At 36.4% G+C, this 72089-nt stretch overlaps 1 protein-coding gene across 1 annotated transcript; it reads right to left on the reverse strand.

The window, feature by feature from the left end:
- Positions 1-9216: 9216 nt before the first annotated feature.
- Positions 9217-53259, reverse strand: LOC129078871 (desmocollin-3-like). The gene is made up of 16 exons (XM_054583844.1): positions 53194-53259; positions 43127-43211; positions 41335-41534; positions 39790-39909; positions 34804-34959; positions 33451-33595; positions 30463-30629; positions 27660-27794; positions 27104-27289; positions 23511-23767; positions 23256-23398; positions 21726-21950; positions 19288-19512; positions 17028-17146; positions 11296-11547; positions 9217-9426 (listed from the first exon to the last, which is right to left on the reverse strand). Exons 1-16 carry the CDS (start codon positions 53257-53259, stop codon positions 9229-9231), a joined length of 2679 nt encoding a protein of 892 aa, XP_054439819.1. The 3' UTR covers positions 9217-9228.
- Positions 53260-72089: the final 18830 nt, after the last annotated feature.

Here is a 72089-nt window from a genome sequence, read left to right on the forward strand (position 1 = left end):
AAACACATTCAAGGTGATTTTTATTTTATAACAAAAGTTAAATAAATTGACAAATTTAATTTCCTTGAGATCTTTCTTTTAGCTGCTTAATCATAAACAAGATTATTCTTTATATTTATTTAATAGACTCTTTAAAGTATAAATACTTAAGTCCTTTACCTTTCAGACCAGCATGTAAAGTCATTGAGCTGTTGGTGCAAACATGAATAGAAAATCTCGATTGGAATACACCAGGCCCAAGCCATGACATAAGATTAGCAAGGGCATGCAAGCTCTTTTTAACAGGGATGTTTTTCATGCATTGTAGTAAGAATGATTTGATTCAGGGAGGAGCCCAAACATTCCAAGGTAATGTAAACTGGCTAGAGGGCAAACATTAGATCTGAAATCTCATCAGTCTCATAGCTGTAAAGACACGTTAGAAGACAACTTAGATTCCCATTATTAGAAGGGGAACTAGATGCTAAATGCCGGTATTGGCAACTTAAGTTCTCAAAGGTGGTTCGTGCCTTTTCATGTTTTCTTTTGATATTCCAAAATCATTTACATGGGGTTTCCATGGTGACATGCAAATGAAGGGATCTGCAAGAGGCAAAGTTGGGGGGTTAGCTCAGTTCTGAATCAGCAAGGCAGGAGAATATGACAAAAATGGAAGACAGAGAAGAAGAAATAAGGAAGAGGAAGAAACTGAGTAGAAGAAAATTAAAAGAAGAGAACAAGGCAAAGAAAGAAGAGGGAGAGGAAATGAAGATGAAAAAGGAAGAGGAAGAAGAAAGCCCTTTATATGTAATGACTCCTTTCACCTATAGGTGCTGTATAAATCATGTCTCATCTACACAAAACCCTCCAGTAAGCTGTTACCTTATTCAAAGTAAGATCCTAAACCATTATATTGTAATAGCCAAAGAAATCTACTTTATCTGGCTTCTCACTGGGACCCCTCCTGTCCAGCTTCTCCCCATACTTCTTCCTACTCAAGGTCAGCTGCACTGGCTTCACGGAACACACCCAGCAAAATCTTAGCTCTGAGTATTTGTGTTAAACGTTCCTTTTCCCTAGAACACTCTCTCCCCTCCTCTGCCTGCACATCCACATGGCTTGTTCTCTTGCTTCCTTCAGGTTTTTTCTTAAATGCCACTTCATTATAAGGGACTTCTGTAACCACCCTTAATACAATAAAAGTCTCCCATGATTTTCTCTGCGCCTTATTCTGCTTTATTTCTTTATCATTTGTGGCTGTATGTCATATTATACATGAATTGACATTGTTATCTGCCTCCGCATCTTTCTTGGTTGGGATTTAATTGCCACGAGAACAGACTTTGGCTATTTTACTCACCATATACCTTTAACATTTGAGATTGTGCTTGGCATGTGGTAGTTGCCTAAGAAATAATTGTCAGTGAATGAATGAATGAATGAATGGCCTTACTTTAGATAATAAACTGAAGCACAGTGAGATTAAGTCATTTAGCCAGGTCACTTGGCAAGTTAAACACTTCTGTCTGAGCCAAACAATGCTTGTACTTGCTTGGAACATAAATGGGAGTCACATGTAAGTTTGTTTTGTTTGTGTGTATTCATGTGTTTTGGGGTTTTTTGGTCCTTCTATTTGGATAATTGTTACAAAGTTGTCTTATCTTCATCTATCAAAATAATCATTTTAATGCATGTTGGTATGTAGAATGGAGATAGGAAATTAGTCTCATCAGTTGTTGAAGGTAATTTTAAATTAGATTATCTAACAAACCTAGTCATATAGGTTCAAGGAGATTACAACTTTTTCAAGTACTAGTGAATGTAGTAAAAAAAAAAAACACCTCTTTTTTTTAAAGTAGAGGGTGTGATCTATCCCTAAAGGTCTCGGGAATAAACGCTTCACCTGATCCCCAACTACAGGAAGTAGTATAAACTTTTTGCAACTTGGACACAATTCATGTATAGAAGAATGAAAGAGAAATCCAATTTTAATTTAATAAAATTTACATTTTTACTTCATTTTTGCTACCCAAATAAGGAGAAAAAAGAGTGTCAAGACAAGGACAAATTATGAAAATACGTTGACATATTTTCTACATCTGAACTTGTGCTCATGGATATTGTGTCCTAGATTACCACATGCATAACAGAGAATTTCTCCTAAATGATATATAATCTTTTTGCATCAAGACGGTGAGGTGAGCAAGGCTTCCGTTCAAAGAATACAGTGTTTTGAAAATTGAACTGACAAAAGTATCCACATAAAATTCTGAGACACCATTCTCATTGTGGATCAGATATATCTAGCTTCATCATGTTAGAATCACAGAATAAAAATGTGACTAAATCAATTTGATTCTAATCAAATTTTCATCACCTTTTTCCCTCTACTTGTTTTTTTTTTCCATCTAGGGCTAAGATATTTAAGCCATTTCCTTGCATTTTCCCAAATAATTTTATATCATTATACCATATCTGCTTTGTTTTGTCTATGATGATTCTTATTAAGAATAAACCCATAAATGTCAAAGTATTAGGAATCTCTTGTGTGAAATTGCACTTCACCTTGGAACGTCTCATATCATGTCATAGAAACTTGCACAGCCAATGAGCCAGAATATCAATGGCTCAGCACAACTCTGTATCAGTAACACAATTTACCTCTGTAGACTAGGGTTCACGTCTACACAGGAAGTGAAACAATTAAGGTCAAAATGGAAATCCTGCTTTCAACAAAATAAATGTATATACTTATATCACACAGCACATATTTACCTTACTATATTTTGGAAACAATAAAATCAATAAAAATTAAGTGGAAATTTAGTAACAAATATTCAGGTTTTCTTCTGGAATCACCTTATATCTATTAGCTTTCCCTGATGCAGGCTAATAATACTGATCAATAATAGCCAACGTGCTTATTTCCTTCCCACTATGATAGTGTTGTGCACAGGAAACAAAGAACAATTAGAGAGAAGAGGTTGAAGGTAGTTTTGCCAACATTTAGCTTTTTTCAAATTGGCTTGTGAAGATCCTCCTGCTTTTGAAGTCATGTGTAACAACAACGTGTTTCTCTGGCACTGCCCACATGTTTGTGCAGGCCCACGTTGCACTTCAAGCGCAGGAGGAGCAGAAGAAACTGAAGGGCGTGTCCCCCAGTCTTTTGTAGATACCTGAAAAGGAGCCAGGGACGCTGGGAGCCCGAGGCTAAGGCAGAACATCAAGCCCCTCCCACCTGGGAGATTAATGAAACTTACCTCGCCCAAAGAACGCCATAAACCAGTTTATCCTGAATGGAAGTATGGTGGGGTGTTTTTTCCCCCAATGTGGTGAAAAGCACATGAGATTAACCCCACCCCAACAAATGTTCACATGTATAGTATTGTTAACTATAAGCACAATGCTGTATAGGAGACCTCTAGAACTTTTTCGTCTTGTGTGACTGAAACTCATACCCATGGAACAGCAACTCCCAATTTTCTCCTCCCCCTAGACCCTGGTAACCACCATTCTATTTTCTTTTTCTATGAATTCGGCTACTTTTGATACTTCATATAAGTAGAATCATGTGGTATTTATCCTTCTGCAACTGGCTTGTTTCATTTAGCATGATGTCCTCAAGTTTCAACCATCTTGTAGCATATGACACGGTTTCCTTCTTTTTTGTGGCTGAATGATGCAACCACTTTAGAAAATAGTATGGCAATCACTTCAGAAAATTAAAAATAGAACTACTATATGATCCAGCAATCTCACTTCTGAGTATTCACTGTAAAGAATTGAAAATAGAATCTTGAAGAGATATCTGTACTCCCATGTTAATTGCAGCAGTATTCACAATAGCCAAGAGGTGGAAAGACCTAAATGCCCATTGATGGATGAATGGATAAAGAAAATGTGGTGTATACATATACAAGCAAAGTACGCTTCTTAACTGTCTTTCAGTAATCTTCAATTGCTTCTTTGTTTGAATAGCAGGTAAGAATCTCAGTTTACTTCTCTTATATTCCAGAAACAGAGCTCCTTTTACTTTTCCTTTACTCAGTTTCTATTTCAAGTCCTAATTGAGCCAGGGTAGAAGAAAATTAACCTGTCATTTGTGATTTTATCTTCACTCCCATTTTCTGGGGCTGACTTTAAGGTTCACCTACTCCTACAGAGTACTCAAGGAAACTTGGTAGAAGGAGCATATGATGCTTAGTCATTGATTCACCCAGGTGGCCATTAAGGCAGCTGCTAATCTAATCCCTGTCACCTGAGTGCCGGAGACCTAGCATCTGTATGTGTTAACTCTATGACACTTGACAGAGCATCTAACAAACACAGAAGGATCTAGTTGCTTAGAAGGGATGGGGGTTTCAGAGTTAAGTCCAAAATATCAGAAAGAAAAACATGTTACAAGATTTTCTTGTGTATTATAAGCATATCTGAGGAAAAAATGTAAGGTTTTTCTAACCATTGCCACCCTACCCCTGCCAATTGCCCATAGCTGAACCATGTGCTTCTCTGCTCTCCCACGAACATAATGTGAGAAAGCATAATTGGGCAGCTAGCAGACCAGGTCAGGGGCTTAGGTGTCTCTTAAAACTCATTAAGGAACAGACTGGGAGGAAATGCATATTACGTACTGGCAAATACTATAGTTTCTAAGTAGATAAGAGGCTGCCACTTTTTTGGTGAATTTATTTTTAAGCAGTGGATAGTATTTTAGCACAGGCCCCTCTTAGGCATGAGTGTAAAAAGTCTAGACAGGGCCATCCTGGAGATGTTTGGTGGTGTTACACAGCAAGTATTCCAGCACAGCAATGTGGTGTGTGTTTTCAGCACAACTACACTCCGGAATGGACTCTAGTTTAGCCAGCGTGCTGGCTGGTCTATAGGGAAGAGAGATGCAAAGATATTCAATAGGATAGCTTCACAACTGTATTTATTTCTGAGAAATTCTGAACATGACCTTTTAAATATTGTAGAATTTCTTTCCAAGGTAAAGGGATGCAAGAAATTTTTTATTTCAATGAAAGAAGCCAGACACACAAGCATATATATTGTGTGATTTCATTTACATGAAGTGTCCAGAATAGGCAAATCCATAGAGACAGAAAATAGACTAGAGGTTGCCAGGAGCTGAGGGAACGGGGACATGCAGAGTGACTGCTTACAAGGTTCCTTTCTGAGATGACAATGTTCTGGAACTAGATAGTGGTGGCAGTTGCACAACATTCTGAATGTACTGATAACTCTTAATTGTACACTTTAAAATGATTAAAATAAAGTGAATTCTGAGTTATGTGAATTTTTTTAAAATTAAGTAAATGAAAAATGAAAGATATGAGGCTCAGGCCAATGGAATCAAAATAAACTGCCAGGACAGCGTGACCTGCAAACATATCTGCAAATCTGCACCTTAGATTTTTAAGTCACAGCCACCTTAGGTTTTCCGTCCATGCAGTCAACCTGACGTTTAACTAAAACAAGTCGTAAAGAAGCTGTCTAGGGCTCAGATTAATCCTTAAAAATTTAAATGTTGGCAATGTTCATTGTGGAAAAGGAACACAAAATATAAATCAACTGTAATTCCATTGTCTGGAAATAATCTATTCAGGTCTTTTGTTTCCTATAGAAGCATAAACTTTTTCCTGAAATGAGATTAGATATTGTTTTGTAGTATATTCACCTACATAATTTTACTGCCTGTATACCTACAACTTCTAAATCTTTTACTACATACAGGAAATAATCTACATGCTTTAAATTATGTTAACTTCCTGAGGTCAATATTGCTGTTTTGATTTTAAAGATGAGAAAAGTAAAAAACAGAGTAAGTAGCTTTTCTAAAGTCCACACAGAGAGTAAATGGGAGAGCCAGGGGGCAAATTCAAACAATCTGACTCTGGAGTCCATGCTGTTCAACCACTATGACCTAGTATTTAACCAAATCAATTCTGATGGACACTTGAAATTTATCCAGTTTTGTTATTACAAAAAAAAAAAAAAAATCAACAAACATTCTTGAAACCAAAATAATGATCACAATAAAAGTTCTGAAATTGAAGCTATGGCTCAAATTATATTAGCATTTGAAGCTATTGATACAACCCATGAATTCTTGAAATGGTCAGCCTTACATTTGTCAGGAAGCGCACGCGTGCGCACATCTGGGTAAAAGATTCACTGTGAGGTGCACAGCACCGTAATTCAGTAGTAATTAAAGCTTGGGAGTTACGTATCCTGCAGATTGCAGAGCCAAGGTTGGAATATCTCTTGCTTTTTTCTTTCTTTCTTTTTTTTTTTTTTTTTACCTCCTAGTGTTTCCCCTCAACTACACTGTTCCTCCAAGGAAGAATCCGGCATCAGCGTTTTATTTCTGGTGCACTCTGAAATTACAACCACTTTCTAATCCTTCTTTACTCAAACAAAATCAAATGATATATAGATAGATAGATTAGGTAGATAAGCATTCTCCCCAAATAGCAATCTCCTCCCAAATAGTACAATATACATTAATAATGTTAACAATTTGAAAATTACCCATTCTCTAAGATATTCTCCAGTGATACAATAAAGGCATTACTAAGAACCACTATTTCCATGCCAGTCTTAAGCACAATTTTGTAACATACCTACCATGGAAAAAGTTAGTTTCTGAAAACAACAAAGACAGGAATCAAATTAACATTGTTTTATTACATCTGTAAATATTACTTTACAAGCCCAAGTTTTGCTTTTAACTTGCCTTGTTTCTTTAAGAGTAAGTTTTTAATAGCAAAATTAAAGCTCTGTTAAAAATGTTTCAAAACAGACGTCACTGCACTTCATACAGTTAACTGCTTCTTTATAAACATGAGAAAAAACAAGCTGTACATTACATTAAAAATTCAAGAACTGGGAAAATGAAAGCTTTAAAAACATATATTCTTTCATACTAAAATAGCATAATTTTCACCTTACACATATAAGGAAAGAAGAATACTACAGGTTAAAGATGTTTACATTAAAAATAAGAAAAACTTAAAAGGAAAGTACCCTTTCAAAAGTCTAAAAATCTAGATTTCAGGAGCAAATAAGAAGACCAAAAATGTAGCATCAAATAAAAATTTTAGAGCACATTTAATTAAAGGCCTTCTTCTCTCTTAGGGCCAGGAAGGCTACATAGGAATAAGCACTTCCCATGGATGCCTTGTTTGATCTACACAGGCAGTTCGGGCCCACCCTCTAACCGCCTTCAGACTCATCCTGCAGTCAGCTCTCTTCTCCCACACTCCACAGTCCTAATAAGGTGAGGCCCCGACAAGGGGTTAGTGATCCACCAAAACCAAATGGCAGCTGCCATTAGCCTGAGTAAAGAAGGAAAAGGAAGGGCTGGGCCTAGCAAAAACTATGAAGCAAACAATGTTGTCTTTTTTGGCCTCTCTTCTTGCCTTTGAAGGCCGGAGTTTTCATGATGATCTCTGACTTGTCCAAACCCTCCTTGGGCGTGTCCTCTCCCAAAGCTCCCTGTGCCCCCATATATATACACGTGAACATATATAATCAGTTCAAACTATAGCCTGTAGAACACTGCCACTTCATGGGCTAGCCCAACAAATTCTGTTCCCAAAGACAAATAAAGAATGTGGGGGGTGAGGGAGGTACAGGTCCCAATTCATAGCTGTAAAATTTTAAAAACAATTTTAATTATTTTTCTTCCAAAATTTTCTTCAGTTAGTGATACCTAATAGAGGCGTGGGCAAAAGTAGGTTTACAGTTGTGAGTACACAGTTTACTCTTGTATTGTTATTTATTAATTATTATATTATTTATTTGCTTTATAACAGAAAACCTACTTTTGCCCCTCTTTTTCTAGTCCAATTTTTAAACTATCACTTGAAGTAAGTATACGACAATGTGATTAGATTTATCATAAATTTAGGTATTCATTATTTTAAGTTTATAACACTGCCTTGAAGTATTCTGCTGGCCTTCCAGAGGCTCTATAACATAAACAAATTTGGAAAGAACTAAATTGAAGCAACATCTTGAAAGGTATTGAATTCCACCTAGGGGTTAAGTTTCCCTATATTCATTTTATTCTTTACAACATTTTGTAATATCTACCTGCCTAAATATGAAGTAATATATTTTATTTGAAAATGGCAGTGAACAAAAATGCGTTCTTACCCCTCATTGTTACTTATAATTAGGATAGGAGTCTTTTTTCAGACTATAAGGCTATAATTCATCTAAGGAAAACATATTCTAATTTCATATGACTACTATAGAGGAAGTAAGAGCCACATGTACTGAAATTGCAAATAAAAATATAAAAGTACAATACTGAAGAGAAGAAAAGCATTTTTTTTTCTGCATAATTTTCATTCCTGGCAAGTTTTTTACAGTAGTCCTGAATCTCAGGGGGAAAAATGTGAAGATTAGGGATTATGATCTCAATAAAAGATGTTTAGTATTTTTCATTAAAATACTGGCAATAACTCTCTGTATGGTGGATATAGTTTTGTTCTTTAAGAATAAGGGAAGTTATATTCCTCATAATAATCCTTTATAAACCAGAAAACACTTTCAAAAGCATAAAAATAACAATTTCTTGGTTTACAGTTTCCTAGGGTAATTTAAAGTTATGTCTATGTATTTTTGAGATCTTTATTAGGGCTATCAGGCAGATAAGGCTGCTCTTCATTATCTTGTTGCTAACCAGAAAGAAAACAAAATTCTAGAAATCATAGGAGCTACTAACTAGGTACTATTAATATTTTAGAGCTAAATAAATCCAACAAAATTTTCCATAGTATCTGAAGTAATTCTATTCCACTTAAATCTAAACCTGGAACAAGAACAGAATGTCAGCCCAGAGAGCTGTTTTACTATATTCAATCAAATACAGCTTAGCTATTTTTGGACTAATATTTACCCAATATATTTATTTGGAAAATATCTGTAAAGGAGAACAGATCCCTGATAGACCTTAATTCCAATGCTATATAGCATGAGGTTTGCTAGTTGTTTATTTACTCAGCTTTAAAGAAGGCAAAAATTGGTTTTAACATTTAAACTCCATGAAAAAGATAAGCAATAAATTGCTTGAAAAATATGGTGCAAATTGGTAATTAACATAATTGAAAATTTAGAAAAAATTTATAGTCATATTCATATCTATATGTATTTAGAAATTCAAATTGGATTTTACAATATCCCTTTGGGAAACATCCAGAATGTCTGACAAAATCATGTCTAATTGTAGCATTGTAATGTTTATCTCTTTGTGCATGTTTCTGCTAATGCAGTAAATTTAGGTTCCAAATTATTTAAAAAGTCAAGACCCTCTTCCTCCTGTTTTTCACTGCAGCAACCTACAGAACCACCTGGAGATCCTCTTCCTTCATAGTTGTACGTGAGGACGTAATCTTGCGATGAGAGGTGGTCTTCATTCTTATTATATTGGTGCAATTTCTGTAAAATAAAAAAAAAGATTGCATTATTGTTTTAAACACACAAACATATAAACATAAAATTTATTTTTTATTTACCTGTTATGTTTAATTTTTAACCAGTGTGTCCTCTAATGGAGTCCTACATACAAAAAATGCACATGATTGGTCTATATCACAACCATACCATAAAGTCAGTATATTTTACATTTCTAGTAATCCATACAAATAAAAAAAGATGTAGACAAATGTTATATTTAAGTACACTTAAATTATCAATAAATGCCTATATCTACATTTTATTTCTAGAGGTCAGGTTAGTCCACAGAATGATGACAGTATGCACGGTAGTTAGGAATGTGAGTCTGAATGGCTGAACAGTCCTGATTTTGAGTCATAGCTCTGGTTTTAACCAACTAACCATCTGACTGGGAGCAAGCTAGTAAATATTTTTGTCTCCCTTTTCTCAAGTCTAAAATGGGAATATAGACAGTGACTACCTCCCAAGGTCATTTTTAAATTATGAAATAGTAGCGCATGAAAAATATTCTTACTATTCCCAGCACATAGTAAACAGACAATAGAAGTTAACTAAAATTGCTACATATTATGTGCAGTTAGAAAGGAGATAAGAACTACCTCACTGGCTTCAGAATCAAGTTTACAAAGCAGCCAAAACATGACAAAATAGAGATGCACAAAAAATTTCAGTGAAATTCAAAATAACCTAACCCACATAGCAAAAATCTGGCCTTTATAGAATGGAGAGGCCAAGCATTCAGCCACCCCTCCCTTGATATCTGTCACTGGTCAGTTTTCTGACGTGTCAAACTCTTCTGCCTCCTCCCTTCCTCAACTGTGTGCATTCCCTCTGTAACCTGAGCTTATTTTCTTGCTTTGAGTTAGCAAGTGTCTTCCTTCATAACCATTTTAGCCTCACATCTTGTTATCTGATGTGCACACTGAAGAGCAACTTTCATAAGCTTTGCTCCTTCCCAACCTTATATTCCATGAAACTGACTGTCTAGAAACAGAAAACTGAATTTCATGAAAAAAATATGCTACGGACATATGATAAGCTACAGCCATGTCACAGAACGCTGTCCATTTGCAGTCCATGAGGGCGTCTGGTCCAGTGTCTGTGTTCCAAAGGCACTGGCACCCTCAGGTCAAAAAAGTGAAAATTTAGTGCCAGAAAGAAATTTAATCCAGTGATTCTCTGCTGGGACTGCACCCTGCACAACTTTAGGGGTGGGAAAAAGCCAAAACAATTAAATTGGAATCCTTCAAGGGGGAGAACAGGCATTAGTGTTTTTTTAAAAGCTCCCCAGGGGATTTTGATGTGCTATCAGGATTGAAAATCCCTTATTTAGCCTCTCCTTTCTTTCACATCTTTGCTTTCCTCTGAACAAAACATGCTATATCTGCACCATGTTTTTACATTAAAAACAATTCAGCCAGGTCATATTATTTAACATTAATACTAGAATTGTGTATAGATGCTTTGTTTTCACAGAAAATGGATATTTGATTTGGGCAGTTTTGTGATTGTGATGAATTAGATTCTTTTTCATATTCCATATTGAAAAAGCCCATGAGGTAAACACACACCTAAAACTAATGTAACTTAAGTCAGGGATATTAAAAACCTGCAGTTTTCATGACATTTTAGAAATTAAGAGACTGTAACAGGTGAAATAAAATCTCTTTTATATTAAATAATGTAACAAAATGAAAGAGCAGGGGAAAAAAATAACCAGAGAGAGAGAAAGAAGAGACTGTAAAGAATATAAAGAAGCAACTTCTTAAAATATATATGTTGATACCCATTTCCTATTGCTCTCCACTTGGATATTTAAATAGTGGAGTGAAATCACTTAAGGAAACTCACTTCATGAAGATGAGGCTGAGTGAAATTATGCCACTCTGAGTAAGTGTGTCTGGAGTTTTCCATATCCATGTGTCCTCCCCTGCAGGAATCCAGGGTGTGGTGATGACTCCGGTTCGATTCCAAGGTCTGGTGACCTCCTTTCACCATTTCAATGGTTTCCAGCCCTCCATTTTTGACTCCTGATCCCATGGTGCCACAAAAGCCTTGACTAGAGTTGTTGACTGTCTGGGTCACAAACCCATTGGCAGAACACTGAAATAATAAAATAAAATAAAATAAAATAAAATAAAATAAGCCATTCCTGTTGGGAGAAATGGATTGCAAGACAAGTCACAAGAAGACAAGGGGAAAAGAACATTTATTCCACCTTCTTTTCATTCATTCAACAAACATTTATCGCTTTCCAGTTCTGTGCTCTGTCTAGGAATGAAAAGATTGATATGGTCATTCAGTGGCTCCAAGAAGCTCTTATTCCAATGAGGCAGAAAATAGATAATTACTGTAAGAATGCAATTATTCTGATAAATAGGTGAACACAGAGTGCTACAAGAGCACAGAAAAAGAACATCAAAATTTGAATTCAGAGATGTTAACTGTAGTAGATTTGAAAAACTGAGCTGAAGGACTCCTAAGTGAAATGGGAGGAAGCATGCACTCCCTGGGTCTGGAGGCAAAGGATGCTTTAGGGATCCTCAACTTCATCCTGCCACATACCATTCAGAATGGCTGCCACACACAATTGAGGGAGAGAGAGAAAACTGGAAAGGTTATGAAAGGCTAAAGGATATAAAGACCTACATGTCATGCTAAAATAAGGCAGACTATCCTGAGATTATGAGGACTCAAAGAAGAGTTTTCATAACAGGGGAGGAACATGTTTTTCAAATCATTCTAGGCAGTAATGTGACAGGTGAATAAGGGATGAGTTTAGTGTTGGGAAACGCCCTGCCTGGTTTCAGGAACTGTTACCCTGCCGAGGCTGGAAATAATAGGAGGCCTTGGAGAAACAGGCTCCTGAGAAGACATGGCTTGTCCTCCCCTGGCAGGGGCGTAGCTACTGCTTCTCTTGCTTTGCCTTGTGATGGTCCTTGTCAATGACAGGTAAACCCCTCAGGGGATAGGCAACCTAAGCTAGGCATTGACCGATTATAGGCAGCAGACAAGAAGTTGGGGGACACAGAGAAGGGGCAAAGAGGCCCCTGCACCTCTCAGCTTGGCTTGGACAGGGCCGGAGTCCTCATTATAGCTGAGAAGCAGTCTCCTTATCCCTTGGTGGTTCTCTCCCCCGCTTGGCTCAGGCTTGAAACAGTGCAGGAGTCAGCTCTAAATCAGATCTGGCCAGTCTGGGGAAATCAGGCCTAAAAGTAAATTCTTTAGAGTGTGTTTTGTTCTTCCCTCAGATCTCTGGCCAGCTCATGCTGCAAAGGACATTTACATTATTTACATCCCTTACCCTATATCTTTAAGGCGCCTTTACGTCTACTTTCCCCTTATCTATAAGTCTCTATTGTTGATACTAGTTTCCTCTCGGCCCCAAGTAAATCAGTGTATTCTTGTCACTTGTTTTCTTAAAGGCATCATATATTCTCTGTGAAACTTAACATTCTAATGTAATGAAATTACGAATACATTCCTGTTATCTAGCCCCACTGATAAGATTTTCAATAAAAGCCTTACATCAAAGGGTGATGGGGCCTTCTCCAGTAAGAGGGAAGTGCCCCGTCTGCTCTCCCGGCAGAGAAGTGTTTGCGACGATTTGTGTTTATTCCCCCATCCGTGACAACCGCGGGACAGGCTCTGTGGGATGCAGAGCCCTACTCCCATCTCAGCTGACCCCAGACGGTGTCCCTCAGGTTCAGGGAGCGCCGCGCTCCTTCCTGCGCGCCCCAGGGCTTGGCATTTGCTGCCCAGGCAGGGGCGAGCTGCAACCCCAGCGGTGCTCTCCCCGAGGCGATGTGCCCCTTCTTGCCGCTGCGCAGTGCGACAGTTTAGTGTCATGGAAATCAGAGGGGTCACTAAATTATTCTCGGTGACAAGTGGAAAGGACCTAAGCCAAAGTAGAAACCGTGATGATTAAAAGTAGAAGCTCCTCAGAGAGGTGGTAAGATGGGAGGCAGCACAGGGCGCGGTCAGGAATATTTCCTATGCGTCCTGCTGTGCGACCAGATTGATGGTAAAATTCACACTGAAATAGGGAAGAAGGAAGTGCCTGTGGGTAAGAGGAGAGTGAGCAATTCAATTTTAAACATGGTAAACTTGAGAAACGTGTGGGCCGTCCAAGACAAACACGTGAATATGGAGATAGGGAGCTCTGGTGTGAGATCTGAGCTGGAGGTAGAATTTGGGGAGTTCTTGCCATTTAGGTGGTAGTGAAGCCACAGGAATAAGTGGCATAACCTAGAGGAAACTGTAGACTAAAAGACAAGAGGGTTACTAAGAATAAAACCACAGGATAAGTTCCATTTTAAGGGGTGGACAATGGATCTGGAATAAACAATAGAGGGAAGCAAACAGGCATGACTCTGAAGCCATACAAAGAAATAAAGTAAGATCAATGATCAAAGTAGGGTAAGAACTGGTTCACATAAAATTAGCACCCACTGGATTCAAATAAAAAAGGGGGACACTGGTGGTCTTTGTCCAAAGAATTTTCAAAGAGTGCTGGGTGAACAGGAAGTAAGATCATAGAGAAATCGAGTATAAATCTTTCTTTCCAAAAGTTCAAAAGAAAAAAAGAGAGAGAGGGAACTAGAGAAATTCAACATAGGTGAGAAATTCAGTTACAGCTGTCACCTCAGTATGTCATTTCTAATTATAGTCTGTTATGGTCATGAGAAGCTCTCCATAATCGTTAGGCTCTTTTGTGCCATCTTCTTAGCAACTTAATTTTTTAATTTAATATGCAGAGTCTCTAACTACACTGGAAATTTTCAAGTTTAGATGATTTACTGAACCTGAAATATATCCATAAAAAGTCATACATATTATCTCACCACCTTAAAAAAAAATACCAGAAAAAAGAACTGAAATGTAGCCATTTGGTGGCACTGCTACCCTAGATTTTTTTGCTTAGGTTGCTGCTACAGTCAAATTCTATTCCAAAAAAACAAAATGCTGATTTTCAAACTTCCTTGATAGTATAATTTGTCATTATAAATACATGTTCAGAGATCATGTTTCTAAGGTAGTGGGAGAATTGAAAATAAACTAAAATGGAGGCTGAGCCCACAGTGCTGTTTCCTGTCCTTTGTCCTCTCTGTTCTTTTCACCCACCTCTTAGTGTCTTCCCCAAAGTTTACTCTGAAAGGGTGTCAACAGCTCATTCAATGTATCAGTGATTTTCAGACTGACTTTTCCAGGCCAGTTCCTAACAACATCTGAATTCCTCAGATAAAGTAAACTCAGATAAAGTAAAGTCATCACTTTGACTCATTGTACTAGAATGAATTTATATATTCACTATGAAATTTTGTTTCATTTTGTAAAGTTAGACCTAAAATTATGTTCTTGCACAAATTAAAAATTCCAAGTCCTTTTAAGAAGGGTTCCTAGCAGAGAACAGGTATATAGGTATGAGAATAATATAGTGAAGTACCTGATCAATACTATCAGCTCCAGCATCAAATGGCAAAGAACAAATATTAATTAAAGCTCATTCATTCCATGCTCAGATATAAAATAAGAACTCACTATTTATATAAAGACCATCAAAGTAATAAACCTATTTTGTGAATGGAGAGAAAATTACAGGGCTCTACATGTAGACATGTCAAATATGGATGGGCCATGATTTTGTATGAGGGTGTGGAGGAAGTAAAAGAGAGAAACAGTTGATGTGAAAGTCATCTTCACCCTGAGTTATAAAAAAAATCTTGATATATAGTTATTGTCCTTGGCTATAGTATATATGCCTTTGACTCCACTTTCTATTCTGTTACTCAAAAGTAAACAATCTTAATCATTTATAAATCGAAAATATTTTTTATCCATCCCTCATTTAATATCCCAATTACCATTATTCTGACAATATCACCCTTAAACTATCAAAAGATCCCAATCCTTTATCTCCCCCATCCATGAAGCCTTCCTATTCCTGTTGACCACCTTGCTGATTCAGCATTGCACTGCTCACATTGTACTATTTACATGCAGAAAAGCCTTGACTGACTGCTCCCTACTAACAAATAAATCTGAAATTCTTAGGGTAGTCTATGGAAGTCCCATCTCCTGCTCCTCTCTTATATATTCTCCCACAAAGCCCAACTTAGGTCTCAAGCTTCCATTCCAAAATATCATTTTTTCTATTTCAAATCAATTTATTCACTATTTGTTGAATAATCTCCAAATTTTGTCTTCTCCTTTTTAGTTTGTTAGGTTCTTTCCCTCCTCTTTAGCTATTCCCATCATCTCTTCACTTTCAAACACTCCTTATTCTTCAAATCATAGAGTAATGTGTACTTCCTTCAGCAGACCTCCCAGGTTGGTCCAGATGACAAGAGTACATGTATATATTGTAAGTCTCTTTGAACTCAGACAACACTCTATCATATTGATGCTAATGGGTTACTGTTTTGTGCCTACTCATTTTCCCTATAAAAGTAGATTCTATTTCTCATAAGTACACAAAAATGTGTTTGAGGAACGAACATGCCTTGTAAAAACATTTTAATATACTTCCCCCCAAAAATAAGAAGCTTAGTGCCAAGAACCTCAGAGGTCCCAAAAATATGTAAGAAAACAGATTGACAGTAACCTTCCAAACCCCTCCCACACACACATCCTTTTTAAAAAACATATATCTCTCTGATATTCATTTATATTCAGAACTTTTAGTAAGTTATTTTTTCTTATTATAAATAGTCAAGGAGAAAAATAACATCTCATATATTTATCCAATGAAAAATATACATTGGAGAGAGCAACCAAACAGATTGTTAGTACAGTAAATTTACAGCATTGAAGAAAACGTTTTAAATTACAACACCAGAGAGTGGAAAAAAGATAACTGAAATAATACATATGGTTTTGTGACAGTGGAAAATTCTAACAACGGGGAATTGTAAGCCACCAGTCTTTTGACATCGTTCCTGTAAATGCTGACTCTGACTAATATGTAGCTTATAGATAAACAGCATGTTTATATAAGAATCCTAGGACCTAACTTCAAACGACACAGACTTTGACCTTCAGGCATCCCAGCTCTTGGAGACTGCTGACCTTCAACCTTGGAATCAGGATGACGTGAAGCCAGGATGAGTAAACCAGGATGATGCACACGGGACCATCACCTGCCTTATTGGAATGGACTATGCTAGTCTGCACATAGAGAACTTTGCTACCTGCTCCCTTGATCTCATTGTTCTGTTCCCCTCTCCCTCCTTATAAAAACTTCTGCTTCCACTGAGACATGGAGATGAGCTTTGAGACATGAGTCCCCCATCTTCTAGATGGCTGGAATCTGAATAAACCACTCCACTGTACATCAGCACCTGCCTCTAGAGGACTGGCTTTCAAAGCGGCAGGCAGCCGGACCTGCTGTTCAGTTACTTTAAAAAGAGAATTAAATGCCACTACACAAATATTTGAATATTGACAGAGAAAATTCTTATGCCTACAAAATCTTACCCAATTAAAAATATAAATAAACTCCTAAATTTCAAAATAATTTCATGAGGAAGAGTTAAGAAATAATGGGAGATATTCAGATATATTCATTTAAGAAAATTACTTACCACCTTATCATCGCCAGGTGCTTCTGTGTTTGATATAATTAAATTTTGCTGCGCCAAATCTTCAGGAAAACCTTTTTTTCTGGCACCAACCACTCCACATACTAAAGTTAGCAGTACAGCTAAGTTTGAAAACAAAGTGAATATATAAAGTTTAACGTACATAGAATAAAATACGGATCTTTTGTATTTTATCACCTAAGGTGCACAGGAGGCAAATAAAGCCACTAAGCATGGTGTCCCATGAATCATTTTGACCTTTCTAAATTAACAGACCATGATTTAGCTTAGAGTTTAAAATTTGGCATGATTGTATTTATATTTTCATGATAGTCCCTTTTAGGAGTTTGAATTCCAACCATCATACTAAGGGATTTACAATCATGAGTTAAGTAGTACTTTTTTTTTTAAATCACTGACATTAAGACAAAGATTTTAAAGAGACTTACTGATTCCCAAAAGAATGGTATGCTTACAGGAAAGTATAACAACTCATTTTTCCCAGAATAGATTTATCTCCAAGTATCTTAATTAACCCTATTTTGCATTTTCTCTATTCAAGATTTTCATTCTACACAATAATTTTGGGAGGCTAAAATATGTGATAATAAAACTAATAATAATAACAACAATTCCTCATAATATTCTACAATCTGCTATGCCACAAATTCCCAAACCATAGCCCCAAATCCAGCCCACCACATATTTTTGTATGGCCCATGAGTATGGTTTCTATATTGTTAAATGGTTGAAAATATCAGAAATAAGAGTTTATTATATGTGAAAATTATATAAAATTCAAATTTTAGTGTCTACCAATAAAGTCCCATTGGTACACAGCAACGCCCATCATGTAAATATTTTCTATGGTGACTTTCTTGCTACAAGGGCATATTTGATTGGTTTTGTCTGAAACCACATGGCCTGCATAGTTTAGAATATATATTATCTAGCCCTAGAAAAAGTGTATCAACCCCTGCCTACTCTGTGTGGCCCTTTGTGACCTTTCTGCTTCCATTTTTTACCCCTTTTCTCCTCATTTACTACTATTTACTACTCTCTAGCTACACTGGTCTTCTTGACATTCCTGGATTTCCCCAGGCATACTCTCATCTTAGCCCCTTAGAACTGACTTTCCCTTCTGTCTGAAAGCTCTTTCCTCAGTTATTCCACTGGGCCAACTCACCTTTTCCAAAGACCACCAACGACAGCCTTACTTAGGCCTGACCAAACCATTTACTGAAAATCTCAGTCACCACCAATCTCTCACACTCAGCCCCAACACATTCTACAGGGCTGCAAATCCTAATTATTTTGTTCTATTTTTTTCCTCCTCAGCATTTAATTTATCAGTTTACTATCTCAAGACAGACTTCATTTTTGTCTCTTTTGTACTTTGATGAATCCTATGCATCTAGACACAGTTTTAGGCATGTCATAGGTGTTCAATATATATTTATTTTGTTGAGTTGATGAAAAATAATGAACACTTATTAGAAACATACCGTGCACTATTGTAAGCTTTTCACATGCACTAATTAATTATCAGTGCTACTCCACAGAGTAGGCTACTATAATTATCCCCTTTTACAGGTGAGGAAACTGGAGAGCAGTTAAGTAACTTTCCCCAGGTCACATGGTTTGCAAATGATTAGGTGGGCACAAACCCAGACAGTCAGATTCCAGAGTCTTGTTCTTACTCACTACACCTATCACAGAACAAAGGAACAGCAGCTAAGCTAAGCTTAAGGAATGGGTGGGAATAAAAAGAAAGTAAAAGATATGGTGTCAATGGGAACTAGACAAATGATGAAGAGTAAGTTAATAGAATTCAAAATTAGCAGGATAATATGGAAAAAGACATATTGCTGAACTTCTCCCATAAATCTTATCATAGTTGAATGGTGAGAAGGCATGAAATGAAAATGGCTTTTATTGAACTTTCATATGGCAGAAGTTTTAGATCATTTTATAGAACTAAAAGGTATAGCACTATGACCAAAAAATAAAAGTTTTACATTGACAAATTTAGGACAGTCTAAAGAATTTTCAACAGTTCTGTCCGAATATGAACTCTTTTATCTCAAAAAGGATCTTGCTTCCTTTACAGAAAATGGTCAATCAGAGCTCAGATAATACAAAAGGAATTTGTAAAGAGGACTCACACCTGATGGATGGTTGGACAAGATTATATTTTAAAGACCTTTACTTGCACTCAGACATTTATTATATATTTTAACCTGAAGTAAGTAAAAGAACTTACAGAAAAGTAATGCGATACCCAGTAGTATCGCCAGGATCGCCCATTTACCAAGTGATGTCCCTGCACTTCTTAGAGTCCTCACACATTGACTTGGATAAGTACAATCACAAAGGTTAACTTTCAAGGTTTTTGTTGCAAATTGACCTTCTCTATCTCTTACAGTAATAGGAATATTATATTCATCAAATGCAGCATTTTTGTGATATGAAAGACGGGCAGCTGTATCTGAAAGAAAATAGAAGAATTATATTTTATATTTATATTTACATTTATTCCTCCCTTAGCATTTGTTTCACCACACTAGTTTGGAAAGATCTTATTCTCAAAGAACTGTTTGCCACATGAAAATGAGTATCTTTAACTTTTTCAAGCACTAACATTACTGTGTATGTGTTGGTCATTTTAACTTTTTAGAGAGGAACTTAAAAAACAATTTGACATTGGAGTGACCAAATAGCGTTTCAACAATATTTAATACTCTCTTATCTACAAACTAAGAATGCTACCTTGAGTTTTAACATACACTTCACACATTTTTCTGTAGTGCCAGTTTATGATACTCATAAAGAGTTAACACTTATAATTCTAAACCAAGGATATTTTAAGTTCACATTCTCTTATCCATTTACCTTCTGGTACCCATCCATTATCCCATAGATAAAAAAATTTTTCAAAACACAATAGACCTTTTATGATTAATGCTTTGCCTCTAGAAGTAATCTCAGTACCAGAAAGCTAATTAATGTCACCCAGGTTAGGTATAAGGCTTACACAAAAACAGCTATATCTGTATCACTAAAATACATATTTATTAACTGTGATATTTACCTCAACAGTCTTGATACCTTATTTTAATGACCTTATTATTAACAGACCAGAAGCTCTACACACTTTCAATGACAATTACAACCTTTTTGAGCTCTTGCACTAAGTGGAATGACAAAGTAGCAAAATGCACATCCAGGAATCATCTGTAATTTCTAAGTTGTACTTAAAATGCACTGTTATAATTGTAAGAACTTCAAAGATTTTGGGCTGCCCCTCATATCTGAAGCTTTCCAGAGAATGGGAATTGCTATTTGGGTTTATTTTGACCCTTCAGAATATACTGAGTCTAAGGTAAGATCCTTCAAAGCCCTCTGCTCCCTCAAGACCACAAACTGAGCCATTGCCATGTCTCATTTATTCATTGGACTGCATCAGCCTCTGATTTTCTTTGTCACTCAAGTTTGTAATCTTCAAATTGTCCTCCTAATTGTGTCCAATGTCATTTTTAAGACATAAATCTGGATTCAGCATTGCCTTACTTGCACACTCCCAACGCACACCTTTTGTTACCTAGTGTACAAAGGCCCCTCTCCTTGGGCCAGTACAGAAGGCTCATCACCACCAGATCCCATCTTTCCCTCCACCCATTCTCACAGCGTTCCTACTAAACTGCTCTAAATTCTAAAAACACTGACTGCCTTATAACCCAAGTATTTTCCTTCTTTTATGCATATATATCAATGAATCATTGATTTAGCAAACATTTATTAAGCAGCTAGCATCTCCTAGCACTGGGCTAGGTACTGGAAATACAAAAATAGATTACAAATATCTTGAGAAACTCATGTATATATTGGAGGAATAATGTAAACAGATGATAACACAGCATGAAAAGCACTATAATAAAGGTAGTAAGACATCACAGTGTTCCTCGTACTTCAAGAAAGTTTTCTTTGACATGAGCATCTACACTGGAGTCATGTCTGCCTTGTTAATCTCTATATAGATATACACACACATATTCATATATACACTTAAGTGTGTGTATATATAATCTCTGGGTTATATATATGTATCCATATATAATCTCTGGAATACACACACACACACACGCACACACGGTCTGGAATACTGCCTAGAAGATAATAAGTGACCCATAAACATTATGAACTAATATCAAGCTAAGAAATAAAAAGGGATGTATTCTAGGTAGAAGGAAAAGCATAAAAAAGTCTAACTGCATGAAAGAACATGACATAGTAACAAGCCGTGCACCATGGCTGACATAGACTCCTCCTCTCCCCAGAAACCACTATCACTGGGACCATCCGGAAGGCTCAGTGCCAGACCTCTGTCCATATCCCACACTTCCTTCCAAAATATCAGAGAGTGCTTGTCCCATACTCCCAGATTCCTCAGTTCCACAATTGGCTTACAATCAAATTTAAACTGCCTATCTTTCATTCTCTCTTTACCTTGCTAGAGTTACTTTATAAATAGCCAAAAAAAAAAAAAAAAAAAAAAAACTCATGATAAGTTGCCCAATATTTTAACGTAAATTTTTGTTAGGCTTCTCAAATATGTTAATAAGAATCAATTTTACATGCTTCATGTGAGTAAACAAGTAAATCTATTATTTCAGAGCATATACATTATTTTTTATTGGATACCATTAACTCTGGAGAGGGTCCACATTCTGCTGATTTCTGGAGAAGGGTTTGCCAAGCTGAACTCAAATGGAGCACCATGGATAGGCTCATCAAGATCAAAAGCTGAAATGTCACCATACCCCATCTTTGGTTTGCAGATTACTACATAATCTTGAAGTATTGCTGGTGCATTATCATTTACATCTTCAATGTTAAGTACAAGTGTTCCAGTACATGATCTACCATCTATGAAGAAAGGGAAAAAAACTCAGGTAGTTTGTAAACTCTTTTATAGTTTCTAAAGAAAAAAGATCAGCTAGATTTTAAATATGCTATATTTTTTTAATATACTCCATTATAGAAGAACGGTAAATAAGAACATAGATGTTTAGATGAAACTTACAGATCATCTAAAATGAGTATTGTTGTTGACAATATCAAATACAGATTCCAATAAACTTTTTACCAACATAATTACCAAACAGAAAAAATAAATGAATTTCAAACTCTGTGTCTTGGGTTCCTTCTGGTACAGATGTTAATGAACAGGAGCATGACTACAGACAAATTATTCAAATTCCAGTACACATCCAAACCACCTAGGGATATTTACTTTAAAAATATAATGTCCACCCCTGACTGGTGTGGGTCAGCGGGTTGGGCATCATCCCACAAACCAAAAGGTTGCAGGTGCCATTCCCAGTCAGGGCACATGCTTGGGTTATATGCCATGTCCCTGGTTGTGGGTGTGTGAGAGGTAGCTGATAGATGTGTCTCCTCTACATTGATGTTTCTCTCCCTCTATTCCTCCCTCTCTTCTCTTCTCTCTAAAAATAAACAAAATCTCTCTCTCTCTGTCTCTCTCTATATATTAAGAATATATATTAGAATACATAATATATATTATATATTAGGATATATATTTTATATATATAAAAGAATACCTGGATGGGGTGCTAGCTTGGAGAGAGATATATAATATCTATATTATATAGTATCTGTATTATATAATATCTATATTATATAATATCATATATTATGGAAATATATATCTCTCTCCAAGCTAGCTCCCCATCCAGGTATTCTAATTCAGTTGGTCTCACATAGTGCCCCTACCCTTCTTAAAGTATCACAAATTATTTTAATATAAAACCAGGGCTCAGAAGCTCTGGGTTACTTCAAGCAATAGAATTCAAGGAAACAATTATTTTGATCTAATAGTTGGCAGAATGATTTAAATGATCAACTTAAAGTGACATAAAGAGCCTGGTGAGACCATGTCCCCTTAGGGTTCAGTTTCATCTTTGTTCTCTAACATAAGAGTCTGTAGGCATTTTTAAGGTCTGCCGTGCTGGGAATATAAAGATAAATAAGACATGGTTTCTTGTTTCCAAGTAGTTTCACTTTGTTAGATGATTCAGAGAAATAGGAACAGAGTTTTTAATTTCTAAGAATCCCATATACTTATCACAAAAATAATTCTGCACAAGAACAGTTGCATTATTCTCCAATCACTTTAGGAAACACTAGATTAAAACTTTCTTTGTTTACCTTGGTCTATTGCCATGACTGTAACATTATACAAGGCATTTCTGGGAGTTGCGGCCTCCCTGTCCAGAATTTTTAAAGTTCTGATCGACCCTGACCTTTCATCAATGGTGATCCACTCTTCAGGATCATGCAACTTTTTGTACCTGTTAATAAAAAATAAAAATACCCTTCAGCAATATAAAATGTATTGAAGTAAGTTACTGCCACAATTGTTTCAAATACATTAGCAGTGAATGGTTATAGATTTTGTTGTACCTTAAACCGCTGCTACTTTTAGTTTCGGGGTCATATGCCCTATAGCCATTGACACTGGTCCCCTTTGCTGAATTTTCTTTAATCCGCACATGTTGGGCCGCAGGGCTGCATTCGGGCCCTTCATCCTGGTCCTTCACATGAACTGTAACCAAAGCTCTGTTCGTCGTTGTCCTGACTGCAGCATCTCTAGTAAAAGGAGCTTCATTGCCTACTCCAATTTCCAGGACAACTTTCTGGGTTTCTTCATAATTCAGGGGCTTTAAAAAAGAAATACATGCATTTCAGTATGAGTGTAAAACACATTTGATACTTCAAAGAGCATGTGAACTTTTGTCAATATGACCAGTGCTGTATACATTCCACAGTCCCATTTAGTCAACATTGACTTTATCCTTCACTAAAGAGAGAGGTGATTAGTCACCGAGTCTTTAGCCAGAGTGGTCCAAAAGTTTCTGCAGGTGGTTTTTAGAGTTATGAAAATGCAATTCTTTAAATACTTTTTTGCTTCATTCTTACTGAGAAAAATTATTCTGAAACTGGAGATAATACAAAAAGATGACAGCGTTCTATGGTGCGGCTTTAGTGCACCGACAGACCAGTTCAAAGGTCATCTGACTCTAGGCGGAAGAAATTTTGTTTTGACTTTCTATTTACTATTGACTAGGGCCCAGATATTTTACAGTTCTTATAAAATTAGATGTCAACATAAACAAAACTGAAAATGTGCAATGATTTTATTTTCTCTCTGATAGAAAATATATCCCCAATGCATGTTCTAATTGCCCTACCAGGCATACAACTGAGCAATCCTTTTTCAGGTATCTGCATACTGCTTTCCACAGTAGCTGCACCAATCTGCATTCCCACCATCAGTGAATGAGGGTTCCTTTTTCTGCCCATCCTCCTCAACACTTGTTGTTTGTTGATATATTGATGACCGCATTCTGACAGGTATGAAGTGATATGTCACTGTGGTTTTAATTTGCCTTTCTGTGGTGATTAGAGATATTGGGCATCTTTTCAGATGTCTATTGGCCATCTGTATGCCCTCTTTGGAGACGTGTCTATTCAGGTCTTTTGACAATTTTTTAATTGGTTTGTTTGTTTTTGAAACACTAATGTGAAAGAATATATGCATCCCTATACTCTTGTAGCACTATTTACAATGACCAAGATTCAGAAGTAGCCCAAGTGTCAGCTATGGGACATTTACACAGTGGAACACAACTTGGCCATACAAAGAAAAGAACACTTTACCCTTTGCAACAGCACAGATAGACCTGGAGAACACTATGCTAAGTCAAACGAGCCAGTCAGAGAAAGACAAACACCACATGATTTACTCATATATGAAATATGAGGAACAAACTGACCTAATAAGTGAAACAGAGACATTCAAAGACAGAGAACAGGCTGACAGGTTGGTGGACAGAGGGACTGAAAGAAAAAGGAGAAAAAGAACTCATGGACACAGACAACAGTGGGGTGATTACGGTGGGGAGCGGGTGGGAACAGGTGGAAGATGAGTATAAGGGGGATAGATGGTAATGGAAAAGAATACAATAAAAATAAAAACTATTACAAAAAGTGAGCAATTTTATCCAAGCTTTTTCTTTTATAAAAACCCACCCATGTTCTCATTTCTTCTTAGGAATCTGCTTTGTCTTCTTGCTGGTTCCTTCATTAATGAGTTAAGTAGAACTTTTACCCATGCTCACTATCTATCTTTATGAAAACTGTGTTTTCACAATTTGAGAATTATACTTTGGCAGTATCTGTAATGTATCCCAAGAAACTCACCCAGTAAAACAAGTTGAGTAAGAGAAATATGATATGCTTGATGGTGCTAACATTATCACCATCCCTGTTTTTCAGAGCAGGAAAGTGGAGAAGAGGAGATAAACTGATTTTCCCACTGTTAAAAGATTCCCCTCTGTGCTTGAGTCTGGTTTGCGCTCATTTCCTTAACCACCACACTACAATGCTCCTGCTTTTCTGCTCTGTTTAATTGGTCTACTAACCTCCAAAAAAATTTTTTTTAATCATTTGATTATAATTGCTTTTCAGACCATAAATCAAGCAAAATCCGTAAAACAGTCTTTTGCACTGGATGGAGAGGTTGTAACACTTTTTCTCTGATTGTTTCTGCTTATCAAAACAATCCCTTGGCTAAACATGGAATAAAATCAAAACTGATAAGTAAAATTTTTGTTTTCACCCTTTTCCCACACCTAGGTATTATTAGGTTGAGATCCTAACAAGAGAATTTCTGAACCTTAGAATCCACAAATGCACATGAAATGTTTTTTGATTTTTTATGACTATCCCAGAAACTGGAAAGTCAAAAATAAAAACAAACTAGTATCTATTTGTTGCTAATGAACACAAATTACACGAGTTGGCATGATCATGCAGAGAGTTGGAGTATCTACCGACAATGAGCAACGGATGGAAATTTAGGAAACAGCTGTTGCACTGAAAGAGGTATAGAGAATGGATCCAGAGCCAATTGCTAAATAAAGCCTTAAAACTTTTTATGTATTTTTCCAAGTATTTAACTGGATAGTGTATATGTGACTTAAAACTCTGCAAGATTAGAAATCCGCTGGCATGAAATCAATGATTAATTTTTTAAAAAACATGAATTATCTTCCATCATAAAGTGACTTTTTGTTTCATCAATCAAAATAAATTGTTCAAAAAGATCTTATAGCCTCACGGAGATGGTAACAATTCCCTAGGAAATTAAGTGTATTATTGTGGAGCTGAGGACCCTCTATACTGAGAATGAGCAAGAACAACAGCTTCCTCACTCAGACCATGGGCGCCGCTGCTGCTGCTGCTGCTTCTGAAATAAAAACAAACCCTGAGATAGAAAACTTATCTAAGACTCAGCTAAAGACGGTATCAGCTCAGGCTCTATGGTCCCAGAAAAGTTATCTTTTTTAAAGAAGAAACCTATTTTTTGTGGAAAATTATAAATAGTAGTACCAAGGACACATTAATACTTTTAAAAATATAGTAATATCCTATAGTTTACCAAGTGCTTTCCTTTTCATTATTATATTTAATAGCTACTAGGGAGGCAGAAAGAAGTATTTTTTTTACAGATAATACAAAGGCTAACTTATATCATGTAAGGAATAGTTGAAATGAAGTGGGAATATTTATTCTAAAGAAGGTGAATCTCAAGTGGACATAACAGCTTTTCAAAAGAATTATACCTTCTCTGTATAATATTTGCAATAAAACATGGATCAAAGACAGGATATAAGGAAAATAATTTAGGCACAGCAGAAGTAAGGACTTCTGAGAATCAGAGCTCTCTAAATTAGAATAAACTGCCAATCAAGACATGGAGATTCTTGTAATTGGGAATGTTCAAGCATGAGTTAGGTGACTAATAACTAGCAAATAAACTAGAGAAGAAAGGCAGGCGTTAGACGGGAACAGTAGGACTAAGGAGACTGGTCTCTTCTAACTTGTACAGAATTGTATGACTTGTATGAATTGAAACTACTTAGTTGGTTAAACCATTATCTTATTAAAATTTGTTAACTTTCTAAGTTGTCAACTATTCATTATTACCGTACCTTTACAATACACAGAACGCCTTCATTAGTTTTTTCATCTGTACTGATTTTGAAATGTGCATTTTCATTGCCCTTTAAGATGGTAAAATTGGCTCTCCAGTTGGCACTGTTAACTACATCCTTATCTTCTACAGGGAGCCGTAGGAGTTCCACATTGTATGTATTTTCCTCTACTGTTACTGTATACTGGAACAGAAAGAACTCATTACAAACTTATTTGTAAAGAACGTTTTTACAAAGAAAGCAAAATGTTTCGTCTACTCCAAAATTACTTGTTCTTAGCATTTTTGCCGAGCTTATTTTAAACCATGAATCTCAAATAGTATTATTTCACGAAGACATCGTTTAAATGAAATAATTTCATTACAGATGAAGACTGTTACTGGCCTTTAACAAGCGGTCAGAAATGTAAATACTACTATGAACAGATAAAACAGACATATATTTACTATTTAATTTATTCAAAATACATTTACTCTGAAATATGATATTTATTAATTCAGATTAAATAACAAATGACAATAAACAAAAATAGATTTTGGGATTATCTACTTACGACATTTTGCAAGAAAACAGGTGCATTGTCATTTGAATCTGCTACTGTTATAAGACAAGTCGATGTAGTCATCAATCCAAAAAATTGACCATCCATGTCTTGTACTTTAAGTATCAATTTGTATTTGTCTACAACCTTAAAATAAAGCAAATATTTAATTAGTTTTGGACATCTTTGTTTATATTTATAAATGAAATTTTAATTGTACACTCTTCTGTTAGTGTGTATCCATGCTTTTATCTTCATATTTGCATATACTCTAAGAATTTGGTAGACAGGGATAAAGCTGAAAAGATAGGCAGAGATTACATTATAAGGAGCCATACTAAGAATTTAGACTTATGTTTTAAATGGCAGGTAATAAGAAAAGATTTTCCTGAAATCATAGGGGGAAAGCACAAATTAAGAAAATTTGAGTTTTAGAAAGAATATCTTTAAAGAAAGTTGAGAAGAATTTGAAGTAAGCTGAGCTAGAAGTCAAAGAAGCCAATTAAAGAGCTCCTAAAACACTTTAACACAGGTGGTCCAAATCCGAGGCAGTAGCAATGAGGACAGAGAACAATGGTGACAAGGAAGTTCAGGTGGGAGTCAGAATGCCACATACAAATGAAGAGAGAAAGAAACGTTGAGAATGATGCTCAGGTGTCCTACTTGGATAGAAAGGCAAACAGTGGTATCACCAAGCAATACAGGAAATTCAGAAGAGAGTTCTCTGAGGAAGTGAACACTAGCAAGTTGACAAGGATGGACAAAAACACTGAGTTATGTTTGGTATATATTGAATTTTACCTGCCTATGGAAAATCTAAGGAGAAAGGTCCAGAAGCCACCTTGGTATCTGGTCCATACTTATGGAAGAGATCATAGCCAGAAATACCAATCTGGGAATCATGTATTAATAGATGGTGGTTGAAATTACGGCAGGAATCAGATATCTAGAAGATGTTAAAGGATGAGAAGAGCTGAGGATATAAGATAATAGTATTTCAACAGCTGAGAATATAAAGGGAGAATAAGAAGACTAAGCAAAAGATACCAAAAACAAAGGATCAAAAAAGCAAGAGGAAAACAAGAAATCCAAGAAATGAGAGAGTTTCAGTAACTGACAATAGACAGGGACTTAAAGTAACTTGGATTTGACGATTAGGGAATCTCTGTTGACTTCTGGGAATGGAGTTTTGCAGATAGTGTGTTGATGATGAAAAGGAACCATTAGTTTATGACAGTCATCTCTGTTGCCTTTCCTTTCTATCTCACTATTCTTTAGCCATTCCTTATATTGTTTAATTTTTCTTCATTTTCTGTTTCCCTCTATCTCACCCACAGGCTTCATTTTACCTATCTCCTTTCCACACTGGAAAACAATGTTCCTACCCTAAAATGTTCCACTCAGAGGCTCCAGGATTTTAATCGCCTATTTTTCCTTCCTCTACATGCACTGTTTCTTTACCTCTCTTGTTCACTTCTTGACTTCCTGTATTATTCTCCACGAAAATCCTATTAGATTTTTTTTATTAGATAAGCAGACCTGGGTTTGACCCCCTCAAAGCTGTATCTTTAGTAAAACCTTAAATTATCTTTTCTATCTTTAAAAAATGAGGAAAAATCCTTGTTATCACTTGATTACCACATCATTTCTACATATTACACAGATAAAAAAACACATTCATATTGTCCCCTTCAAACTTTCCCTTTTATTATTATCTTATGTACTTTATCACATAAAATGTCCTGCCTGCACAAATGCACAAAAAATAAACCCCAAAATAATAAAACCTCTGTACTTCTTTTGATTCCTTTTTATACGTTCTTACTTTCTCTCCCTCTTTTTCTATTGCATCAAATCCCACTGATTTCTTTTTTAATCTCTCCGAATCATACGGTCATTCCATTTATGTTATTCTAGTAGGAAGCACTTAAGTGTTCTAGCAAAGCATTTTATTTATTTTTTATTGTTGTTCAATTATGGTTGCCCCACATTTTTCCCTGTTGCTCTCCCCTGCCCTGCCCAACCCCCCCACCCCTGGCTCCCACATTCACTCTCCACCTCATTGTCCATAGAAAGCAATTTTGTGCATATGAAATTGATTAATCTGCCTCAGTCAATAATACTGACTCACAGTTAAATTAGGCTAACAAAATCAAGTCAGTCAATCCTTCTGACTATCATATTTCTTCTTATAGATTGGCTACAACACCTATCTAGTCAAAGAAATTTTAAAAATCAAATAAAATTATGCACAAAGAATTTGAATATAAAACACTATGTATACACTATACATAGCATATGATAGTAATAGCATACATACTATTACTATCACATATGCTATTACTAACAACTAAATAGTGTCACAGATTTTCAATTATAAATTCATAAACCTTACTTGAACAAATCTGTTCCAGATAAAAAGCACACATATAAAATAACTGAATAGGGATCAAGGTATGATTTATATTCATCAACAAACAAAACAAATTGTCTTTTGTGAGAATTAAATCCTTTACTAAGCTAGCACCAACCAAACACACACACAAGAAAAAAATTATATTTAATCATAATAACTTTCTTAAGAAATATCTTTTGTTCCCACACCTAAATGCCAATGAATCTGTATTTCTATTTCTTATGACTTCTCTTACATTAAAAAAAAAACAGAAGTAATATAAAAACCAGGCAACATGGCCAGTAATTCTTATTTCCTTATGCCTAAGTAAAATAAAATAAATAGCAAGGTACAGTAAGTGGGAAAAAGACAAGGCCGCAACCCCCAGTAAAAAGGTACTCTGGAGAGTGTGAAGGCTACCTCTCTGTCCAAATACTGAGAGACTATGGTGATTGCGCCTGTGGTGGGATGTACGGAAAAGAGCCCAGGTGCTCTTGGTATCTGCTCCAAAATGCTGTACTTCAGGCGCGTATGCATCGTGTCTGGCTCATCTCTGTCCGTGGCACAAACCACTCCCACTGTAGTGCCTACATGTTTTGGAAAAAAAAAAAAAGTGTTAAATTATCCAGAATTGTTACACATATTTAGGAGTATCTATACTTTTTATGTATTTAAAATGTATTTCTTACCAGAGGTATTCCATTTTGACATAATATTGATGAAGATGACTTCAGATTTGTAACACAAAACAGTTGGATGCTGAGAATCAAAGTATACTTTTACTTCACCCACAGTGCAAAATGTTTAATGGTAAATTGCTAAAATCATATCTAATAGGCATTCAAAAATATTTTCAACACATTTCCGCATATTGCAATCACAAACCTAGTTGGATAGATAAACCATGGCTCCTGAGTAAATCAGATGTTTTAATTAAACTTCTGATTAGTAATTAAATCAAGAGTGATTTAAGATATATTTGTATAGGTGGTCAAGTTGAAATGTCACAACCCAGTCTCCTTTCTATAATGTCTTCATTTTTTGGCAGTCTGATTTGTCTCATTCTTTTCTGCCAGCTTAGTATTCACACACCACCGCCCTCAGGCCTGCTTAATCCTCTGGAAGGGATTTCATTATATTTACCATTTGGGGAGAATGTGTCACCTGTATAGAATGTAGGAATATTGCCCTGGTAAAGGATTTCAGGTATCAAAAAATACATACAGGTGGTATATTTATACTATAAGGATAGTGTTCCAATGCAAATGCAATCAGTAGATCCATTGCGCCTATAACGCTGTATGTAAAGCCCGCCTGAGGAACAACACACCTATACATACAACTACACATATATACTCATTGAAGTATAGTATTTGAAGGAAAAAAGCCAAGTAAATCTTTTAACATGAGGACATATTAGTTTTAAATAATTTTCTTACTATAAAACATCCTTAAAGTTTATACATGTGTGTATAGGTGTGTACATAGACATATACAGTGTATTTCTAAATTTTTTATATATTTTATTTTATATATTTATTTACATTTTATATAGTAGAGAATGTCAAATTACATGTTTACAACTAATGACAAGATTTCTGCAGTGGATCAATATGAAGACATGAACTAATAATCTTTTTACCATAAGAAAATAAGTGTTATTCATCTATCTTTTCACAGAAAAAGTTTATGATCTTTGTAAGACATAACATTTTCTTCCTGTAACTGTACTGATAGTCAGGAAGATATAAACACTATTTTAGTTCCCTGGATATAGAGCTGCTTTATTTATCATACAAATCTTCCTAAAATCTTGAAAATTCCTTTCCATGAGTGTTATTTGTCAATATTAACTGAGCACCCTTTGTCCAAACCATCTGTGTTTGGCTGAAGGCAAACTTATGAGCACCTGTTAGTTCAGAGCATCACAGCCTTAATTGGTCTGAACCTACTGGTATGAGATGCTTAAAATACCCTGGGCTAATCTGGGCATCGGACTGTTTATCTTTGACTTCTGTTACTTCCGACAAGAATAAAATCTTCAACAGAGTCTGAAACCAGTCATCTCTCTTTGAAAAAAAAAAGTAACAAAGTCACAGACTTGTGAAGCTAAAAATATTATAGGTCATCTAATGTATTGAGAATAACTAACTCATTTTACAGGTCAGAGAACTCAAAGGGACTTCCATGAATTCCCACAATGAGTTAATAATAGATCCCAAATCAAAACCTAGGTTTCCTGAGCTCCAAACCAATGATCTTTATTTGTGTAATTGTACAATGTGAGTATTAAAGAGGTCTGCATCTAGGACATCAATTATCAAAGTAAAAAATGAAGGGATAAGCAAGCATAATCATTCAATGAAGATCTAAGTAAGTAGCAGAAACCTTAATGGGCTAGTTTGCAAAGGCATCCTTTATGACTGAGTCCACGTCCTTTCAACTTTATTGTGAGTGGCTATTCTCCATATTACAAGCCTCGGAAGACATCATGAATGCCACATTAAAAAGCCAACTAAACTGAAACACTTTGGTTTTCCACATGTGAGAACATGTGTTTAGAATGGAGAATATATAAGTTCCTCTAATGTTATTACAGCATTCATTCTCAATTGGAAGTAGTAGTTTTAAGAGAAGAAATAGAAATGAGCTTTAAAAAAATTGTATCATTAGTGTATGTCATTCAACACCTCCCTAAATAAAACCTAATAAAAAATCTATTTTGATTTTAGTTCTATTGTACATTCTTCCCTGCATGTCCTTTGCTTGGAGGTGAGAATACTGATAAACCCACATAATGATAACATGAAATAGAGTATATAAACCAAATATGGTACAAAGCTTAAATAACTGCCATCTGCCTTTACAAGTATGCTTGTTATCATTATTGACAACACCACAAACTATTATAATACCCTCTAAGTTACACATTGTTTGTATTCGGTAGGATTAAATATATTCTGTAAATACATACTGGTCCAATATCATCTCAGGATGATCAGCCTTGAATATAAAATACTCAGTACCTCAAAAATGTGCACAAACATATTTAACATAATCCATTTTACTCTTAAAAATTGTCTTACATTCAAGTCTAAAAGGAAAACACCGTTCTAAGTCTACCATGGAGAGATTTAACTAAATGAAAGACCTGAACTTCTCTACCACAAAAAGGAGCTTTAATAAAATTGAAAAGCAACAATACACTGAGAAAATACTTGCAATGTGACAAGTTAATACCTTTAATATGTAAAGAACACTTTTAAGTAGATTTTAATAATAGTTTAAAAAAAGATACACACCAAGGAAAATAAGAGCAAAGGAAATGAACATAGATTTTGTTTAAAAAATATACAAATGAGCCAAAGAAAATGTGCACAAAAATAGTTTAAAAATATCTTGTCTTACCAAGTCTACTACTTTCTGGAACTTCAAAATTATAAATTTGTTCTGTGAAAATAGGGTGGTTGTCATTCTCATCTTCCACTCTGATGGGCAATGGAAGAGGCAAGTCTGCTGAATAGCCATCTGCAGTTGTCGCATAGGCAATCAACTGAAACACAGGAAAAAGCAAGTTCAGTAGCCCATTGATATAAGATTCTAGCAAGAGAGAATACTATGCTTTATACTACCTTCCCTACAAATCTTTTAATAATAAACCACTTAATTTCTATTCAGTGCTTTTTTAATCATTGAAGCACCAAATGGAGGAACACTTTAAGTACAGTAAAGAGCATCCAGTATCTGGTACAAATGTCTATACTTCAAATAAAGCTTCAGAATACAGTGAAATCATGGATAACTCTGTAGATTAGACTGAGAAATTAATATACATACTAGGATTAGAGTCCTATTCTCTCCATAATCAGAAAATTGTGTTGGAGAAAACAAACTCACTGCAATGGGGAAAATCCCCATTATATCATCTAAAATAAAGCTGTGATTTCCAAACTGGAAACTATCAAGTACTTTTATTGTTTTACTTCATAGATCACATATTTTAAGAGTTTTTCTAACAAAATCCATGTATCAATTTTTGCATTGCTAAGTAATTAAAGGCCCTGTAATGCTGAAAAGAATATATTTCCATTCAACATATGATTGTAACACTGGGCTGGTAATTTTCCAACCAAAAATTAAGAAATATCATGTGGTGGACATCAGTCACATTAGTTTACTCAGATCTCTTTCTTCTTCTAGAAAGAGAATTCCTTTTTCTTAGGGGAAATCATTGTCCCTGTGCCACAGGGATGACCACATGACCCCACAGCATTTACCATATTACACTAAAAGTCGTCTGCGTCACTCCCCGTGGCTGTAAGTTCATCTATATCAGAATGCTGGCTTATTAACCCTTGTTTGGATTTGGACTCCCACTTTTGTTTCCTAATCTAGTTCTAAGACATGATGAGAGATCATACAAGTGGAAGGAGGGCAAACAAAAGAGCAGACGAAGGAAGACTGTGGCCATGTCCTGGAGAGAGGAGACCGCACCCTGACCAGAGAGAGTGAGGGTATCTTATAAGCAAAAACAACTCCTGGAAACTTACTGGAATTTACATTCAAATACAATTAAAGCTCTTTGCTTCATTTCAGGCAACAGAAGTTAAGATAACAAGTATTCAAAAATATTGCATAATTTATTTTCTTTAACTTTAAGATACTGTCTAAGAAGAGGGTACAGACAAGAAAGAGTAGATGGAATATCAGAAGAAACATGGTTTAATCACTTAAAGTCATAAATATCAATGAAACTCCTACATCAAAAACATCATATTCTTCACGATCCACAGGCCCAGTACAAAACAGATTTCCAGTGTTTTTTTCTATGAAAAACAAATTTAAAGGTTCTTGGTCAACTCCACGTCCACTTATTGAATAGAAGATGGTATAGTTCTGTGCTGCATCAGACTGAACCTAAAAGGAAAAAAATATATACAAAATATGTAAAATATGTAAAAAAATTAAAATTAAATTCTATTACAATGCTAATTTTTAAAAATGTGTGCTCATATTTTTATTTTTAAAAGACAAGTTTAATAAAATAATCACAGGTCACTTCATAAACACACTAGCCAGTAACAAACATTTGGGAAAATATTTTTTTTGAAACTGCTCAAATTTAATTAAAACAGTAATCCCCAAAAATCTAATTAAAGCAATAAGCATAATTTTATAGTTAGTAATTTGGCAAAAATAGAAAAGAGCAGTAATACTCATTGTTGGCAAGAGCAAGGCAAAAAGAGACTCTCATATATGGTGAAGGGAATGCTACTTGGAAAGTTCCTTTGGAGAGGAACAGACAAAAAGTAAAGGAATTAACTATGAAAATGAAAAGGAAAGTCTCTTCTTGATGGAGGAAACAGGAAGAACAAAGGGACCAGGGAAGGGTTGTGCTTGGAGTGTTCAAGGAGCACCAAGAAGGCCACTGTGGGTGAGAGAGCTGGGAGAAAGGAGTAGGAGGTGAAGAGGAATTCTATAATAGCGGTCACATCCGCTAAGTGATTCCACAGAATGCTGGCTTTTCCTTGGAGTCAGATGAAGAGACAATTTAGACAGGAGTAATATTATCTGACTTGTATTTTAAAAGGATAATACTTGACGTTTTGTTAAAACTAGACTTGGGTGGATAGGAAAGGGAAGAAACAGGAAGACCATTTAGAAAGTTATCGCAATACTACAGGGGACAGTGGTAGTTTGTTAGACTAGCATAGTAGCAGCAGAGGTGGTGACAAATGGTTAGATTCTGAATATATTAACAATTTGAAGATACAGTCAACAGGATTTGCCAATGGGTTGGATGTGTGGTGCGAAGACATAAGCTGAGACTGACACTATCTCAGAGGATGCTAGACTCCCTTAATGCCTACTCAGTAGGTGAGTGGATAAAAAAGCTGTGGTATGTTTACACATTAGAATATTACTTGGCCATAAAAAGAAAATCTTTTTTTAAGTATTTTTTATTGATTTTGCTATTACAGTTGTCCCATTTTTTTCTCCCCTTTATCCCCTTCTGCCTAGAATCCCCATCCCTCAACATTCCCTGCCTTAGTTCCTGGCCATGGCTTGTATATATAAGTTCTTTGGCTTCTCCATTTCCTATACTGTTCTTAGCCTCCCCCTGTCTATTTTGTACCTACCAGTTATGACCAAATATGCTTCTTATTCCCTGTACGTTTTCCTCCATTCTCCTCCTTCCCCCTCCTCACCAATAACCCTCCAAGTGATCTCCATTTCTATGATTCTGTTACAGTTCTAGTTGTTTGCTTAGTTTGTTTTTGTTTTTGTTTTTTAGGTTCAGTTGTTGATGGTTGCCAGTTTGTTGTCATTTTACTATTTATAGTTTTGATCTTTTTCTTTTTCTTAGATAGTTCCCTTTAACATTTCGTTTTATAGGGGCTTGGTGATGATAAATTCCTTTAACTTGACCTTATCTGGGAAGCACTTTATCTGCCCTTCCATTCTAAATGGTATCTTTGCTTGAGAGAATAATTGTGGATGAAGGTCCTTGCTTTTCACGACTTTGAATCCTTCTTGCCAGCCCCTTCTTGCCTGCAAGGTTTCTTTTCAGAAATCAGCTGATAGTCTTATGGGAACGCCTTTATAGGTAACTCTCTCTTTTCTCTTCCTGCTTTTAAGATTCTCTCCTTATCTTTAATCCTTGGCAATTTAATTACGATGTGTCTTGGTGTGTTCCTAAAAGAAGAAAATCTTAACCTTCTGCATCATGGATGAACCAGGAGAATATTATGCTAAATGAAATAAGCCAATCATAGAAGGACAATCTCCATTCATTAGATTTCACTTATATGTGGGACCTAATGAACAAAATAAACTAACAAACAAAATAGAAACATACTCATATATACAAAGAACAGACTGACATCTGTCAGAGCAGAGAGGGATTGGGAGCTGGGTGAAACAGATGAAGAGATTAAGCAAAAAAAGAACAAACTCACGTAGACAAGAGTATGGTTATTACCAGAGGGAAAAAAGGGGGTCAGGGGAAATAGAAGAAGGTAAAGATGGAATAAATGGTAATGGCAGGAGACTTGACTTGGGTGGTGAACACACAATACAATGTGCAGATGATGTATTATAGAATTGTACACCTGAAACCCCTATAATTTTATTAAACAATGTCACCCCAATAATTTAATAAAAAATAATTGTTCTCAAAAAAACCTTTGTTAGTATTATAATTTATGGCTCAACACAGGGTAGCCCTAAGTAAAGACATTTCTCTGACTCCCTTGCAATTAAATGTGGCCACACAAAAAGGACAGGTCAATGAAGTGTGAACAAAAGTCATATGTGCAAGATCCAGACTGTGCTCTAGAAGGTGGAAGAGGATGTTCTTTCATTTGGACACAGCGATGAACCATCTTGAATGTGCAGGGATGGCCAAGCTAAAAATTAGAAAAGTCTGGGTCCTTGGTGTTTACTCAAATTATGACTTTCTCTACCAGATCACATATTTACATGAGAGGAAAAAATCTCTGTCATGCTCAAGCCATTAGAACTTGAGATCCTGATCAAATGCAGTTATACCAATATCCTATAATAATACAGGGCTTAAATTAACTGAAAACAATAGATGGATATGTTGATTTGGGGCTCAATATCTATTTTCCTCCTTCTACTGTGATTTCTCATAGTGTGGTTAGAAAGATTAAACCAAAAGCTTTCCATTTTCCAGAGTCTCTTGAAACCAGAGCTCTAGATTTAAATACAGACAATGGGATGTGCTTGCATGAGATTTGGAATCCATAAGTCAGGTAGATGTCTCATTTGTGCTGTTTTTGCTGGCATTATTGTCTTGTCTTGTCTTGTCTTGTCTTGTCTTCTCTCTTTCCTGCATCAGCAAAAGTTCCAGTAGTTTTTTCACATGGTTTGTGGATATTGAAAAAAAAGGGTATGGATTAACCTTCTTCCTGACTGCAGCAGTTAAGAAGTTGTTCTAGAGCTGCACTTGGTGAAACAACTTCTTTATTCTGGTGATTTTTGACCATGGCAGTAGCACTTTGGCTCTAGAACTAGTGGCTTCACCATTATGGAGAAAGTAGCTTGTCCCTTGATGGTGGATTCTATGGCTTGAGGTTCATTCCATTCCTGAAAATTCAACCTAAAGTTTGTTTTTTTTGGTCTCCCCAACAATTCTTTAAACTGTTTAATACAGTGTAGCAAATCCCAATCTGTTCATTACTTAAGAGAGACATATGATCTGTACAATTAAAACCTTACTCAACAGATTCCAATGCCAGTATTAATTGAGATGGTAAAATGGTTTTAAGAGAAAATTCAAACATTTGATTTGCATATGTTAAGTTTGAAATGTCTGAGTATTTCCAAGTGGGAGTATCAATTAGGCAGTTGGGGCTTGACATATGAAGTTCTAAGTCTCCAATATATAAATAGTACTTAAAGCTATGAGACTGGATGAGATCACCAAAAGAATTCATATAAATAAACATAAAAAAAATTTTCAACACTGGGCTGGAGGAGGATGAGGGTGAGTAGGAAGGAGAGCAGGGAAGAACCTGCAAAATATACTAAGTGGAAGACAGGTGGATGGTGTCCTAGAAGCCAATTGAAGAAAATATTTTCAGGAGAAGATAGAGGTCAGCTATGTCAAATGTGCATACATATGTCAAAGAAATGAAGACTGAGAACTGGTGACTGTTTTTGCAATGCTCTTATCAGGATAACTTTAGTAATCAGAAATTATTTCTTAATATGCTTCATTAGTGCTTAAAGTACAATAATCAAAGAGAAGCAAAGGTCCAGCACTGGATAGAGTAAAAAATGTGAGACCCTAGAAGGATAGTTAAAAATGTAAATAAATAGCATACAGGTCACACAATTGATACAAAACAACAGCAAACACAGTAATAGAAATGTAAATGGAAAACCCATAGCCCTACTTCAGTCATTGTTTTCATTCCATTAAGATTTTATAAAAAGTAAACCTTGCCTTGCTTAAGAACTTCTTGTGTTTAGGAAAAAGTTAAACTTCCCAACAGAACACACATGTGCCATTACCATTTGACCCCCAACCTGCCCCTTCCGCCTCACCTCCCCGCCCCACCACTGCCATACCTGGGCTCCCAGACTAGGCCACCCAGAGCTCCTCTGAGGAGCCATGCTCACCTTCACGTCTGCACCTCCCTCTTCTCCCACAACTAATTACCTGCACAACACTTTCCCATCCCTCACCTAGCTCGGATGTCTCCTCCTCTAAATCTTTTCTCGTTTTCTACTCCATTGCATCTCAGAACTTGACGCTTACCCCATGAATTTTCTCACCACCTCAACCCATCTCTGACATAGCATTGGCCACTCAGCATTGTAATTCAGTGACCTACTTCTTTCTATCTCCCTCACTTGGCTAAGAAACTACATGAGAGCGAGGGACATGACTAAATTTATTTCTAGTGTCAGTACCTAGAGCAGGGTCTTTCACAGGATATCGCAGGTGTTCAATAACTAGCTGCTAAATGAACGAATACACTAATAAAGATCATTGGATGGCTACAGAGTCTTTCTCATCTTATTATAAGCTTTGAGTGGTTTTCTAGTTCTCATTACTAGCTTTTTAGTGATTTTCTTATATTACTCCCTTTTATTATGCTTTATGAATATCATCAACCAATTTTGTTTTTTTAAATGTTTAAAGAATTATCAAAATTGAATAAAACATACTTTTAGAATTAAAACCCTCCCGATCAGAAGGAATGCAAAACCTACTTGTTGAAGAAACAAAGGGAAAGGGCCCAAGGAGTTCTCTTGCATTGAACAGGGAATCGGTGCCCACCTCCTCTTCGCCCGCCTGAGAACAGTTTCTTTAGCCTGTCTTTTCCTCAGTACCTGCGTGCCGAGAAAGGAGATTCGATAAACAAAAACATCACAGCCTGCTTTGTTGCAAGATAATGGACAGCCCATAAACCTCATGCCTCCCTGGAGGGTCAGTCTCAAGAATTTCATGCTGAAGCTACAGACCAGGTAAAAGTCTTTTTCATTAGAAGGGTAAGAAAGAGCATACTCAGATTGTAAAGGTTTCATAAACTAGAGAATTTCCCTTCGCTTACCTTTCTAACACTGACCGTACTTTCAGGTTAGGAAAATCATTGTAGTACTTACTCTTAGTTCTCCTTGTTCTTTCCTGAACAGAGATAAAGAACTCATCCTCTCTGGAAAAGGCTAGAAACAGGTCTTACTTGTTTTTTTCTGCTAAAACCTCATACTCTCAGGCAAACCCAAGCAAAAAAATGCACATTCTTCATTGCCTTAACACTCTATCTGCACTGTCCACTATGGTAGCCCTAGCAATATGTGACTATTTAAATTTAAATTAATTAGAATTAAATAAAATATAAAATTCCATCCTTCAGTTATACTAGCCACATGTCAGCTGCTCAGTAGCCATTAATATTGGGCTGCCATATCAGAGAGTGCAGATTTTCAAACATTTTCATCATTGCGAAGAGTTCTATGGGACTTTACAAGTGATTTCCATTTCATTTCATGGTATAGCAAAGAAGACATTTTGTTTCCTAAGAATTAATTAATACATTTTATTAAACACTTATTAAAGTGCTAAGCAGTTATTTAAATTAATGCAGTTAACATCAATTAGTCATGATCCAGTCTAAATCATTCATTTCTGTGACTACTTTCATAATGCATTCTTCATGATGTAGAATCTACAACTGCTGTGAATAATCCCGTGTGATGGTCCATCCATACCATGCTATACATACTCTTATTCCTACGTACTTCAGGATTTCCATCTATTTTAACATCAAAATCACCGTGGGTTCTTGAAGTCAACCTCACATTCACTAGAAACCACTGCTCTTAACATTCATTTAATATACATCCTATTGACTGTGGATGAGTCAGGTATTACTAAGGCTATAAGCAAAAAGGAGGTTAATTCATGCCTTTAAATAGATAACTACAGATAAATTGTTTACACTTAAAAAAAAATCTGAATCTTGTAATAGAGGAGTAACCGAATTGCCATTGGCTCACAAAAGCCATTACTTAGACTTTAGGGGTAGAAGAAGCCTTCAGAGGGGAAGTGTCATTTAGATTTAACAGAGCAAAACCTCAGTTTTAGCCTGAGCTCAGACAGGAGGTAGGGCAAGGAACGTAAACACAAGGTAAGGAAAAAGAAGAGTAAAGGACGGAAAAAATCCTATTTATCCTTTGGTCCTCTTGGCAATATTTTTTAAAAATATTTAAATAGAAATAAAAGCATGCCTGAAAATATCAATGTACTTTAAATACCTTCTTCTGATGTTCCAGGAGCACAGTAATCTCCTTCTGGATCTGTTTCCTCGTGTCAGAAAGCCAGATGGTGAACGACCTTTTCTCATCAGATAACACAACCGCACTGGCTGTGTATACTGACCCGTCCCCTAGAACTCTGAAATCAGGGTCACTTGACTGGATAAGGTCTGCAGACCTGAGGCACTCTTCCAAGTTAACTGCAAGTAAAAATGTCCATGTTGTAAAGTAGAAATACATGCAAAAAAAGTGTTAAAATAACTTAACACAATCATCTTCAAAATCATGAAGTGGAATGAAATAAACCAATTACATTGCATTTACCAAATATCTTAACCAGTCTCTTTACATGCATTTTTGTAAAAAGACAATTTTCTTTCAGATAAAAAATAATTCTTGATTATACATTTGTATTAAATAGGATGCTTTAAAACTTTATATGCTTCCAAAAGGCTTGCAAAAATGATCTTCCAATAAAAGAGCTGTGTGTGTGGCAATCATGACAAAGCTGAGCTACACACCCCCACACACACCTGAGTAAATAAACAGAAAAGTTTCCTCAACAATATAGTCTGAGTCTTTTAAGATACACCTGTCTTCAGCCCAAACAGCGATGCAGTGTATGAGGTACGAAAAGTCAAGTAGGGCAAGTATCTTCCAAATCGATCCACGGGCACTTTTCTGTTCTGCTCTCACCTAACCCTCTACCCCCACCCCACTTTCGCCCCCAGGGCTCAGTTCTCTTTGTGTTCCTGGTTTTTTAAAACTCCCCACCAAAAGTCCACATGGGGTCTTCTCTCCCTGGGAATTCTGCCCTCTAATAAAAGCTAAGCAAATACAAATATCAGTTTAAGTGTCTTTATACTTATATCAAAATATCAAATCCATTCCATTGTTCAACTATCTTAAGAGAAACCAAACTGATAAATGAATGCTTAAGTAATAATCTCTCAAAGAATTCGTGTCATCCATACACAGTGCTTTTACTTTAATCCTAGTCTGTCACAGGTGGAAATGTTTAGTGGCAGAGAAGAAAACATCTTTAGGAGTAATGACCTATTTCTCTCATCTTCCTATTTTTAGCAGAATGATAACCTCCGGTCTATTTCCCTAGAGGAATATCCTTAACCTCTGTTTACAACCTTTCTTTTCTTTCTCCTCACAGACAACAGTGAATTTGTTTAATAAAATTAAATGAGACACTATACCCAGAAATGGTACATACACTGTTGAAAAATTATTTAGTATCTCTAGGACAAGCTATATCTCTTTTTTATAAAAGAAGATGCTTTCCTCCAATATTTCCTGCACTAAAGGTAAAGTCTGGCTGGGCATAACCTCCTGCTGTTGAGAAAGTTTGAGGTTCCCTAACTTCTCAGTGTACAAATGACTAAATTCCGTTTTGAAAGGAGTGGCTCACCTTTCTGTTTCTCAGTGCAGCCACTGCATTGTTAAAACCCTGCTCTGACTCTCTCAGCTCCTTACCTATATTTCTCCAGTGCTACAGCCCTAGAGCAATGGAGTGTTAGGCTCTACATGTAATTCTTTACATAATTTTTAAACCCTCAAAACACGAATAACTACAAAAACATGGCTTAGAACATTAGCACTAAAATCAACCACAGAATTAAATGAAGTTATAAAGGACAGAAACATATATTCAAATTACTTTGAATTGTCTCTAATTATAAATAACCAGGCTAATTCCAAAATGCAAAGATTGAATAATCTTCTCTTTCCAATGTAGGTAAACCAAACTTTGTTTTAAAAGCACTGTTTTGAAATTTCTCACCTCTGCCAACCATTTTGTCTGCCTCTAGCTTAGAAGGTGTATTAAATATCACCTTTTTGCAGGCTTCACAAGCAAAACTGAAGACCTAGAATTAAAAAAAAAAATTCACATGAATACAATACAGAATAAAGAACAAAGTTTTAGTTATAGGAGATAAAAAAGTTCTAGAGATTTGTACAGCATAGTGATTATAGTTAACAATGATGTATTGTATACTTAAAATTAAAATGATCACAAATAAAGAGGATGGGAGGAAACTTCTGGAGGTAACGGATATGCTTATGGCACAGACTGCAGTGAGGCTTCACAGATATCTAGTATATGTATCGTCAAACTCATCGTTTCATTTTACGTGGATGGATGATGCTTTCTGGACAAACCTCATATACTTATCTCCAAACACATTAAATATGTACAGCTTTGTGTATGTAAATATTACCTCAGTAAAGTGTTTGTTTTTTTTTAAGTAAGATAAAGAATAAAATCACACGTTCATCTCAACAGATGAAAAACAACTGACAAGATTCAACATCCATTTATGATTAAAAATGCTCAACAGATGATGAACAGAAGGGAAGTTGCTCATCATGAGAAAGGGCATGTACAAAAATCCAGCCACCATCACACTTACGGGGGGAACTGCTTTCCTCTGACCTGAGGGACAAGACAGTGTTGCCTGCTCTCACCACTTCTACTCAACACTGTATGAAGCTTCTAGCCAGGGAAGATACAGGTACAACATTAAAGGCAGATTGAGGAAAGAAGTAAAATTGTCTCTATTTGAAGATGGTAAGACCTTGTACATAGAAAATCCTAAGAAATCCACCAAAAGAAAATCAAAAATAACACATAACTTCAGCAAGGTTGCAGGATCTAAGAGCAAAATACCAAAGTCAATTGCATTCCTGTAACCATGAAAAATCTGGAAACACAAGCAAACATGCCACTTTAAATAGATATCCCATCTTCGTGCATCAAAAGACATATTCCAAAAATACATCTACAGATTCAATGCAATCTCCATCAAATTCCCAAATCATTTTTTTTTTTTTTTTTTTTGCCACAACTGACCATTAACCCTTACGGAAATGCAAGGGACACAAAGACCCAAATAAATCTGAAAAAGAAGAACAAAGTTGGAGGACATTTTTCCAATTTCAAAACTTACTGCAAAGAAATAACAACTGAGACAGTTTGGTATTAACATGAGGATAAAAATACAGATAGATAGAATAGAACAGAAATCCCAGGAATAAGCACTTATATTTATGGTTAGCTGATTTGGGGCAACAGCTTCAAGAAAGTTCAAGGGAAAAAAAAGTCTTCAACAAATGGTGCTGAGACAATTTTATACCCACATGCCCAAATACCAAAAAAAAAAAAAAAAAAAAAAAAAATTTGGACCCCTACTTCACACCATACATAGATATTAACTCACAATGTATCACAGACCTAAATGTAAGAAGTAAAACTAAAAACTAAAGAATAAATCCTAATGATTTTGGGTTAGGCAATGATTTCTTAGATATAACACCAAAAATATAAACAATAAAAAAATTGATAAATAAGATATAATTGAAAATAAAAAGTTTTGCTCTTCAAAAAATACCATAAAGTGAAAATTAAACCTAGAGAAAGTGAGAAAACATCTTCAAATTACATAATAAATAAAATTCTATCAAAATATATAAAGAAAGAATATAATACAATAATAAAAAGACAACAACAAAAATGAGCAAAGAAATTAAATAGACTTTATCCTAAGAAGAAATCCAAATGGCCAATAAGCAGATGAAAAGATGCCCAATATAATTAGGTATTAGGAAAATGCAGACCTAAACCACAATGATACACCTACTAGGATGGCGATGGCTAACATAAACAAGACAGGAAATAACAAATTTTAACAAAAATGTGGAAAAGCTGGAAACTTTATGCATTGCTGGTGGACATGTAAAATAGTGTAGCAACTTTAAAACAACTAGGCAGTTTCTTAAAAAATCAAATGTAAACTTAACATATGACCCAGTAATTTGAGACCTACCCAAAATAAATGAAAACCTTTGTCCACATAAAAACTGTACATGAATATTTACAGCAGCAATTTTTATAATAGTCAAAAAGTGGAAACTTTCAACTCACATGTCCATCAACTAATGAACAGATCAATAAAATGTGATATAGCCATAAAATGGAACATTATTCTGCTGTAAAAGAAACAATGTACTGCCCTGGCTGGTGCGGCTAAGTTGGCTGTAGAGTCATCCCCTAACCAAATGGTTTGGGGTTCAATTCTAGGGCACATGCCTAGGTTATGGGTTCAATCCCTGGTGTATATGGGAGGGAACCAGTTGATGCTTTTCTCTCGCATCAATGTTTCTTTATCTCCTGTCTTTTTTCTCTCTCTCTAAAAGCAAGAAAAAAAATGTCCTCGGGTGAGGATTTAAAAAAAAAAAAAAATGTACTGATAGCTGCTTCAACATGGATAACCTGAAAAACATTATTCTCAGTGAAAGAAACTAGGTACAAAGTAGCACCGGTATGATATTATTTATATAAAATGTCCAAAAAAGACAAATATATAGAAAAAAGTATATTAGTTGTCTAGGGCTGAGCGTAAGAATGGGAAATGGCTGTAAAACGGTATGAAGGTTTTGTGGGGTTTTTTTAAGGTGATGGAAATGTTTTAAAATCAGATTTTGGTGATGACTGTACATTCTGTAAATTTGCTAAAACTTACTCAATTATACACTCCACACCCAAAGAAGTCACAGCGAAGTTACAGCAAGATCAAGACCACATTAACTGTGTTTTTTGATTGGGAAGGTGTTTTCCATCAAAAGTACGACCCTCCAGGCCAAACAATTAATAAGGAGTACTACCTCAGTGTTCTTCATTGGTTGAGAGATGCAATACCACCAAAAAAGGGGCAACTAGAGGGCACACTCTTGTATCACTTCTCATGCAGAGGTTTTTTGTGAAACATCAAATCACCCAGGTGACTCAGCTCCCCTACAGCCCAGATTTGGCACCCTGTGACTTCTGGCTTTTTCCAAAACTAAAATCACGTTTGAAAGGGAAGAGATTTCAACCCATTGATGAGATTCAGGAAAATACAACAGGACAGCTGATGGCAACTGAGAGAACTCTGTGAGGTCCCAAGGTGCCTACTCTGAAGGGAACTAAGGCGTCATTGTCTTACATACAGTGTTTCTTGCATCTTGTATCTTCTTCAATAAATGTCTCCATTCTTCATATTACATGGCTGGATAATTTCTAGACAGATATCCGTGTGCATCTTTTTGTATCTTGCTTTTTTTTCACTCAGCAATACGTATAAGATTTTTCCAAGAATATATCACAGAATGATCTTTCCCCTATGATGGTAATTTACATTATTTTCTTGTTTTCTATTTTTTCTATTACCAATGATACTGCAATAAACAGTCTCGCAGGCACAATATATGGTAGACCTACAGTAGAAACATATGAGCATCTCCAACCTCCGTAACTTTTGCAAGTTGTTCTCCAAAGTGCTAATATGAATTTATATTTATGCCTCCAGTTTATTAGATCTCTCTATTTCACAAATCCTCTACTACACTTAATTCCACCAGACATTAAAATTTTTGTCAATCTTCTGGTTGTCATTTTTTTAGATTTTCTTAATCTCTATTGAGACTGAGCATTGTTTCTTGTGTTTGTCATATATCTTCTGTACATTGCTTATTCCTCTTTTAATGATTTCCATATTGTTAATCTTTTTAAAATTACTGTATTTTTATTTGTAGGCTTATGTGGGTTGCTTTTTAATACTTTTTTGTGGTATCTTTTGATAAACAGTGCTTCCATTTGAAAGTGGTCAATTTTATTAATCATTTCTTCTGGTTTATACTTTTGTATATTAATAACTCCTCCATTCCATTATAAATATATTATCTGATATTTGTAATTGTGAAGGTATTTCCAAATTTTAAATCTCTTACCCATCTGGAATGTATGTTATATGTGATTCACTCTAACTATTTGATCTTATCTAAAAATTATAAAGTTACTTCCAACTTTTAAATCTTTTACCCATCTGGAATATATTTTATGTGAAAATACATCCATCTGGAATGTATTTTATGTGTGATTCACTGTAACTATCTGATCATATCTTTTTACCATCATTGAATACAGTTTCCTTTCTTAACTAATGATAATGCTGCATAAATTATATGCAAGGCTCCACAAATACAGAATTTATTTCTGGGCTCTCTGCACTATTTCTCTGCTATATATATATATCTATCTCAGTACTATATAGTTTTAATTAATATATCTTTATTATAAAACATGGTATATGTTATAGTAAGCCCAATCCCTGTCATCTGGGGTTGTTTTTTTTTTTTAGCCTTCTACTGTTCCACACTTTTTTTGTTCAGCTGACCAAAATCCTTTTAGATTTTTTTATGCAGAAAACTTGCTTACTTTTATTAGCTATAGTAGTTTGTGAAGATAGTAGTAGTATTGCCCATGTAGCTAATCTTATAGCAGGCAAAATGACAATTAGAGTTTTATCTTACTATGTGCTTGTGACCCCAGTAGGCTGCTGAATAAAAACAGTCATAGTGACCACTGTTGACTTTTTTCTATGTTTGAAGAGAATGTTTTTAGCATTTCATCATTAATCTTGAGTCTTTATTCTTCTATTTCATTTATACATTCATTTATTTTTAAGTATCCTTCATTATATTAAGAAAGTTCATTCCCTTGTATTCCTAGTTTGCTCAGAATTTTTATAACAATAACTATAGTTACCTAATTATTTTGAAATGAACATGTTTTCTCTCTGTATGTACTATGTTGCATATATTACTATGTTAAAGTACAATAATAGATCATCTGAAGTGAAACTATTTTTCCACTCTTGTGGTAAACCTTAATAGGACATGATATTTTTTAAAACATTTTATTACTGGTTTCATTTATTGCTATTTATTTTAATATTTTAAATACATGTTCATAAGTGAGATCAAGCTACTATTTTTCTATTTCATTAAACCTTCAAAAAATGAGTTAACTTTTTTCTGTTGTTTGAAACAATTTTTATAAGCCATAAATTATTTGTGCTATATAATTATGGAAGAACTCACCTATTACAGGTTTGGGCTTGATGGACGTGCACGAAGTTGTGTGGCGGCTTCTAATTCAATGTCTTTAATAGTTTTAAGTCTATATTGATTTTGCATTCCTCCCTGAGTCAATGTTAATTTTTTGTGTTTTGTTGGAAATTGTCTATCTGTGTTTTCAAATTAATTGGAATAATTTATTAATATTAGTATTTATTTTTAAAACTTTTCTCTTCTTGATAATTATGCCTCCTTTTTATTCTTAATATTTTTTGATGTGTGCCTTCTCTATTTTTTACTTGCTCAATCATAGCAAGGTTTGTCCATACTTTCAAAGAAGGGCTTTTGGTTTTGTTTATCTTGTTTGTTTTGTTTTTCAAATGTTCTTTCTAAAACATAAATACAAAAGACTATCTGTAGCATAAATAGGCATTTAAAAAAATAATGAAATGGTCCTGGCTGGTGTGGCACAGTGGATTGAGTGCTGGCCTGCAAACCAAAAGGTCACTGGTTCAATTCCAGTCAGGGCGCATGCCTGGGTTGCGGGCAGTCCCTGGTTTAGGCGCATGCCAGAAGCAGCCGATCAATATTTCTCTCATACATCAATGTTTCTCTCTTTCCCCTTTCCTTCCCCTCTCTCAAAAATAAATAAATAAAATCTTTTTAAAAAAGAAAAAATATAAAAATTTATTAACATAAGTTTAGAGGGATGATACTTCTACATAGATTTCAGCTGGCATGGTTTTTGAAACTAAAAGTGATTTGATACTATGTTTCTGGGGATTGAATATATTATTGAAAGTAAAGTAAAAAATGTAAAAGCATTATTAGATTAGCAATGATGAACTAGTGTGCTTTACAGATATTTTTAAATAATGTTTATATAGAAGAATGCCCAATAAAACTGCAACATACAAAAAGGCTTTTTTAAAGATTGGTGAGTTATGGATTGACTATTTGAGTTACAAAATCTCTCTTTTAATGGATAACTCTTTGGAGAAACTTTAAGTACCTGATTTATAAAACCTAGAACTGTAAGCAACTTTTAATCAAAATATAACATGTTAAATTTGTTTAAATGCTAATATAAGGTACTATCTATTGTAGCCTGGAAAAATTGTTTTGTTTCATTTTATAGTATACCCAAATTTTATTAATTTTATGATAGAAAGTTTATCATACAAATCATTAAATCCTGATAGAAAAGTCTAAAGCCAAAAGGAGGGTGAAAACGAAAGAGATTACTTAAGATTGTTTTACTTTTTTTACTGTTGTTCAATTTTATAGTGGATATACAAGGTAGGCTTTCTAAAATGACATCCTTTTAATAAAGGAAAAAGAAGCTTAAAAACAAAAAAATAAAAAATGTATTTAAAACAAAAACATTGTTTAGACTGAGCATTACATTTATGAAATTTTAAATTCATAAATTTTCCTATGGACACTGCCTTCTGCAAAATGAAAATATTATCTTCCAAATTCTTATCACCTCAAGGTAAATTGCAAGATTTACCTCTCTGTATTCTCAGTGCTGAGACAATTCTACTAATTTCCTTCTAACAAGCTCTTAGTAAGACCGGATTCTACTTAAATGAAAAGTATCATCAACCACAAGTCACCTCAAGTGCCATATATGGAATACCAACTGCAAAGGAAATTACCGCAAGGCCAAAAAATGTGCACGGACTTCTGTGTATCAAGTAATTCAGAAGGTGCTCCAGGATCTAGTTGTATCTCACTGGGAACAACAACAATCTCCTTTTAAAAAGGTTACTGATCATGCACTGATCTCTATATACTACAACTTTGACTTCCTTAAGATCATGGGTTTAATGTAAACTAGTTCTCATTCACTTCCTTTATTTGCCATATGCTTTTTTTTCCCACTAATGCACAAAATAATAATTATTGTACTCATTTTTATCGTAAAAGGATGAATATACCAGTCTTACCAAGAACAAAAAAAAAAAAAGTCTTTCTGGTAAAGACCTCACATGACACATTATTCTCTTTAATTAATGCTATAAAATCTGAAAAGGTAGAATGGCAATTTGTCAACATAGGCTTCAGGTAGACTTCATATAATCCAAGGGAAAAGCATGTTATGCTATAAATGAAAACTCTACTTAATTCCTTTTGAAGATCTCTTTAAGCAAAATGAGAGATTAACCATGTCCAAGTGTAACTGAACGCAAGTCTGGCTGCCCGCCGCTTCGAAAACCAATACTCAGAGGCAGGTGCTGATGTATAAAGGGAAGTGGTTTATTCAGGCACCTACCACCTGGAAACTGGGGAACTCACGTCTGAAAGCCCATCTCCACCTCTCAGTGGAAGCAGATGCTTTTACAAGGAGGGAGAAGTGAAACAGAACAGAGATCAAGGAAGGGGGTTGAAAATTCCTCTCCGTCTGGGGAGTACAGGCCATTCTGATACGGCAAGCGATGGTGCGGTGTCCGTCATTCCAGTTTAGTCACCCTGGATTCATGGCATCCTGGACTCATGTTATCCTGGTTTCCTGTCATCCTGACTCCAAGGTGGAAGGTCAGAAAATCTCCGAGAGCTGGGATGCTTGAAGGTTGGAGTCTGCATCTTTTGAAACTAGCTCTTAGGATTCTTATATAAATATGCTATTCATCTACAAGCTACCTATCAGTCAGCGTCAGCACTTCCAGAACCAATGTTAAAACAATGGTGGGGTGGGTTACAATTTCCCATCGTTACAGTTTTCCACTGTTACACAAGTAAATGTTACTTATAATATATAATAGATAATAATATAATTCCCAAAGTCGATTTGATAAGATGGACATAATTAAACACATATTTAAAAGAATCTCAGTATTGATAACTGGCAGGACACCTAAGCACCTGAGCGAATGCAAATCTTTTTTCACCATCCCTAACGATTTTTGTTATGTTGGGAATTACCCCCTTTTCCTTGTTTTTCTTTTCTTTGTTTGAGAAGGGCAAAGGGGGTCATCAGAAATTACAACAGTTTAAAGTGGTAAAAGGGCGCAGATGCAGGAGAAAAGTACAAAAGGAAAGATTCCTCAACCCCTGACAGCTCAGTGGGAAGGCTAACATGGTAAAGGCCTCAGTACTGTGTTACAGACTTGCTTTGAAGAGATCTCACTTTAAACATGGGATTGGTTTTGAAAGCTCCATGAAGGTACCAATAAAATGAAAACTGGTTTTAAAATGTTATGCCATTAGTATTAGGCTGAAAATCTGGTACTCGAGTGAATCAAAAAGAAATGCAGATATAGTGTAGTCAGTTGGGGTCTTAATTTACCCATCTGGACAGAAATTGAAGGTGTTTGTAAATGGGGGATTTTAAATTAAAGAAATTATTCTATGTGCACTCTCCAGTATTACCGTTTAAAAATCTCCAGGCATACTGTTTAAACTTTAGGAAATTATTTTTTAAAATATTCCTAAACGAGTGTCACAGACTAGAGATGATACCATCTCTAGATTGGCGGGCACTTTCCTGCCTTGCCACTCCCCGATGCCACAGTCAGGGACAGCGCCTTGAACGCTGAGCCCTACCCTCCGGCATATAGAAATTGTGGGAACACAGAACCTCCGCAGCTTCTTCTGCCCATTTCCCAATTCCTTTCTCAGAGAAAACACTAAATTTATGCTTTTAAACATAAAAACTGTGAACACCACCGATTATATCACAAAAGAAAACACTTTGAGAGCAGTTTCCATTTGTAAAGAGTTATTTTATCGGCAAGGACATTTTGTTGGAACAATGACCTGGCAACTCCACGCGCTCGTTTAACAATCTTTGTCCATAAATACCGTAGGTAATAACTATCAATCCAATATTCATAACTCGTTGATTCAAAGAGAGGACAAAACTTCGATCCAGTCTCCCCGCTTGGCTCCTCGTAGCCAAAATCAACCCAACTCCCAAGCCAGGCGTGGTCTCTTGCTGCCGCACCCCATGCCCAGCCTTGGACGCGGAGATGCCTCGGGTCTCCCGCTCCTTTCCACAGTACGTCCCCGATTTGCATCCCTGGTCTCCACTGAAGCTCCGAGCGTAATCATGCCGTCGGAGTTCCCGATTTTTTCCTTGATTATCTCCCAAATTCTAGGAGAATTGTCCCTAACTTCCTCTCCAGAGGGATCTCATCCTGGGTTGCAAGTTTCCCGGGCACAGGAGGCCCCAGGCTGGGCTCTGGGCTGGGGCAGTTCTCGCCGGAGCCAAAGTTACGACCCGACCCAGCGCCAGCCCCACCACCCTACCCACCCTTACCCTGTCTTTTCTGGTCCATCCCAACCTCCCCCTCATACCAATGACCTCAACCTCAGCCCAAACCAAGCCAGGCACACTCCGCGCCCCACATCGGGTGGCTCTAGGAGGTAGACAGTATGAGCTGAATAGTCTGTGGGGAGACAACATCTGAAAGACTGAAAGCAGACGTAACTCCTCGCCAGGACTCAGAAGCGCTAATGCTCCCATTCCAGAAGACCCTAAGGTAGGGAACAGCCTCTAGAACCCCATCTCACGTCTGTATTTTGCTCACTCAGGGATCCTGAAATACCTAATCAAATACTCTTCCACTCTTTCCACCCAAACGCGCCCCAACCACCATCACCAGCCCTGGAGCCAGGAAAGTAGTGAGAACCTCAGCCCCCGCCCAGCTGTGCGCCCAGAGCGCAGCGAAGGGGGAGCGAGACCCGTATGATTAAATCAATCGAACGCCGTGTCCGAAACAAAAAGTTAAGTCCCCAGTATTTCCTTCAAAGCACGTTTTCTATGCTCACCCCTCTGGGCCCGAACTTGGGCCTGCCCTTACCTTCTAAGATTAAGATAAAACAGCGGTCACCTCCCGGTGTGCTCCGCTCCCTACCACTCCCGCGGCGGGGACCAGGGCAGACCCTCTTCCCCCTCCCGGTTCCCGGCGGCTGCCTGCGCCGCGCCGTGCTCGGGCGCCCACTCACCACGAGGGTCAGCAGCAGCCTGCAGAGGGCTCCGCGCAGGGAGCTCCGGGGCCCCGCGCCTGCCATCCCAGCGCCGGTCAGAATACGGAGAGACGAAAGCCACGGAAGGTGCAGCAGTGCAGGAGGTATCTTGGTCACCTTAGCCTCCGTCAGCCTTAATTTCCTGGGAGCCTGTTCGTTTCTGAGAAGAGATTGGAACTAGGAGACGCAGAGACGCCCCTCCTTGTTATTTCTCAAGTTTTATCACTGCAGGAGCCGCTGGGGAGGTGCCTGAGCCTGCTCCGCCGCTTCCCCGCGGACGCGCCAAGCGCTCGCTTCGCGGGAAAGCGGTCCCACGAGCGGGCCCCTGCTGGCTCTCCCACGCCCCTCCTCTGCCCCGCGGCGCACCCGCCCCGCCTTCACTGGCGCGTCCTGGCCGCCCAGATCGTCTCCCGAGCCCTGCCTGCCAGCGCTGCACGTCTCATTCCCACTGCAGAACTCAAATCCGCCTGCAGGGATCCCTGTCCCGACAGAGGCGCTCCTGGATGCCAAGAATACTGATCCTCCTCCAACTCCTGAAGTTCTTGGAAACGTCATCTGGTTAACACAAAATATATGTATTCTTTCTAAATTTGACTAGCATGATAACGGAAGGAAAATTTTCCTAAGATCATGAAGAAGCTGGCATTTGGTATACTAGGAACTAAAACCAAGTAAAAGAAATTCTGCTGACCATTTTTTTCACCCAAAACATGAGTGATTATACTCAGAGCTGTGTGAATTTTGTCACCTTGTGTGAACCTTCTAAGAAAGAACATTTTTGTATGTAAATTATTGACTTAGTAATTACATGATGATTGTACTAAGATGCAACTTTTCAGCTTGTGGTAAAAGGAAAATCTACCACACAAAACCCTCTACTCTAAAGGAGGCTTACATATTCAATATTTGTCAACCAAGAAAAAATGTTTTAACCTGTAATATAAAACAAAAAGCAGGTATTTGAGGGGAAAAAAAAATGCAACCTGAGAGCAGATTCAGGTAACAACTCAAAACAGTGCGCTGGAAAGAACAAAGAAAGAGAAGGTTTATAAAGGCAAAAACCACACAATGGCATCCTTTCATGCCAATGAAGGATTTCTGGTTATGTTAACAGGGACTAACTAGTCCCCAAATGCAAAACCAGGGAGGTGAAAACTATAAGGAATGAGGTCAAGTCCCTGTGTGTCTGCTGTTGACCCAGGATGTTTGTGGCTCAGCCTTGAGCTGAGATTAACAACAGGTTTAGCAATTTCCTAGCTGTTGAAAATTGTGGCACAAGATGTGCATGGACCCAGACTCTCTTAACAATGCTTATTCCATTTTGTTTTCTTCCATTATCACATTCAACAAACATGCATCAAGGCTCAAAGTCACCCAGGCAGTGTAAGGGGCTAGAGGAAAGGAAATGTGTAAAACCCAGGTCCTGCCCAAAACAATTCCAGGTCTATGAGGGAATAAAGATAATCATCAGGACCAGTATGCTGAACTTTTTAATAGACAGCTTGCAACACGAGGAGCATAGTCCTTTATGTCTCCCTAGACTGAATTTTGTGGTTTCCGAGCCCCCATCTGCTGCATTCAGAAGAAACTTCTTAGGTGTGTTGCTGCTCCTCAGACTCCATGCACAAGTTCAAAGGTCAGAGCCCTCGACTTGTCCAGGTTCCTCCAGGAAGGTGCCCTGGCCTTCAGTTATCCCATCCTAGTCACTCTAATAAGCTCATCATCTAAAGTCTTGGACTTCCCTGAAACTCACAGACCTCAGCTCAGGATTCAGACATTCATCAGCTTTTCAGTCCCATCTCTGAAATATTCAAGGCACCCATCAGAGATTCAGTCTCACCTCTGGAGGCCTTTGTATAGAAGAATTCTTTCTTTCTCAGACAAAGCTTTCTGAATTTCCCTCTACTCCAACCATTTTCACTTCCTGTGCTCCAAACCTTCGCTTTCACCCACAACCTGCGGGAAAGCCTCTTAAGGTTCCCTCTGGCCCCTGTAGGAACACAAGAGGATTATAGCTTTCCTGTAACATAGGTGATACTATGAATGCAATTGCGTTCCCTCAGACTCAAAAGTTAAAGCCCGAACCCTCAATGTGACTGCATTTAGAGACAGGGCCTATAAGAAAGTAATCAAGGTTAAATGAGGTCCTAACGGTGGGATCCTGATTTGATGGGATTAGTGTCCTTAAGAGACACCTGAGAACAGATATCCGATCCTTCCCTGACCTTCCTCCCGCCATCTGTCTCCTGTGTGGACACCTGGAGAAGGCAGCTGCCTGCAGTCCAGGAATAGAGCGCTCATCAAAAATCAAATTGGCCAGCACCTTGACTTTGGGCCCTCAGCCTATCAACTATGAGGTATAATGCTTGAGTAAGAACCACCAGAGAAAAAAGGAAAGGTCAGAGTGTGTCCCAGGCAAAGGCAGCAGCAACAGCACTAGCAAAGGTATGGGGAGTCTCATGAGGACTTTCCATGCAGAGGAAACAGAAAGAAGTTCCTTCAGAACCAGTGGACGGAACTCCTGTGGCTAAGAATCAGGTTAGAAAGATAGCCCTGTGACAAACCAGGCCGAGGAGCGAAATGTCATCCTGGACAACATGAAAGACCATCCAATCAATCTGTAAAAAGGGTTACTAACTCGAGTGACAGAATTACTGCTTTTGGTGAGTTAGTGAATTCGATTTCATAAAAGAACCTGTTTAAGCTTTGATACAGCTTTCCCTTAATACTTAAGGAATAAAACTCTTTGAAATGTTTGTCTTCATTCTAAGTACCTCTAGTTTTCAGTAATTTTAAATTTACCTACTGGAGTCTGACCTGATTATTACTGTTCTCCAACTAAAATGCTAAGATAACTATCATCTGCCTGCCTGTTTTATCTTGTATAATTGAGGAGATTAAGCCTACTGATTATATGCTGAGCTTTCAGCTTCTACAAAATAAAAGCTATCAAAATCTAGTCTAGAAATAGTATAATAAAACATATTGGGATATTTTTCATTTGTATTGCAAAATTCTAAGTGCAGTATAAATACTGAACTATAACTGGATATAGTTTTAGTAATTATCTTAAAATACCCTGCATTATAGAATGTACTTGTCCATCATGAGAATATTAGTCTAAGTCTTAATAAAAAGCAATGCATTTTTATAATTTAGAGAAGAATCTTTACAATCAGTCATAATTATCACATAAATATGACTTGGAGATAAATTTAAATTGCTTTTATTTTTCCTGTGTAAATAATTTAAAATGAGTTTGTTGCAAATTTATTTAAAATGTGAGCTTCGGTTTGAATATAGTTAAAACTGGAATTAATGTTAAATCATTACGTGGCATCATAAAGCATAATATTTTTTCTCTGAAATGTCTTTATTTTAATACTCTATCTCCCAAAATACAAAATCCTTTCACGCCATTAATTATATTAAAAATTGGAGGGTAAAAACTTATTTTCTTTTGTTATATTCTTAGTTTGAGGGGTAAGAGCAACGATAATAAAAGATCAAAAATGAGAAGTGATTTTAAGCGGAAGTACAAAACTCCAGGAACCCCCGGGAACTGTAACATTTCCAGAAGAAAGCAAGCTTGAGGTCACTGAGAAGAGTTCTCTGTCCCTAGCAGGAAGCTCTGGCCTCGGAAAGGATAATGGCCTTTGACAGTGGTTGCTGGCTCCTGGCCCACTGAGCCAGGGTGCCTTATGCAAATGAGTGCCAACAGGTGCTGGTCTCACCCACCTACCCACCTCGGCGGCTTACAGGCGCCTTGATATGACAAGTATGATCTCCTCAAACACACCTAAGAAATACAACCAGAGCAACTATATGATGTTTGGACAAATTTTCTAGGAATGAAAATGAAATATTAAGAAAATAAGCTTAGAACCAAGTAAAAGGTTGGTTTGAATTGTCCTTCTTGTAACACAAAATGAGTTCTAGTATGAGAAGCCAACTCAGAATCACTTTTAGAACATTATTTCAGATAAGTAGAGTGATAAACAGTAACCAAACACATCACTTGGAGCAACAGTAAGGAACACTGCACAGATGTGAAATCTGACACCAGGAGCCCTCGCAGATTTTGAAATTAGTTGCCTTCAATCTATGCACTTGCTCTTTTGGAGAGGGCTCTTCCCTTATGCTTGGCGGTCAATTGGCCCTTCCTGACCACTTCTTTCTTCCTCTTGGGACCCTCCTCTCATACTGCCACTCCGGCCTCCAAGAGAGGACCCTGCTCTTCCTGTACCACCTTCCTAAAGTGTGACTAGGGGCCCTCCGCTAATTTCCCAAAGCACCACTGAGAATAGCCATGACTTTTTTAGGTCATTTTTAAATATCACCGAAAACTTAGGGATAACAGGATGTTAGAGTCAAATGTAACCTATGATACCGCATTGCTGCCCAGAACAAAAGCCATCCCAGAATCCCTGCCTTTCTCCTCTCCTTTCTCCCCATGGGAAGCGCTCCACCCAGGCCTACTTCCACCCCCATGGAAAAGGTCCAGACAACACAGAGAACCTCGAGTCAGGGAATAGAAGTTTCTCCTTCCTCCTTTTCTGGGCTGGGTCCTCAGTTCTCACCCTAGGACTAATTTCTATGCAGAGTGATTGGCAGTGGGACCATCCATTCCTTTCAGGGGTAAACTCCCTCCCATCTACAGAGGTGTGGACTTTCACTGTAACCTTGGCAACGGTCATACCAAATTCAGACACTTGTACATTTCTCAAATTTAGAATTATTCCATTGAAGTAACACTGTGCCACAGTCTAATCCAATTAGGGTGTGTCAGATTTTGAAAGGTTCCCTTTCAGACTCTCCCTGTCAATTAATGATTTAAGAACTATTACAGTGGGTTACCTCTTCCTCCACTGAAATCATCAGGTGCCAATACAAGGATTGTCTCTCCTGTCAACAGACCTTTTAAAGAGGGAGGAATGGTCTCCAAGTGACTTCTCAAGGGCTAGAAAGAATACTGATTTACACACCCAAAACAAAAGGTTATTGTGTGAGTGATAACTTCTTAAAAGCAGTATGACAAAGCCCTGATGCAGGGTGAATTCTCAGTTCTTCTCATTTTGGAATCATCTCCTAATCCTTCCCTTCAGTATCCTTCAGATGCAAACCTCCTCCCACTGGGCGAGGCAGTCATTTGTCCTGGATGTTCCCATGTCCCCAGGCGCTCATGTGTGCATCTGCCTGTACAAAGGGCATTGCTCAAGCATGAAGGCTACAGGTGTGAGAGGGCTGACTTCCAGGTCCCAGGTGTCATTCATCCCCACCTCATTCTCTGACTCACTGCCTCATCAGCCTTCTTTTTCCCAGAAGTCTAGGAGGGCCTTCCCTCCCCGTCGTCTTGGGAAGTGGCATCTCCTGCAGCTGAAATGCTGAGCAACTAGCTCAGAAGTAGAGAAGCAGCTTTTCCCACCAGTTCCTCACGGACACGAAATTATTTAATTCAGTATTTATTAATTTATTTGTATTAGTTATTTTATTGACTATTAATTATATATTCACACATATTATTTATTCAAGCTTTATTCATCTTGATTCGTCTTGTCTTTTCAAGACCTTCTCCAAGCCCTTCTCTAATTAAACGAGGAGTGGCTTTCCTCCAATTAGCTATTGAGTAGGCCAATGCCTCAACAATTTGTTCTTTCTTTGTATTGCCTTCAAACCTCTTACTTGTGTTTCCTTTTAGTACTATAGTAAGCTACTCACTTCCCTAATCGATAAGCTCTTGTCTTAACTTGCACTTATCTATATAAGGTTACAATAGACACCTGTTCCACTACACCACCATGATACAGGGGTCCTGCTTGAACATTTTTTAACATGAGTTGTTAATAATGTTCTTAGTAGGAATGTAGGCATGTACCAGAAAAGTTACTTCCCGCTCAGGACATTAGGTAGCAACCAGATGTTATCTGGAGGCACTTCTAAACCATCTAATGATGATTATCTGATCTCAACTGCTGTCCTGATCCAAAAGTCTAGCAGAGACTGGAGACCACTGCCTGCCCCCACTTCTCTCACCCTAGAAAGGGTGGGCCAAAAAAAGTGAAGAATGACGAGCACCATGGATATGACTATGGCATTTTTTTTCCTTTATGGTAACCTGCCTTTTTGTAATGATCCCAGAATAATTGACACCGATGTCACCCAATCTCAACTTTTCCTTTCTCATCTGGAACACTGGAAGTCAGGTCTTCTTGCCCCAGAGGGATACGGAAAAGTGATAAGCATACACAAGAATTAAGGTGGTCTGAGCTTTTCCCCACCAGCTTTCCCAATGATATTTTTCAAGCTCATCTCTTCACAGAAGAAGGAAGTGCTGTACTATGGCAACTGGCCAGGAATATGTCAGGTTTTTCTCCAAGTTTGACTGATGACCTCTAACTTATTCTTCTCCTCAGTTCCTTTCAGAAGGTTCTTTACAAAACTCATGACATTACAAGGCCAGTTTTGGAGGAATTCTGGCCTTGGGGTTTCCCTAAGATTCAGGTTCTTAATTTTTTATGTTTTTCTTTGAATCAGAAGTAACATCTCCATTCCCCTTTTCTTTAGCACTCATTATAGCATCTTTGTAATCTGTCCAATTAGTACTTTGACAAGAAAGGCTGAAGGCTGTTTACATGGTGAGCATAATGAAATATATTGAGGTTTCTGGCCTGTTATTGCTTGTTTTCATCTGGATGCTTTTAGTCTTACTTTCAAAGTTTCTCCCTTGATTTAAGTAAATTCTAGTGGAAGTATATATCAAAGAGGTATTTCTCCCACACACCCATTCAAACCTGGATGTTTCCTGTCCTCAGTGAAATATTCATGACTAGCAAGCTTCCAATGGTTCTGCTTTCCCATCTCAAAGACAAGAATATTTATTTTAACTCTTGGACTTGGTGTTTTAAATGGTTTCCAGATAAACTATGTTATTCATATTTTCCTTCCAATAGACACAGTTTGCACAGTTTACTTTGATGTCGACAGCCATTGAAAAAAAGAGAGAGAAAAAAGGACTTTATTATTTTGGTACTCTTTTACCATTTGGATGGCAAAGCTATTTTGTAAGGCTTTTAGCATCATGCACAGTAAACATGAGAAAAATATAGGTGCTTCCATTGCCTTCATACAAAGTACTGCAATGCAATATGTTATTAATCAGCAATTTATGCCATTGTTGAAACAAAACCTTAATTCTCTTTGAGACAACACTGCTCATCTCTATCTGGCGGATATGGATTTTACTTTTGTTTTAGATTTTGAATCTTTTCCCTTAGCTTGTGACTTACCAACTTTTTTGCCTTTCCATCCCACATTCTCAACTGAGACAATGCAAATGTTGTTGCGTTACATGTAATTGACACTGATTCCTGAAACCACACGTTTTCTTTCATACCTCTTATAGGAAGACCAAACAGTTCTGACCCCTAAGCTAGTTTAAATAGCCTGAAAAGTAGGTATTTATTTTATTGAGGTTATCTGGGAAAATTTTCTTGAGATGTGAACTTTCGTTGGAGACCTGGATGACAGAAGGGACCGATGATCTGGAGGAAAAGCATTCCAGCCTGAGGGAACAGCACGTACAGAAGCCTGGAAGTCAGAACAAGCTCGGTGTATTCAGAGAACAGAGAGAGGCCAAGCGATGCTGGAGTTGAGTGAGGGGCGCTGGCACAGGAAATGGTAAAATGAAGGACCAATTTTTAAAAATCTCATAGCCCTTATTAAGAGTTTAGTTTTTATTTGACCCCATTTGTTCAAAAGAAGCCACTGAAGAATTTTGAGGAGGGAGGCAAGATCTGATTTATGAATTTTATAAATCACTACAGGAAAACAGATCATAGAGGGCAATACTGGCAGATGTTGTAGTGCAGGCCAAAGTTAATGGTGGTTTAACTTGTAAGTGTAGTGACAGAACCAGTGACAAAGTTTGGATTTGTGATATAACTTAAAAATTTGGGTGCTTGCAAAGGATTTTAGACTGAACTTCAGTATGAACAGAGTGAATAAATGAATGATTGAATGAATGAGGACTATTGGGAGGGGAATTGGTATGGGTTAAAATATCAAGGGTTTTTATTGGGCATGTAAAGTTTGAGATGTCTCAAACTATGTATATATATCTAAGTTAAGATATTTTTATTTAAAACTTTGAGATTAAAAGATAAAATCTAGGAAATGAGTGAAGAGAAAGCCCTGATGTTCCCCCAAAAAGTCGGGAGGGAAAGAAGTACCATATTCCCCTGGACAGAGGAGGAGCGGTGAGTGAGGAGGAACACTCTATGAATGTGGTATCCTGTAAACCAAGAAAAGACAGCTTGTCAACAAGAAGGAAGTGATTAATTGTGACATAGACTTTTGAAAAATCAAGTAAGACTAGGGCTGAAAACTGACCATTGAATTGGACAGGAAGAAGTCATTGCTGGTGATGAGAAAATGAGTTTGCTTGGCTTAATGGTGAAAATATCATGATTGCTGAGAGCCAAAGATAGACTAGGCAAAGTAAGAGGGAAATAAAGACAGATGCGCTCTCTCTGATAATTTATTTCTTGTACCTGTCACATTTTGGTTTCCTTAACAGCAGAGCCTGAGACATGGATGTGAGAGAAGCTAGTCTATCAGGAGGTAATCCTGGATGCAGTACCAGAGAATAAGAAAAGTGAGAGTGGGAAAATATAAAAGTCAATAAAGGGAGTGCTATTGAGTATTCAGTTGATTAATGTGTTGGCCTTGATCCTGCTGGTGACCCTTTAAGAAATTAGGTAAGCTGTACTTCTCAGTCGTATTCTTGAAAGACAGTACATAATCAAGTAATTCTAAACTACGACAGACTTAGAGGCTTAAAGCGACACACATTCACTACCCATAGTGTTTCTGTGTCAGATGTCTGAGCATGACTTTAGATGGTGTTCTGTTTCAGTATTACTGGGCTGCAGTTGAGGTGTTGGTTGGACTGCATTTTCATCTAGAGGCTGAACTGAGGAAGGATTCACTTCCAAGCGCATTCAGATTCTTGGCATATTTCTTTATGGCTGTGTAACTGAAGGCCTGCTTATGGTTGGCTATTGCGTGGTAGCCACCTTTAAGTCCACAGCCTCCTGCAGTTTCTAGAGGCCATTCCAGTTCTTTGTCACACTGATTTCCATAATATAGCTGCTAGCTGCATGGGAGCAAGGAGAACCTGTTCTTCTAGTCTGCTATAATGAAAAGTCGTATAACGTAATCATGGAAGAGACATCCCATCACCATTGTTATATTCTGTCGACTAGAAGCAACTCGCATGTCCAGGCCTCACTCCAGAGGACCAGATTACCTAATAATGTGGATACCAAAAAGTGAGGACTCTTTGGAGGGTCCCCTTAACAAACAAGAACCTGGTGGTTCTGTGGGTTGTCTATAACTGCATTATTTGGGTCTCTGTTATACAGATTTTTCTATAAAGAGAGCGAGAGACAATGAGACAATAGTTAAAGACATCTTGAATTCAGCAAGTTTTATTCACATGAAAGAAGCAAATTGCACAGTGGTTATGAACATAAATTCTGGCATGAGATTGCCTAGTTCAAATACACATTCTATCACATGTCCTCCTGCTACCCTCAGCTAGTTATTTAACATTTCTGTGCCTCAGTTTTCTCACCCATAAAATGGGAACTAAAGTTTCTAATTTGAGTGAGAATAAAAATAATTAACATGTGTACAGTTTTTATAACATGATATGGCACACGATAACTACTATATACATGTTAACTAATACTTCTATTAAGCATTTCTATTTATTACTGGGAATGACCCAGGCAAGAGTAGATAATTAATGATGTACTAGACAGGGGTTTAATTTCATGACAAACATCTTAAGGAGTAAAAGGTCATGGGAACCAGTGTATTAATGGAGAGTTTGCATTAAATAGGAGCAGAGAAAGTCACTCATTTTAAAGGATGGAGGTAAAAGTATACAGTATACTTGTTCGTAGTCTGTTGTAGAGGTGGTAGAAAGATGAAGGAGTTCTCTTTAGCTTCAGTTTGTCACTGAAATCAATGTAAAAGTATCTGCTAAGTAAAGAAGGTGAATTAGAGATTTGAGTAGTCAGCAAGTATAAAATTTTAAAATGACTATATCTGTGTTTTGAATTGTTGACTCAAATTTACAATAAGAAATATCGTTAATGGTATGAGCTGGTACACAATTCATGCATATAATCTGGAACAAAAATTTCACAAACAATGCTTACTATTTCTATGTGTAAAATACACCTACTGTTTCTGTTTAGTAATCATGCAGGCAGCCACCCCTCAAGTTAATTTGTTGTGTCTAAACCAATTGGCTGTTTGAAAAAGCCTTAACTTAGATAACAGGGTGGAACTGCATGTCAGGACTGAGTGTCAGCATGGTTAAATGTTTTTCTCTTGAACTATATTTCAGAGATCAAGCAAAAGTCATAAAATAAGTGGTAATTGGGGTATATTCTGTGACAGAGTTTTGCCAAGTGATTGCAAAGGAAAAGAGAAGGGAAGTTGGGGGCTATGGTGAAATAGATTCAAGCGATGAATAAATAAATTTAAGCTGAGAAAGGAAAGAAATGATGAGGTCAATGAGACTATGAAAAAAGTGATAGGATAAGAAACTAAAAATTGCCAAAAAATACTATGGGAAGCTTTCTCAAAGGAACTGAGGGAAAAAAGGCAAAAGGTAACTTCTTAAGTAATTGAATTTTAGACATATGATACAAATTGGATAGAATTTCACACCACAAAGTCAGGAAATCAAGACAGATCAACTTAAGAAGCAAAAGAGAAGAGTCTCACAAATAATGGTAAGAAAGAAATTCACCCCACTCAAAGAGAAAGCAGGAATCCCCACAAAGAGAACTAAATGAAATAGAGGCAAGTAAACCATCAGATATTGAGTTCCAAACAGTGGTTCTAAGGAAGTTCAATGAACTCAGTGAGCTCAGAGAGAAGTACCAAAAACTACAGGGAAACTATGAGGAACTTACTGCAAACTATATCAGCATGAAAAAGGACATATAAACTTTCAATAAGAGAAAGGAGGAAATAAAGAATACAATTTCTGAATTGAAGAACACAGTAGAAGGAATCCAAAGCAGGCTAGACAAAGCTGAGGACCAAATCAGCAAGCTGGAGGACAAGATAGAAAAAAGCTCCCAGAAACAGCAAGAAAATGAAAAAAGACTCAAAAAGGATGAAGTGCATTGAGGGAAATGCAGGACAACTGGAACCATAACAATATCCATATAATAGGGATACCAGAAGGAGAAGAGGATGAGGAAAGGATAGATAACCTGTTTGAAAAAGTAATGATGGAAAACTTCCCTAATTGGAGGAAAGAAAAAGTCACACAAGTCCAGGAAGCACAGCGGGTCCCATTCAAGAGGAACCCAAAGAGGCCCACACCAAGACACATCCTCATTAAAATGGTAAATATCAAAGACAAACAGAGAATCCTAAAGCAAGCAAGGGAGAAAGAGGTAGTAACATATAAGGGAGCTCTGATATGGCTAGCAGCTGACTTCTCAACTGAAACACTGCAAGCTGGAAGGGAATGGCAAGAAATAATCCCAATTATGAAAAACAAAGGCCTGCTACCAAGACTGCTCTACCCAGCAAGGCTCTCAATGAAAATGGAAGGTAAAATAAGGACTTTCCGAGACAAAAGAAAGCTAAAAGAATGCACCTCCACCAAACCAGCACTGCAAAATATGCTAAAGGGACTGCTTTAAGATGAAGAAAAAGAGTCTATGAATACCCAGTTCCTTTCAGAGTCGCCAGTACTTGATCTTACCAATATTTTTAACACTCATTAATATGACTGTGACAATGATGTTATTTTAATTGTTCCTTTACTATTTGTTGAAACGAAACCTGTTTTTGTATATTTCTTGCCTAATTCTATTATTTTTAAAAAGCTTTAAATGACGTTTTGGTATTCTTTATCCATTTATTGATTACAGGTTTGTAGAACTTTTTTCCCTAAAACAAACAAACAAACAAACAACAACAAAAAGAAACCCCTATTAACCATGTTTTAGATGTGTTGCAAATATTTTCCTATTCTATTTCTTGTCCTTTAACTTTTTTTAGATGTATATTACTATATAGTCTTAAATGTTTAATATAGTCTTATTGTCAATATTTTACTTTATAGCTTCTGGGGTTGAATATTTTATTTCAGGTCATGAAAAATATTAGTTCTATTTTCCTCTAAAACTCCTTAAATTCTACATATTGATTTTTAACTCACCTGAATATTTCTTGTATAATGTGTGAAATAGGGCTCTATATTTGTTTTATTTCAAGTAATAGTGGCCCATGCACCTTATTTGTTGAATAAGCCTTATTTTACCCATTGATTTGAAATATCAATTTAATCATATATTATATTGTTAGATATATACATTTGTCTCTAGAATGCTCATTATATTTCATTGATCTACTTGATTATTTCTGTGCTGGTGCCATGTTGTTTTAATTGCTGAGACTTTATAGTGGTTCTAAATTTTTTAATATTTTATAATTAACTTTGACATTTAAAAAAATAAATAAAATTAATCTGCTTTTAAGAAGGACAGAAAGAGCGAGAGAGATAGAACTCTACCTTTTGAAACAACATGGATGAAACTGGAGAATATTAAGCTAAGTAAAATAAACCAGCTGATGAAAGACAAATACCATATGACCTCACCTGTAAGCAGACTCTATTTAACAAAATAAATTAACAAAATAAACCACAGGCACGGAAACATAGAGCAGACTGAAAGTGACTAAAGGGGATGGGGAAAGAGGACAGTGGTAGAAAGAAGGGGAAGGGACTAGACAAAGGACATGTATGAATGGACAACAGAGTGGGAAGGGACTGTGGGAGCGGGGGCTGGGGGTGGGATGTGTGGAGGGAGGTAAAGGGGTAAAAATTGAGACAGCTGTAATAGAATAAACATGATTTATAAAAAAACAAAAAAAACCCAAAAAAACAAATTGAAGCATCTCAAGAGTCCTTTGGTGGGAGGTAGAAATCTGGGCATTAGTTCCATAAAGACATGTTGTCAGGGCTGCTCACCAGCTTCAGGTAGGCGTGCAGCTAACACCAAACTAATCCAACTACCCTTGCCCTGCCCTTGAGTTGCAACCTCAAATGTCTGTATTTCAGACATTTGAAATAAAACCTCGTGACTTGGAGAAAGTTTATTGTACTAATACTGAATGACCATTTCACTCGTATTTAATTAACATAGAATCATAAAAAAATTCTAACAAAGAAACTATGTATTTAACCTGATCTAATTTCTTACTTCATTGAAGCAATATATACCAAAGAAGGAATTAGATGATTAACCTAAAGACAAAGAGCTGAGTTCGAAGTTAAAATAAAAGCTCAAAATTTTAAATGCTTATTTTTTACCTAAAAAAATTATGGAAATAAATTAACCTATTAACCAAACCAATAGTGTTCTTCTTTTTTCCTACTTAAGCCTAAAATATGTTGGCAGGGTTTAAATTATTATTGTTGGAAGAAATAGTGCGCCAAATTATAATTATAGCAACCAAAACTGTATCTGCAAATTAAATCTTATTCTAGTTTCTAGGAAGCTATCTAAATCTTTTATTGTCCAGAAACTTATTTTCTGAAGCCTTGTGAAAAATCAGTGAACTATTTGGAGAACTTTAGAATACTTTTATTATGGAGTTTTTAAAATAACATATATTCTCATAAGATTTCTCTATATGTTATGCACAACAGAGGAATTTAAATTAACTAATATTTATATTAAAACTTTGTATGAAATAAAGAGAACATCAAAATTAGAAAATGACTGCTATTTTTCATTAAAAATGAGAAAGTTCAGGCTCCAGGCCAGACCATAATGCTGCAATGTTTATAAACTAATGGAGACTTTGCAAAGTGTACAAAGATTAACTTCTATTGTGTCTGACAGGAGAAGTAGGGAGCAGCTTGTTTTGTTACAAAGTAAACAGTTTACATGGTTCACTCTTGCACTTACGTAAATATTCTTTGAAATTTTTCATCTGGCATTTCTAGTAAATTGATTATTTAAATTCACTATTAAATATTTCATCTGGCACTTCTAGTAAAATGATTATTTTAGTAAATTGATTATAAATTTTACTGATGACAGACTCTAAGTTTGTTAAGTAAAATTGTAAGACCACAAGTATGCAAATGCACTCAATTATAATCATATGAGATAAAATATTTTTTCAATATTTTCTTGCTTTAGTTCAGTCATATTCACTCTAAATATATTGTGTTTATTTTAGGCTTAAGGTCTATAAATCTTCAAATCACCTAATGTCTATGAGATTTTTTATTTTGTTTTTTATTTCATTGTGTTAATTTCCTCTTGATTTTATAAATAATAAGTGTTCATTGTAAAATGGAGGCACATAATGAAAAAATATTTCCGTCACCCAGAGGTCACCAATTAGTATTTCAGTATATTATATACAGTCTTATATTTATATAAATTTGGGATTATACTATATTTTATGCTTTTTCTTTTTTAATTAGTCTTGAAAATAAAGTGATTACATGATATTCCATTATCATTATCACAATAGTAACAGCTACTGTTTATATACAAAGCCCACTGTAAAGCTAAGATCTTTTATTCATCTCATTTATCCTAGTTTGTCCTTATTTTATATGTAAGATATTTGAGACTTCTGTGACTTACCATGCAAGGCTCCTCCAGTAGTGAGAACAAAGTTGCAATTTGGATTCATGTCTTTCTGAACGCCCATAATCATTACATGCATTATCCTCAGTTATGGTACATTGGATCACAGTAATATATTATAAACCATTTACTTTCCTATCATGGAACATTTCATTTATTTCCCATTATCCACATATTTAATGCAACAGAACATCTTTGCATGTGTGTGAAATATTTGCACTATTATTTGACTTCCTGAAGATAAATTCCTTTTACCTGGTTTGACTGGTAATTTTGCATCAAAGCTCTGTATTTTCATCCCTTCTCCTCTAATTTCTGGCTTTTTTAACTTACTCTCTACAGGTTCCCCTCCTGCCCTTGGTTTTTAGGAATTGTCCACTTGGGCGCCTTTCACATGGGAATATTCTTTGTACTGAAAATCTTCACTCTTCCTCCACCCACCCCACCCGCCTCCCTTCCCTGCTCCATAGGCCCTCTGAAGCTCCTGGCCTCTGGTCACACAGCGAGCCTTGCAGGTCACCTTGCCTCACAGAGCTTCCATACAACAGCATAGTACTGCCAAATAGCTGCCACCTCACAGGCAGAGTTACCTGTTGCACTCAGTGTTGACACTCTTCATCCTATTTCTCTCAGGAGATTTGACAATCTTGATTTGTTTTTGGAATATATGCAACATAATTTGTATGTGCCTTATCGGCTAGCTGCATTTATATGGCAAAATTTGTTTATTTTTATTGAGTGTTTATTAAGTGTCCTCATCCCAAGGTCCCACCTTAATTAAGGCTGTGCTTCCAGGTCACCTCTGTGTGGTGAATAAGAACATGGAGTACAGAGTACGTTTTGATAGCTAGCTACTTTACTGAAGTTGCAGAATTTTACTAATCAATGTTTTAATTGGTACATTTAAATCTTTGGTACATTTCTATTATTTGCTTAATATATCTTATATGAAGAAGTAAACTTAAAATATTTCAGTTTCATAAACTTCCAGATAATCACATAAACCCTTTAACGAATCCAAATCAATGGTTGTCAAACTTTAGAGCAGGAATGTCAAAACTTTTGTCATCTCTGAGCCATACTGGAAGAAGAAGAGCCGTCTTGGGCCACACATTAAGTACACAAACAAACACTAATGAAAACAGATGAGCAAAAACAGTCCGTGCATAATTTTTCTGATATCCACCACCACAGATAGGCAAAAAAGTCCTGACATAGTAACCCTAATTATACAGTGGCCCTTTCGATAATCTTTTTAAGTTGTTGAGCAGGTCCCAAGTTTGTGATCACTAATATAGAAAATATACATATTTAAGTAATAAAGTATCACTGATTTTTAAAACTTTTTTATTATAAAGTAAAAGAAAGGAGGGCAACATGAAACTAGTGGGATATTTGACATTGTAGTTGAGAAACTGGTGCATCAATATCTGGTTTGTTAGAAGTAGTCACAATTCTCAGTGGGTTCTCAAGGTACTCATCAGATATTTTGGTTCTAATTTTACTTTTGATGTATTTCGGTCTTGAAAATAATTGCTCTCAAATGTAGGTGCTGCCAAATAGTGATGACATGAATAAGGCGTGATTGTGAAGCAAGGGATGTTTGTCTCTGGGAGGACAGGACCTATAAAAGCCTCGTAAAGAGACATGATCAAATTTTTCTTTAAGGTGAATGTCGGATTGCAGCTGTATGCATTCTATTTGAAAATTGTCAGGTAACATATTTATGTTGACTGAAAATAGAGTTGCAAATATAGCGAAATACTCTTTTCCCAGAAATCCTGAAATCTGTTTTCAAATTCTTGCATCAAATCAAAAAGCAAGGTTGCATATTTTTCACTGTTCACAGGACTGTGTTTAGCCAATGTGTCAAAATGCATAAAATTGTTTGCTTTAATTTGAGCTTGCCATAATTTCAGTTTCATTTGGAATGCTGTTGTGGTTTGAAACATGGCATTGATAAGTTGGTTTTCACCTTGAAGAAGTACATTTAACGCATTTAAATGAGCAGTTAAATCCACTAGAAATGCTAAATCTGTAAGCCAGTTTTCATCATCAAGTCCTGGTAAAAATTTGTCTTTTGATACCATAAATGACTTGATAACATGTCACAAATCATAAAATCTTTTCAACATTTGGTCTCGACTTAGCCATCTTTCTTCCAAATAGTAAATCATATTGCCATAGTCAGCTTCAATACTTTGAAGGAATTCCTGGAATTGGCAATGATTCAATCCCTTGGCTCTTATGAAATTCACAATCTTGATGATGATTTGCATGATGTTATCCATTTTTAAAGCTTTCGTGCATAAATTTTCTTGATATACTGTGCAATGACACTTCATCAAACGTGAGTTTTTGGGTGGCAATTGCATCGTCTTCTATTAATTTCACAAGTCCCTCTCTCTTACCTACCATCACCAAGGCACCATCAGTATCTACAAGATATGTTGACAATGGACAAAGAAAATTGCTTTAACATATTTTTTACTGCTTTGTATAAATCTCTTGATGTAATTGTGTCTTTTAATGGCACTAAATAAGCCATTTCTTCCATGACATTGTGTTCATCATCAATACCTCTAATAAAAATGGCGAGTTGAGCCATATCTATGTCAGTGCTATCATCCATTACCAACACATAAAATTTAAAATTAGCAGCTTTACTCTCCAAACTTCTTTTGATAGATTTTCCAATTTCTTCAATTTGTATGGCTATAGTCTAGCTAGACAGCTGATTTTAGAAATATCCCCCTTTTTTCATCTGCCATGCTTTCTACACATTGTTTAATAAGCTCACCATCAGTAAATCATTTTGACTTTTGTGCTATTAAATATTCTACTACCTAACTAGCTTTCATAATGGAATCCATCCAAGTTGTAACTCTTTGAAAAAATTTTTGTTGAGAGGACACTTTTCTTCAGTTCTGCTATTCTGTCCTTAGGACGCTATCCTTCATACGCATTGAATTTGGCAGCATGTTTTTGCATATAATGCCTTTTCAAATTATAGTTTTTGAAAACTTGCACAAATTCCCTACAAATTAAGCAAAGTGCCTTACTATTTGCCTCAACAAAAAAGTAAGTCATCTGTCCACTTTTCCTTGAACAATCTTGATTCATCCATAATTTTTCTTTCTTTGGGTTATTTTTTCTTTTGAGACGTTGTAGAAGCCATGCTAAAATAATAATAGATAAGGGACTTGATTTACTTTTATTGTAAAAATTAATTGACAAGAAAATAGAAAGCAAGGTTGGGACCCCTCCACAGCCCTCTCAGCTGCTGATGAAAGGTGAGGCGGAAGGCCTATTAATGTAAAGCTTGGTGGACAATGTGTGAGGCACTGCTGAGGTGGGAAAGCACCTTTAATAATCAAATAAGAATGCTTACCTGACTTCTAAGTAGCATTAAACACCTAACATTGTAATTGTAAGTTGAAATATTATTGATAATCACTGCCTTGCTAAGTCACCATGAGCACATGTAACATCTGATGTGGTCAATTCTACTGTCTGAGCTTGGAAGATAACACACTGGAAGCTGCACATCGCTGTAAAGCTGAAGTCACACACATGTACAAATAGCGAGAGCATGTGTTTGTTTATTTTACATGATACTGCGACACTTAATCACAAAAACTCTCATAATGTTTTAAGTAAATTTATGATTTTGTGTTGGGCCACATTCTGACCTGGGAAACTTATGGAAAAGTACAGGCTTCCATAATTCCTCTCACTAGTCTGCGGTCCCTGTGATCCTGAGTGAGGAGGGGATCTTTACGCCACAGAGGTTCTGATGCAGATGATCTATGAACCATACTCTAAAAAATAGTGCAAGCAAATGTTTCAGCATGTTTACCCTAAAATTTGTCTCCTATAAAAGAAACACTATTCTGCTTTGTCCTTATTCCTGCATCCAGACGTAAGAACAGAAAGGAAATAGGCAACTAGCTGTAACTCCACAGTTCTAATCTCTTAGCTGTGTGCAGATTTTCTGTGGGGGCAGGAAGGAACAGTCACAAAGGAACTAAAACATGGCACAAAACAGACCTTGACTTTTCTCTTTACCAGCCATCAATGAGAGCCTTCTCTTTAGTCTGCTATGTATCTAAATTTGAAATGTACCAAATAAGTAAAAAGAGTGCCCCAAAGCCATGATACAGTAAT

The sequence above is a fragment of the Pteronotus mesoamericanus genome, unplaced genomic scaffold, assembly GCF_021234165.1.
Source record: "Pteronotus mesoamericanus isolate MK-2021 breed Mesoamerican mustached bat unplaced genomic scaffold, CSHL_Meso_final contig_74, whole genome shotgun sequence".
Classification (NCBI taxonomy): domain Eukaryota; kingdom Metazoa; phylum Chordata; class Mammalia; order Chiroptera; family Mormoopidae; genus Pteronotus; species Pteronotus mesoamericanus.

What these genes read in the sequence shown, in the direction of transcription:
- LOC129078871 (XM_054583844.1), bottom strand. Translation starts at nt 53,259, where the DNA reads ATGGCAGGCGCGGGGCCCCGGAGCTCCCTGCGCGGAGCCCTCTGCAGG. An exon ending in AAGAATATGATGTTTTTGAT is followed by an intron (nt 33,596 to 34,803) that starts GTAGGAGTTTCA and finishes CCTGTGTTTCAG; the next exon opens with TTGATTGCCTATGCGACAAC. An exon ending in AGTCATGGCAATAGACCAAG is followed by an intron (nt 21,951 to 23,255) that starts GTAAACAAAGAA and finishes CTTTCTTCATAG; the next exon opens with ATGGTAGATCATGTACTGGA.